At 61.0% G+C, this 66,870-nt stretch overlaps 4 protein-coding genes across 4 annotated transcripts in view; 1 reads left to right on the top strand and 3 right to left on the bottom strand.

The window, feature by feature from the left end:
* Positions 1 to 1,568: 1,568 nt before the first annotated feature.
* On the bottom strand, positions 1,569 to 11,850 carry MRPL21 (mitochondrial ribosomal protein L21). Its single transcript, XM_036258959.1, has 7 exons — positions 11,751 to 11,850; positions 8,319 to 8,376; positions 6,931 to 7,016; positions 5,078 to 5,241; positions 3,185 to 3,237; positions 2,722 to 2,825; positions 1,569 to 1,678 (listed from the first exon to the last, which is right to left on the bottom strand). The coding sequence occupies exons 1-7, from the start codon at positions 11,848 to 11,850 to the stop codon at positions 1,614 to 1,616; spliced, it is 630 nt and encodes a 209-aa protein (XP_036114852.1). The 3' UTR covers positions 1,569 to 1,613.
* Positions 11,851 to 11,973: 123 nt separating this feature from the next.
* On the top strand, positions 11,974 to 30,266 carry IGHMBP2 (immunoglobulin mu DNA binding protein 2). The gene is made up of 15 exons (XM_036259942.1): positions 11,974 to 12,065; positions 13,331 to 13,500; positions 15,086 to 15,269; positions 15,463 to 15,560; positions 17,248 to 17,411; positions 18,995 to 19,195; positions 20,607 to 20,754; positions 21,948 to 22,122; positions 23,031 to 23,213; positions 23,518 to 23,633; positions 24,178 to 24,272; positions 24,973 to 25,096; positions 25,976 to 26,893; positions 28,657 to 28,829; positions 30,029 to 30,266. The coding sequence occupies exons 1-15, from the start codon at positions 11,980 to 11,982 to the stop codon at positions 30,224 to 30,226; spliced, it is 3,033 nt and encodes a 1,010-aa protein (XP_036115835.1). The 5' UTR covers positions 11,974 to 11,979; the 3' UTR covers positions 30,227 to 30,266.
* A 19,652-nt stretch (positions 30,267 to 49,918) lies between these two features.
* Positions 49,919 to 50,902, bottom strand: MRGPRD (MAS related GPR family member D). Its single transcript, XM_036259685.1, has one exon. It carries the CDS (start codon positions 50,900 to 50,902, stop codon positions 49,919 to 49,921), a length of 984 nt encoding a protein of 327 aa, XP_036115578.1.
* An 11,274-nt stretch (positions 50,903 to 62,176) lies between these two features.
* MRGPRF (MAS related GPR family member F) overlaps positions 62,177 to 66,870 on the bottom strand; it is a 9,441-nt gene continuing 4,747 nt past the window's right edge. Inside the window, exon 3 of the mRNA XM_036259119.1 lies at positions 62,177 to 63,678. Coding sequence (XP_036115012.1) covers positions 62,695 to 63,678 — 984 coding nt within the window. The 3' untranslated portion in view covers positions 62,177 to 62,694. The remainder of the gene's footprint in view (positions 63,679 to 66,870) is intronic.

Consider the following 66,870-nt stretch of genomic DNA (forward strand, 5'->3'; position numbering starts at 1 on the left):
CGTCACCAATCCTGCTCTCCCTGGACCGCGCACAGAAACCCTGCACCAGGGAAGCAGCCCCCCCCCCCCCCGAACTTGCACCTACTCTACGAGTTTGCCCCCCGGGACGGTCCACGGAAGGAGAACCACACACTGTCGCTTGGCCTGGCTCTCGGCAAGCGTGTTTCCGAGGCTCCGCTCCTCCGGACACCGGCGCTCGTCCTGCCTTCCTGTGGACGGTGCCAGTCCGGTCTCAGAAGGTGTGAGCGCTGGCGGCTCGGCCCCGCACGGATGCTTCGCAGGCACGGCGCCAGGCTCCGGAGCACAGGCGGAGCCCCTCTGGGTGACACGCGTGAGTGCTGACCACGCACGCTCTGCTCCTGTTTGACGGACGAGGAAGCGGAGGCCCAGGGCTTGGTGACCAGGCCAAGACCACAGAGGGCTGCTGGCCTGCGTGGCTGCGGAGCCCCCACGAGCTGCCCTGCAGAATCTCTCCTGTCATGCACACGAGTGTTAAGTCGAAGAACGTGGGAGGTTTGTTCCGTCCCAAACATTTACCACTTGCACAGGGATCATCACAGGACGCGCGCCAGGCTGGCAGCGGGAACCAGAGGCCAGGCCGGGGCTGTGAGCGAGGGCACACACTCCCCCAGGGCAGCATCAGAGGGCCCACCTCCCGGCCAGGAAACAAGGGCTCTAGGGCCTCCTCCTGCAAGCCTGCCGCCCCCTGCTGTCCACGGAGGGCACTGCCAGCATCCCACCAGCCAGGCCTGAAGTGGGGGGTCGGGGCAGAAAGACAGGAGAGAAGGGAGAGGCCTTCCAGGTCAATGCTGTCTCCATTTCTGATCTCCACGGCACAGTAGCAACCCCCAAGGGCCCCCTGAAGGAATCTTGCCAAGAAAGTGTGTACTGTGCTGTGTCACTTGAAAGCCCCTCTTGGAGGGAGACACAGAGCCAGGCCTAGACGCCCGAGTCCCTTCCTCCCCCCACGTGCTCCCAAAGTCCTCCCCTCCATTCCCTGGGCCACTCTGGGTTCAGGACCTGTCCCTTCTTTCCGGGGTGAACGCCCAAACCTTCCTGGACAAGTGGCTGCCTTCAGGACCAGTTCAAACCTCCTGCGGCCCCTGCTGCTTCTCAGCACTGGCTCTCAAGCCCCAAGGACCGCGTGGCCCCTCCCGTGGCCAGAGAGCCACCCCTGCACCAGCATGACCTTCCCCCAGCTGGACCTGGACTGCCTGGTTTCATCCCGACTTTTTAAAAAGCAAACCACTGCAAACAGGTACACTGGACCACTCGGAGATGGAAGCAGCTCATGTGTTTGTCCATCTCGCCCAGAAGAGAAATCCGGGTTGTGTCTCTCGGTGTCAGCTCCCGGGTCCCAGCTGCTCCTCCCAAAGGGTCCCTCCGTGCTGCGCGGGGGGTGGAAGGCGTCCAGGAACGCGCTTGTCTCTTACACAGCACCGCTCTGCCGGGGGTGGGCCATGCTGGTGCTCCTCCCCGGCCCCGGCCTGTCTGGCTCCGGGAGACCGCTGTGCACAGACCCGGCGGGCCAGGCCGCAGCGACAGAACACAGAAACTCAGACGCCCTGGAGAACGAGTTTACTTTTGTATTTCTGTCAACGTTGGCTCCATGATCAGCACAGACACGGAGCAATCTCGATGGTGTTTATCCGGAGGACAGTCTGTGGGCTCACAATAACTGGGAGAGAGAGAGAACTCGGTCACAGCTTGACCACAGACTCTGACCTTGTAATCAGCCACCGAGACCCTGCCGCCTGACACCTGCTCTCCTGGGGGGCTCGGCCTTGAAGCAGCCCTCCCGGGTGGCACTACCATGCCCCACCTCTCCCACAACCTCTGGCCACATCCAGCGACTGGTGTGTGCTGACCACAGCCCACTGTATGCGACCGGTCAGAGCTGCAGAAGCTGGGACACCTGGGGGCCTGGAGGCCAGGGGGGCCCCTGCTACAACCCACAGCCTTTCTCCCTGCACTGTGCCTGCTTTGGGGGTGCAAGGCCCCATCTGGCTGACCTTGAGGCTTCCTGACCTGAGTCTAGGTAAAGCCAAAGCTACTGTCTCAGGCGTGCTGGGAGCACTCCCCACGACCGGAAGCTCGGGCCAGCGGTTCCTGGTGTGCAAGGGCTCTGCGCGACCCACATTTCCCCACAGGGCTCTGCGCGACCCACATTTCCCCACAGGGCTTTGCGCGACCCACATTTCCCGACAGGGTTCTGTGTGACCCACATTTTCCGACAGGGCTCTGCAGTTCCTGGTGTGCAAGGGCTCTGCGTGACCCAATTTCCCCACAGGGCTCTGTGGGTCCTGGTGTGCAAGGGCTCTGTGTGACCCACATTTCCCCACAGGGCTTTGCGTGACCCAATTTCCCCATAGGGCTCTGTGGGTCCTGGTGTGCAAGGGCTCTGCGTGACCCAATTTCCCCACAGGGCTCTGTGGGTCCTGGTGTGCAAGGGCTCTGCGTGACCCAATTTCCCCACAGGGCTCTGTGGGTCCTGGTGTGCAAGGGCTCTGTGTGACCCACATTTCCCCACAGGGCTCTGCCGCGTGCAGGGTCCCAGCCTGGAGCAGCCCTTGCCCCTTGGGGCCTGTGATGTCCAGTGGGTCCCTGTCGGTGTCTCAGCCCCTGGTGTGGTTAGGAGGGGCCTCTGCCTGCCCCTCCCCATCAGGCCCAGCAGGGGGGGACCACGGGGGGGGGGGGGCAGCTCTACTCTCTGCAACGTACTTTTCTTCTTCCTGTAGTTCTTCCTTTTCTTGAACTTCATGTTGACTTTCGGCCACGATTCCGTCTTTTCAATGACAGTGGCCTCGACACGGACAAGACCCTTCCTGGAGGAGGACGAGGTGGTGAGCCTCCTCGATCCCCACTCACGCTGGCTGAGGCTTATATAAGGTTTTCGAAAATGAAGTTTCTACTTTCTTTTTTACTGATTATAAAAATAACAAACGCCCTCCCTGTAGACATTTTGAAGCTACAAAGAAGCACAATAAAGAGTGCATTCTGTCCACTGACCTTAAAGGCCGGCACGAATGAGTTAGGAATAGCCAGTGGCCCAGGCCGGGTGTTCTCCCACGGGGACACTGAGCACCCACTGTCACGAAGCCTACGCCTCTCGTGTCTGGTGCTGGCAGAGGGATGGACGCCCCCCGCCCGGCCCCGCACACGCCCACACTGGAGAGCACGTTACCCTAGCAGGGGTTTGCCCACCAACGTGAAGTCGTCAGCACCAACCAGCAGGACCTGGAAATGAAACAGGGCATTACCCGCAAGCAACACAGAAGTCACCGAGCGCGGGGAGCGACGCGAACGTACTGGACGCCGAGGTGTCGCCGGGAGTTGTGCTGTGGACGTGACCTGCTGACGCACAGTGTTGCTTTGAACAGGCTTCAAGCAGCACTGGCCACCGAGGTGCCCCGTGGACGTGCCTGGGCTGCCAGGCGCAGGACGGGCAAAATCGATGACTTAATGTGGTCACCTAGGAAAATGGTGGCTTTCTAATAACAACCCCAACAGATACCACACAAAACATAGTGAAGTCAACACGCATCGGACAGCGGTGCCCCGAAGCCGGGCCAGGCCTGCGGAGGCGCAGGCGGGTCTGATGCAGCAGAACCCAAGCTGCCACGCGCTCAGGGTGGGGCCGTGTGCGGGTCGTGGGCACAGGGGGGCGCCCTCGCCTTCCGGGTGCAACACCGCTTTTATTAGGTGTCGGAAGACTGTCTTAAATTTTACTGGTGAGAAAAAAATGCAATCGCGCTGAACTTAAATGTGTAAAGACCAAGCACACGCGTGACCACTCCCACGCCCAGGAACGGCAGGTGTCGGCGCGGACGGGCCATGCGGTCACTTCCAGCACGCGCTCTCACTCCCGAGATGGGCCTGCCGCCCGCGCCTGCTCACGTGACGCTTCCCGATGGTGCCTTTCAGAACCGCAAGCACCCCGAGGCGCGTTCACTCTGGACAGGAGTCGGCGGGCCCTCGGCCCTGAGCTCAGACAGCCGGCGGGAGAGGAGCGTGCTGGCCGCTGCCGCCCATCTGAGCTAAGGAGGCGGCTCGGGTCTCAGGCTGCGAGACGGTCTTAGCAAGAATCAATGTGCAATGGCCCTGGCCGGTTTGGCTCAGCGGTTAGAGCGTCAGCCTGCGGTCCAGAGAGACCCGGGTTCGGTTCCCGCTAAGGGCATGTACCTCGGTTGCAGTTTGTCCCCGGCCCTGGTCGGTCGTGCGGGTGGCAGCCACTTGATGTGTTCCTTTCACATCGATGCTTCTCTCTCTCTCTCTGTTCCTCTCTCTCCCTCCCACTCTACCTAAACAAAAAATGGGAAAATGTCCTCGGGTGAGGATAAAAAAAAAAAAAGAATCAATGTGCAAAACCTCTGCGATCACAGAGGACGGAGGAGTTCCAACGAATAAGATCTGATGTCCAGTCACATTGTGTTAACAGTGACGTACGTCCCAGGAACATGATCCAGCACAGCGAGCTCACGTCTCGTACACAAACAGACACGGGGCTCACGTCTCTTACACAAACAGACGCGGGGCTCACGTCTCGTACACAAATAGACGCGGGGCTCACGTCTCGTTAGATGCGGAGCAGAAAAACCAGACAGACTGCACACAGCGAACAGCGGCGGAGCGGAAGGCAGGCCGAGCACGCAGTTCTGAGCGGTCAGGGGGCCAGTGCCCAGGGGGGCCTGGGACCGGCCTCACCGCCTCGAAATGGGAGCGGCCAGGAAACCGAGCGACAGATGAGTGTTCTAGCTGAAACTCGACATCCCCCCAAAATATGGGCTTGAAAACTCTACATCCTCAACTGGGACTTTCACTGCATCTGCGAGGGAGTCTTGTCCTGTGGGACTAGGTTACTGAGATGAGAGATGTCATGGACACGGCTGACGGTCCCGTCCTTGGAGGCACGTCCCTCGCCTGCCTGCGCCCGCCAGCCTGCTTCCCCACTCGCGCCCGTCCCTTGCTTTTGCTTGCAGTCACCGACTCGAGGAAACCTCTCCACGGATGGCCCAGGAACGGGGACCGCACATTTGGTGACTGAGCCCCGAATGCACCAAGAAACTGACGGTCTCACCTTCTCCAACCGAATCCTCTCTCCACACGCAACGTCTAACTCATTTTCGATTAGAATTAGGTCTTCGGAGGTCACCTTCCACTGGTGGCTGGCAAAGTGTACCACGGCAAACAGCCTGCCGTGCCGGCCCGTGGCGATCAGCTCGTTCACCTTCTCCACGACCCCTGTGGGGGAAAGGCCAGACAGCGGCCGTGGGGTGAGGGGGACAGCTGCTGGCCAGGCGCCCGGGCACGGGGTCCACCTGCTGTTCCCAGGAGCACGGGCGCTTGTATGCAGGGCACGTGGGCTTTTCCCCAGGAAGCTGCCCGGACTGCACAGGACCCCCCCCCCCCAGCAGGCTGCCTGGCCCAGTTCTCTCCCTCCGCGTGGAGCCCACCCCGTCTGCTTCCCAGTCATCACTGATGAAGAGCTGGGGCCTGGGACGCGCGCGCACCCTGAGGGGAGAGCTGGGACGTGCGCATCCCAAGAGGGAGAGCTGGGACGCGCGCGCACCCCGAGAGGGAGAGCTGGGGCGCGCGCACCCCGAGAGGGAGAGCTGGGGCGCGCGCACCCCGAGAGGGAGAGCTGGGGCGCGCGCACCCCGAGAGGGAGAGCTGGGACGCGCGCGCACCCGGAGAGGGAGAGCTGGGGCGCGCGCACCCCGAGAGGGAGAGCTGGGGCGCGCGCACCCCGAGAGGGAGAGCTGGGGCGCGCGCACCCCGAGAGGGAGAGCTGGGACGCGCGCGCACCCGGAGAGGGAGAGCTGGGACGCGCGCGCACCCGGAGAGGGAGAGCTGGGACGCGCGCGCACCCCGAGAGGGAGAGCTGGGACGCGCGCGCACCCCGAGAGGGAGAGCTGGGACGCGCGCGCACCCCGAGAGGGAGAGCTGGGAGACGCGCACCCCGAGAGGGAGAGCTGGGACGCGCGCGCACCCCGAGAGGGAGAGCTGGGACGCGCGCGCACCCCGAGAGGGAGCGCTGGGACGCGCGCGCACCCCGAGAGGGAGCGCTGGGACGCGCGCGCACCCCGAGAGGGAGCGCTGGGACGCGCGCGCGCACCCCGAGAGGGAGCGCTGGGATGCGCGCACCCTGAGAGGGAGGAGAGGCCTTTCTGCAAACAAGGGAACCCAGAACACCCCGAGGGGCTGCGTCCTCCCTGGACACCTCCCCAAGGCTGCCTGCTTCCCGTTTCTGCGGTCACTGCCTCCGCTCAGGGCACAGCCCTCCATCCGGCACCGGTCCTGTCTGAACAGTGTCCGCTGAGCCCCGACCACCGCATCTCGGGGGCCGGGCGCAGGAGATGGGCCGGCACAGGGCCTGTCTTGGAGACAGTCCGACCAGAGGCTGCGTGGGGCCGAGGGGCGAGACCTAGACTGCACCTTATTTTTCTCTAAGTCTCTAAAACAGCGTTTTAAAACTAGATGATTCCATGCATTAACCTGGATTTCTAGCGTTTTTGAAAAACCGAGGCTCCCACACTCACTCACAGCCACGGTGGCTGCGGCGACCACACACCACCCTCCTCTGCAGGAGACCCTTCTGACACCCTGACGGCTTCTCCAACACGCAGGCCGGAGTCGGCATCCACGGGCTGTTGTGACCTCGTTCCTCCTCTTGGGGAGAAACCTTCCCCTGAGCCCACGTCTTACCAACAGCAGGGAGACGGAACGGGCGCTTCCCTCCCGCACATCACCTGCTTCGACACGGCAGGTGCTCAGGGTCGCCGATAAGCCAACGGGCTCCGCAGTCTGCTAAGCGGCAAACAAGCCGGGCGCTCGCTGAGCCGGGTCTCGGCACGGACCCGTGGCGCCCTCGCTCTGCGGCCGGTGGCCACCTGTGGTCAGGCTGAGTGCTGCCCCATCTCTGCCACGTACCTGCATGGTGTCTGGTCTCCTCAGCAGGGTCTGGCAGGATGACTTCTGGCCACGGTGGTGAACTCAGGGAGGTTTTAGGAACATATCTGTAAAACAATTTTGCAAATTTTGCACATGCGTGTCACACACGTGTGCAAAGGCAGTTCAAAATCGTAAACCGTGGCTGTGTGCAAGTGCCAGGAAGGACAAGGGTTGCCACGTCACTTGTCACAGCTTGGATGCTCACAGGAGCCCAGGTGCTTGGAGGGGCCCTGCTGGCGGGTGTCCTGTGACTCGGGACCGCAGTGAAGCTGGGTCTCTGGTAGGGACCTAGCCCGCTGGAGTAAATCTGAGGCCCCCACACACCCTCTCAGGACCGCATGCACTTCCAGGAACAATGGCTGAAGTCAGAGAGCAGAACCTTGGGCGAGGATTGAAACCAGGAAGGGGAGCTCCGCACCCCTAGGTCAAAGCGTTCAGAGCGCTGTGAAGCTTCGGCTGCCGTCCGCCACCGGAGAGTGAGACGCTCTCTTTCCTCTGGTCCCGGCCAGTGCTCGGCACAGACCCGCGTGTCCCTCATGGAGCGGGCTGGCCCGAGACACACGAGCTCTGGCAGGACCCAGCCGGCCCGTGAAAGGGACACAGATGGGCAAACGGGCCCGGTGGGCAGCTGAGGCCTCCCACAGAGGAAACAGGTGAAAATGAGCCAAATTGGCCACAAGGCCCACTAGCGGTTTCTCTTTACACCCTGACTGTTTTTCCACGTCCCCCTCTGCGAACAGTGAACCCCTGGACCTTCCCACAGCTGGCGGTGCGGCGGCCAGGCCCCGCCCCGCTCCCGAAAGGGGGAAAGTTCGGTGTTCTCACTAGACTCCACGGGCTGGAGACGCAGGCTCCACTCGGAGAAGAGGCGCAGCTCGGGTGGGCAGCCTCGCTCTGGCCCCGGCGGCGGGTCCGGGCGCAGGGTTTCCCGTGCGGAACGCACCCTGTCCCGCTCCTGCCTGTGCGCCCACCAGCCAGGGGGCCGTTGTCACTCTCGCCTCCTGTAGTTTACAGAAGTTTCTTCCCTGCATATGCAATTTTAACACTGAATACGCTCTCCCCAATCCGCTGGGTTCCTCGAGACTGTGATCCGACCGCCTGTGACGCAACCTTCCAGTTAAAACCTCCCGGGAGCTGAAACTCCGCCTTGCCAGCAGGGCGCTAGGAAGGCCTGGGCACACCCTCTCTCTGGGCTCCTGGAGTTCTGTCTGTATTAATTTATGTCAACGGTCTGAGAAAAATACTGTCCAAAACTTTTAAAGAAAATAGAAATGTTCCTGAAAACTGAAACATGTGCAGTTGTGACTTCAGACAGACAGTCCCACAAGCGAGAGGAAGAGCCCCCAGAACCCACGTTTTGATCTTACTGTCGTGGAAGCGAAGTGCTCTGCGAACTGAATCTCCGAGAAGCAGGCCACAGGGAGGCTGAGGGGTAAGAGAACAGGGGTAGTTACTACTGTGAAGTGCAAACCGCCCCTGACGATGCTAAACGCAAGGCTGTTACCTCGTATTGCTTCAAACAACATCACGACTTGTCTACAGAAAACCAAGGCCAACGAAGCTCAAAGAACATCACTTAGTCATCAGCGATTGCCACAGCATCGAGATTCACTCAGCACACCTGAAAGGGCCCGACCCCGCAGCGTCCGCCCACCCGCTCCTTGACCAAGTGCTTGGTCAGCTCACACCCTTGCCTTGTCTGTGCCAAGTGCGGGGGACCTCAAGATGGCCCTGTTGACCCCGCCTCCTTGGATTCTCACCCTGTGTGGTCCCCTCTTATGGAGCTGGTTTCTGTGACCAATGGCACATGACTGAAGTGATGGTACAGATCCAGCTCACTGAACCACCGGCCAGGGCCGTGCCACTACACCGCTACTGCTGACAGTCCCCAAGTGTTCCTGTTGCATGCAGGGAAAAAGCAAAAGCCCTTCCCAGGGCCTGCAGGGCGGTGGCAGTGCGACCCCAGCCCTCCGACACACTCCCCTTGTTCACTGGCACCTGCCTCCCTGGCTTCCTTGCGATTCCTGGAACATGCCAGGCGCGTACCCTCTGCCTCGACTGCTTTCCCCGAACCCCCTCCCCACCCCAGGTACCTACAAAGCTAATTCCCTCATTTCTTTTGGGTTCCCACGCAAACAGCATCTTAGCAGAGAGGCCTTTCCCAGCCATCCTATTTGAAATCAACCCCCTCCCTCCCAGCTCATACTTGGTTTTCTCCACAAGACTTATCAGCTTCTAACATACTGTGTCATTTGCCTATTTAAAAAAACTTCCTGTCTCTCTGTGCACCCCCCTTAGAATGCTAGCTAGCTCCCTTATAAGCAGGGGTTCTTGTGTATTTAGTATTGGTGTATCCCCACCCTGGACCAGTGTTGGACATGTAACAGGTACTCAGTGAATGCTGAATGAAACCTGTGCTGCCCAGTTGTCAAGCGAAGTCTCTGCTGGAATCTCTGTGACTGGACACTCAGCACCTCTCTTGGGAGCCACCCCACTGTGAGAAGCTTGGTGAGAAGTTTTTGTACCCGATCTGCTTTCCTGTAACTCTTGCCTATGGTCTTAGCTTAGCCTGGGACACTACCCCCCCCCCCCCCCCGGGAACAAATGTGCTCCCTCGTCTCCCATAGGACAGTCCTTTATATCTGAGGACTAAGACTGTGTCCTTCCATCCCGTTTTCTTCACTCACTCTTCAAGGTCCTGCTGGTCTGCTCACCAATTCTCTCACCTTCTCTGTACTCACTACACTTTAAAAAGTTGAGCCTGACCGGGCCAGTGTGGCTCAGTGGCTGGGCATCGACCCATGCACCAAGAGGTCGCTGGTTCGATTCCCAGTCAGGGCACCTGCCCAGGTTGTGAGCCCGATCCCCAGTGGGGGGCATGCAGGAGGCAGCCAATTGATGTTCTCTCCCTTTGATGTTTCTATCTCTCTCTCTCAAAATCAATAAAGGAAAAAACAAAACATAACAAAAAGTTGAGCCTGGAATGGAACATGGCATTGTAGAGGTGGTTCCACGTCAGCGGAATAGAGGGAGTCCCACTGCTCTTGCAAAAACCTCCCTGCCTACTTCAACCCATGTTTTATTATGGAAAATGTCAGTGTGCAACAGTGAACAGTATTGTGAGCCCTGAGCTCTCAAGTATCCTCCCCCAGGACCAATCTTGTTTGATTTACATGGCCTCTGGCCCAACTCTGCAATTAGTTTAAAGCCAATCAGATACCGTTTTATCTGTAAAGATGTCAGTATATTTCTACATACGAACGAAAAAACAGTGCTATAATAAATCATTAATTCCTCACCGGGCAGGTCATAGTGGGTAGCACACCTTGACAGCCTATCACTCCTTCAGTGAAAGGTCTTAAGCAAGCCCTGCCCATTGCTTCTGTTCATCTAGGTCAACACACTTTGAAAGCCAGAAGTAGTCCTTGGCTCAGTGGTTAGAGCGCCAGCCCATGGATCAAAGAGTTTTGGGTTCGATTCCCAGCCCCAGGTTGGATCGTGCAGGAGGCAACCAATAGAGCCAATCAATGTATCTCACCTAGATGTTTCTTTCCCTCCCTCTTTCTCTATCTGAAAAAAAAAAAAAAAAACAATGGGAAAAACAATACCCTCAGGTGAGGATTAAAAAAACCCAGAAGTAACACTCCTGGAAGGTGTTACCACCCTTGAAAAAGCACAGGATCTCATGACACAATTCCTGCCTTGGCTTCTCCCACCCGTAGGCAATCTCCCTGCCTTTCCTCCTCAATCCCAATTGCATCAGAGAAGCTGTGACATGTTGTTCTCCGGAGCACCTGAGATCTTGCGATTGCCATCGTGGCTCAAATGAATTCTTCTAAAAAGTCTCTACAAGTTTGGACATTTCTTTTTTTAACTTAAGGTTTGGGCATTTCTTATGTCAACATCATATGAAAGACAAGTAGACACACGAAAGATAATTAGTTAAAAAACAAAACAGCCCTGGCTGGTGTGGCTCAGCCGGGAGAGCGTCTCGGGTTCAATTCCCGTATCTAGGTTGCAGGTTCGATTCCCCGGCCCTGGTTGGGGTGGCGCAGGAGGCAACTAAACGATATTTCGCTCACACATCGATGTTTCTCTCCCTTCCCCCAGCTAAAAATGAATGGGAAAAATATCCTTGGCTGAGGGTTAACAAAAAACAAACAAGTAACATAACCGTGGCACTGTTATGGCACCTCAAAAAAGAGGATATTCTTTTAATACTGTCACATAGACATTTAGCTCAGTTTAAAAACGTCCATAAAATACTTGTGCATGAAACACACTCTCCAACCATTTCCAGGCAGAAATGTTTTTGATGAACATAACCGTTTTTGGAACCTCGGAACCCAATGACTACAATACGGCTACTGTTTTTGCTGAATGGTGAGATTAGCCCAGGGCACTCCAGATGAGGACGATGAGGCTCCCGGGGCTCCGGGAGGCGCCCAGCCTGGGGCAATGGCAGAGCACAGGTTTTGCAGCAGGACCCAGCGTCCGAATCCCTCCTCCCCCCCCGCCCTGTGTGACCTTGGGCCAGTGCCCTAACCTCTCTGAACCTCCGCCTGCTCCCCTAGCAGCACAGGGGCCTATCCAGAAGTTGAAGAGCAATCGTCAAGGATTAAGCTACTAACTGGAGGAGCCGGGATCTGAACCCAGGTTTCCCGCCTCCGAAGCCGGTGCTACGTTCAGCGCATCAGAAAAGGCGGCGGGCGCCGCAGGCATCGGTCGGACACAGACACACACGTGGCGGAGCCGCGGGAGGCCCCGCTTCCTCCCGTCACCCGCGGCCCGGGTCTCACCCGCTCCGGGCCCCCACGGCCCGAGGATGCTGCGGCTGCACGCGGACACCAGCCGCGCGGCGGCGATGGGCAGGGCCGAGGCCGCCACGGCCGCCGCCATCTTCCTGCGACCTGGGCCGGAAGCGGAAGCGGCGCGAGCCTGGTGCGTCGACGCACCGGGCCCGGCGGGGAACAGCTCCCGGCGCGGCAGCCGGACCTCGGCGGCTCCGAGCGGGGCCGCACGGCGGCGATGGCCTCGGCGGCCGTGGAGAGCTTCGTGGCCAAGCAGCTGGACCTGCTGGAGCTCGAGAGAGACGCGGAGGTCGAGGAGCGCAGGTACGGCCGCCGGCCCGGCCCTCGGGTCGGTCGGGCAGTTGTCCCGGCCCCGATCTGCTCAGACCCGGCGGGCCCGCCAGGCGCTCGGCCACCTGCAGAGGCGGGGACCGCGCCGGCTCTGGACCCTCAGGCCGCCCGTTCGCGTCTCTACCTGAAGTCTCCCTCCCTGACCTTCCCGCCGAGCTCCCGCCTCTGCCCCGGCCCCACTCCCGGCTGGTGCTCAGCCCTCTCCCTCGCGGACACGCGCGAACGCTTCCCCGGCTGTGTGCCAGGCCCGGCCACAGCGGTGGGCACGGGGACCCTGCGCATGAGCAGCAGGGGGAGGTGGAAGCCGACGCAGCCGCTTCCTGCGGGACAAGTGACAGGTGCCCCGGCTGCGTGCGTGGGAACCGCTGCGGGGCACCGGGGGAACGCCCGACCCGGGGAGCCACCCGCGGAGGGTGGGGGAGCAAGGCTCCAGCGGGGAGGCGTTTGCACGCCACCGTCGCACTGTACACGTTGCTGGGACTAGTTCGAGAGGTTTTTGATCAGGGCCGTTCAGAGCTTTCGGGGAATCCCAGCTCCTCCGTGCGTGGCTGTGTCACTTCGCAGGTCACGTCTCCAAAGCTTCGTTGCCGCCCTTGTGAGACGGGACAGGGAGACCATTCATTCTACTGAACGGCTAGTGCTCAGCTCAGCAGCGGGTGCAGTTAGCACCGGTGAGAAGACAAACGGGCATCAGATTGCGAAGGGCCTTGGAGGACCTTGTGTGATATTTTAGTGCAGAGGAAGGCCCTCACCGAAGTCAAGCAGGTGGGGAGGGGGTGAACAGATTTGCATTTTAGGAGGATACTGGCAACTGGAGGGCGAGAGCCCAGACATTAGGCAGTTAGGAGGCTCTGATTAATCCAGACTGTAAGTGATGTGGGCTTGAATCCGAGTCAGGGCTCTGGAGGGGAGAGCAGGAGGCAGAGGTGGATTCAGGGTGTAAACGGGAAGGGCCCAAGAGGACTCCGTGACTCAGCCAGGATGGAGGAGAGAGTACAGAAGGTGAGGGTGACTGAAGGTTCTGCCTCGGGTGACTAGGAGAAGGGCTGCGTCGTGAACCGTGCTCCGGGAGGCAGGAGGAGCAGGTCTGAGAAGGGCAGAGCCAGAATTTTGCTGGTTCGTATTTGATGCCTGTGTCCAGATCTTTATTTTCTCTCCCTTTTACATTTCTCCTGCGTGGGCAGAAATAAAAACTGGTGAAGTACAAATGTTGATGTTTACTCTTGGGTGTCTTCCAGGTCCTGGCAGGAAGACATCTCTCTGAAAGAACTCCAGAGCCGAGGCGTCTGTTTGCTGAAGCTGCAGGTGTCCAGTCAGCGGACCGGGCTGTATGGACAGCTGCTGGTCACCTTCGAGCCCCGCAGAGGGGCGTCTGCAGGGGTGCTTCCCAGTAACAGCTTTTCTTCCGGTCTGTGCATTTCCGATGTGGGCACATAACTGAACATGACTGACCCCAAACTGAATTTTGCTTGGTAGAGACTGGATTACACAGGGCCAGTTGCCATGACCAGGGCTAAGGGGGTTACAGCAGTGCCTTTCAGGGTTAATGAGCAGGGCTGAGTGTCATGCAGGTGGCTTGGAAACGCAAAGGTAAAGTGTGTATTCACTTAATAAGCACTGTGGAGCGAATGACCTAGGAGACAGAAGGCTCGCTGATGAACAGGAAGTCAGAGGAAGTGGCGTTTGTGCTGAAAAGTAGCCAGCTGACAATGTGCTGTGTTGCCGCAGCTGTGGGTAAATTCAGGTGGAGTTGTGCGTTCTCCTCTGAGGAGCAGCTTTAAGGCTCAGGGTCCTCGTCTGGCACTTGTGGGGCAGTCACGGGGCGGTCCCCATGGTGGGCCACGCGCACGGAAGCTGATCTCTGCTTCGGAGCACTGTTGCCACCTGATGTTTCTCTTTAGAAGTTGGGGGAGGAGGCAGCGGGAAGATTCAAAGTGCAGACGAAAGTCCTTGCCTACGAGAAAAACTGAGAACATGTCTGGTCGATGCCTGGCACACTCTGGTAGACATGGAATAAGTAGGGTGTCCGTGTGTGGGTGGCCTTGCCCTTATCTCAGGGTGGGCTCTGTTTTGGTCAGACTATGTTCAGGTGACAGAAAACCCGAGCCAGACTGGTTTGGGCAAGAAGGGTTGCGCCGGTCGTGCTAACTTACGGCAAGGTTGGTGTCGGCTCGCAGGAGGCCGTCCGAACTGCGCTCCTCTCCATTTCCTGGCTTCGCCCTTCTGGTGGGCTTCGCCCTTCTGGTGGGCTTCCTTCTCAGACACCCATGGGAGCAGTTCTGGCCCCTGCGTCTCAGGGTTCTGGTTTAGCTGGATCGAGTGAGGACCTCTTTCCTGGGTGCCCAAGCGAAAGGCTCCTGTGTCTCAGGGGCTCTGGTTTGGTCCCAGGCCCGTCCCTGAACAGTTCCTGTGGCTAAGAGCCACACAAAGCACCGACTGGCTCAGGCCCAGGCCACGCACTCCACGTCCCTGACGGATGGTGAACCAGCTATCGCAGGACTTGGGGAGATCCCTGCGGAGTGGGCAGCAAACACTGTCCCTCTTTCATTGGTCTCCCCCAGAGGTGCTCATGGCCCCCACTTCATCCAGAGGCCCCTGTTCACCTGTCACCACCCGGGCCTTTACCTACAATCTTTCTGAGATGGCACCCCTGTCTCTCTCTGTCCCCTCCCTGGACTTCATGCTTCCTAGTGCCGTCCACTGACATCTGACAGATCTCTGGGTTTGATTCCTAACCAGACCAGTGCCCAGAACAGGGCCTGACCTGGAGCCGGCCCTTTACATATTTTACTGAGGTCATGTTTGTTTTAAACAGTTCATCGATCTCATGTCACTTTTCATGATTTAGATGTCTGTCATTTATTTTTCTTACTGCTACTGATGTCACTTCTGAAGGCAATAGCAGGATGGTTGAAATATGTTGGAATTTGTTGTACGAAATGATTCACATTTAACCCTATTCAGTGTTTAGTAACTGAGTCTTTGTTTTGCAGGCGATATTGTGGGTCTGAATGATGAAGGCGGGCAGCTGGCCACAGGGATCCTGACCCGGATCACCCAGAAATCGGTCACAGTGGCCTTTGACCAGTCCTGTGATTTCCAGCTGAGCTTGGACCGAGAGAAGTCCTACCGACTCTTAAAACTTGCCAATGATGTCACTTACAAGCGACTGAAAAAGTAAGGATGTGACCGGACATCACATGTAACCTTTTCCTTGAACTCGGCTCGCTCAGCCTGAGCACGGCCACAGGGCTTGTCTATGCGCCCTGCCCGGAGAGGGGGCTGCAGGCGGAGCGTGGGGCCGGGGCTCCGGCACTGCCTTCCCGGCTGGTTTTCACCGAGCCCCTCATTTTCGTTTCTCCCTGGGCAGAGCTCTGATCGCCCTAAAGAAGTACAATTCTGGCCCCGCGCTCTCCCTCATAGAGGTTCTCTTCGGTGACTCAGCCCCCAGTCCTGCCAGTGACACAGGTAAGAACTCTGCCTTCTCTCTTCTGATGGAAGTCGCTGCGGAAAGCGTGGGGAGTAACGTGACTGTGGCCACTGTGTCAAGTTTGGGGAGGTGAAGAATCCAGCGTAGCGTGCGCACGTCCCTGTGAGTGAGGCGTGGCCTGAGCTGTCTGCCTGCGCTCGGTGTTGGAGAAGGGCCCTTCCGCTCACGCTCAGTGCTCTCCCTGAGCCCAGGCGCTTCCGAGGTGGAGTTGCCTCCAGCCCCGGCGCTGGAAACAGGTGACAGCCCGTCCTCTTGGAGGATCCTGCTCCTCTGCTCGAGAGCAGGGTTTTTGTTCTGGAAGTCTCATTGGGCTATTCTCTCAGCATCCTGGGCACAGGGTGAGGGGCGTGTGCATCGTGGGAAACTGGGAAAGACAGAAGCATGTGAACGGAGATGGTCACGCAGAAACTTGGCACTCGGTTCGCCTCAGAAGCGTGTCTAGAAGTTTTATTACACACCCACATACAACACGCGTGCACACACACACCATTTACCCTGTCGGAAGGAACATGCCGTGTCTTGATCATGGCTGATACCTAAGGAGAAAGGGATGCGGTGTGGAGCGGTGGGAAGTGTGCTGGCATGTTGGCTCAGGTGGCAGCACTTTCCATGTTTGTTTCGGTCTAACTGGTTCCGATCCGGTCATGGGCCTGTGAGCTCGAGCCCATGCAGTCGGCACTATGGGCGGATGCTGGGACAGCGGAGCCAGACAGCAGCCCCTGGTCTCCAGGCGCAGAGCACGGGGAGCCGGCAGCCCCTGGTCTCCGGGCGCCGAGCACGGGGAGCAGACGGCAGCCCCTGGTCTCCGGGCGCCGAGCACGGGGAGCAGACGGCAGCCCCTGGTCTCCGGGCGCCGAGCACGGGGAGCCGGCGGCAGCCCCTGGTCTCCGGGCGCCGAGCACGGGGGGCAGACGGCAGCCCCTGGTCTCCGGGCGCCGAGCACGGGGAGCCGGCGGCAGCCCCTGGTCTCCGGGCGCCGAGCACGGGGGGCAGACGGCAGCCCCTGGTCTCCGGGCGCCGAGCACGGGGGGCAGACGGCAGCCCCTGGTCTCCGGGCGCCGAGCACGGGGGGCAGACGGCAGCCCCTGGTCTCCGGGCGCCGAGCACGGGGGGCAGACGGCAGCCCCTGGTCTCCGGGCGCAGAGCACGGGGGGCAGACGGCAGCCCCTGGTCTCCGGGCGCAGAGCATGGGGAGCAGACAGCACTCTGCTCGTGACAGATTCAGAGCAGAAACCTGGTCCTGGGATTTGCTAGTCCTTTTTTGCCCTTTGCTTTGGTCATTTTATGGGCATATAAAGGGACAACATGGTAGAAACAAACGTGTTCCAGGAACATCTGCCTGTGCTGTCCCAGAGCCCAGAGCATGTGCTGACGAGCTCCCCCGTGGAGGGACCGCTTGTCCGCGTTGCAGGCTCTGCAGGCAGAGGCAGGTGGTGGGGGGGTGCCAGGTGAGGCCGGCTCAGGGAAAGGGGCAGAAGGCGGGGCGCGGCCTGGTCCGCAGTCTGCCGCTTCCTATTCTAGGGAAATCTTTTGAGAACCAAGCGGGTTGCCTTGTGTTGATCGGTGACTCCCGGGGAGGTCCAGCCCCTCCTGTGCTCGTCAGCGCTCCCTCGAGGAGGACGCACCAGGCGGAGAGCCTGGCCTGACCCTGTGCCTTTCCCGCAGAGGAGCTGACCTTCTACAACACCTCGCTGGACGCCTCCCAGAAGGAAGCGGTCTCGTTCGCGCTGTCCCAGAAGGAGCTGGCCATTATCCACGGGCCGCCTGGCACCGGGAAGACCACCACCGTGGTGGAGATCATTCTCCAAGCTGTGAAGCGGGGCTTCAAGGTGGGCCGGGGTGCTGGGCAGCCCCGTGGCCCGCGTGGCTCTGGCCAGGACATCGCTGGCATCTGCCGTGCTCGCCGGTGCTGGGCAGCCCCGTGGCCCGCGTGGCTCTGGCCAGGACATCGCTGGCATCTGCCGTGCTCGCCGGTGCTGGGCAGCCCCGTGGCCCGCGTGGCTCTGGCCAGGACATCGCTGGCATCTGCCGTGCTCGCCGGTGCTGGGCAGCCCCGTGGCCCGCGTGGCTCTGGCCAGGACATCCCTGGCATCTGCTGTGCATCGGTGGGCCCATTCGGATTTCCGACAGCTGCACAGGACATGGGAACACGCTCAGGCGCATGGGGCTGGGTTGTGGAGGAAGGCTTCCTAAGCCCTCTGAGGCTGGAGGCCGGGGTCCAGCCGCTCGGCACACCTGACGTGCTCACGCTCCGTGTTTGGGGTCATGCTGGGGCGTGGAGGTGGCCGTCCTGTCTGTGCCTGCAGGAGCCCAGGCTGGTTCAGGGTGAGGGAGACAGTGTCATGCGTAGTCAGTCCGGCCAGCTGGCATGACGCCCTCGTGTGGCGCGCAGATTGCCAGTGTTCTGAGACCTGGGATATGGTGTGTGGTGTTCACTGGCGTTTCAGTGGTGGAGAAAGGGTCCGTCTGTCCTGTTAGCACCACGAGTCGTCGTGGGTTTTGAGCACAGGGAAAGCTTGAGAAAGAACCCTTTCAGTTTGTAGGTGTCGGGTCACGATAGTTGGAAGAGTGAATTGTCGTGTTTGTGGGTCGACGTTCACTGGGTGCTTTAGCAGACCAGCGCCCTGCGTGCTTGCTGCGCGTCCCCTCATTGAGTCCTGACCGAAGCCCGGGCCCGCGGTGGCCCCACTTGACCGAGGAAACAAGCAGGGCCACGGGCGCAGGCCTCAGCGGCCAGGGGCAGAGCCGCTGTGGCGGAGAGCCCGGGGCAGCTGGCGCTCGGTCACAGAGCTGCCCCTTGGTTTCCTGCAATGAATGTGGAGGCACAGACGCTTGGAGCTTGTAAAGGGACTGAGGGCCGGAGGCAGATTCGGTGGGTTCGCTGGCTGCCTTCCGTCTTCATACGTGGAAGAGGATTCCCAGTCTCCACACTCGCACAGGTGTGCCTTTGGCCACCTCGGTGGGGGTGGCGGTGCCAGGACCTGGGGGGCCGGCCTCGGCCCCTGCCCTTGGCATTGACGTGGAGAGGGACTCTCCCCTCTGCCTCCTCTGCCTCCTGCCTCTAACGGTGGGACTGCAGTTCGGGATGGAGCCCGTTCGGAGCTCCCCCTGGTCCACTTGTGAGGTGACAGAGGGACGTGCTGGTGATGAGGTGGTGTCCCAGCCTGGTTGTTTCAGGGCCTCCGAGTCCCGTCCTTTCCAGTGAGAGGCACTCAGCCCTTCTGGTGCCTGGGGGACCTGAGTTCTTGTCCAGACTCTGTGGCCATCTGCAGTAACTCAGGACCTCGAGGCCGTCCCCACCCCACAGCTGTGGTCTCCGCCCGCACACGTCGTCTGCCCTCACCTCTCCCCGTGAGGCTGCGGCGGTGCAAGCCTGGAGCACGAACTGGAACCGACTGAGTCTGCTCCCCAGGTGCTGTGCTGCGCGCCCTCCAACATCGCCGTGGACAACCTGGTGGAGCACCTGGCGCGCTGCGGGCGGAGGGCGCTGCGGCTCGGGCACCCCGCCCGGCTGCTGGAGTCCATCCAGCAGCACTCGCTGGACGCGGTGCTGGCCCGCGGCGACGGCGCGCAGATCGTGGCGGACATCCGGAAGGACATCGACCAGGTCTCCGTACGTGTCTCAGCGGGTGCCCACTTCGCAGGTGGTTTTCCGAGCTGCCGGTCTTCAAGGCCCACGCTGTCTGCCTGTGTTCCCCTTGCTCTCCGTGGCCTCGCTGGTTCAGCGAATAGTTCCCAGCGTCGGGGCTGCCGGCCTCGGTGGGGACCTGCACTGAGCACCTAACGGGGCGCAGCTGTCTTCAGGGCGGCTCATGAGCAGCCGAGGGGTCGTCTTCAAACACGGCTCTTACGCTGGCGTTGTCTGGGTGCTACTGGTGAGCAAAGAAAAACCCGGAAATTAAAGTGCAGAAAATACTCATCCTCCCCAATTTCTCCGTCCATTTAGCATGATCCTCGTGGAGGAGGATGGGGTGGGCGGAGGTCAGTTTGAGAGGGCATTTTCTCTTGTCGCTGGTACTTCAAGCCCTCTGGTTCCCCAGCTCCCGTATTGGCCCCGGTTTCCTTAAATGTCCCCCTGTGTGCTGACCTTCTGCTGGTCTCCCCGCGGCCGCTGGCGCTCCTCGGGGTCCTGGCCTGCGGAGCAGCGGCTGGCTTGCAGTGGCCAGCATGGGGGCGGCAGGGCGGGGACAGGGTCCGCGCAGCCCCTCGGCGCTGGGGGCGTGCAGGGCTCTGCAGGTGCGTCCGTCATGCACGGGTGCCTGACCTGCCCCGGTTGGTCATGCTCCCGGATCGTCTGCTTGAGTCAGGCACAGTGGCCACTCCTGCCGAGCCCCACCCTCCAGAGCAGGACCACAGGGGGGAAGGGGTACGCAGTACTTGAGTGTTAAAGAAAGTCGGGGTTTAGGTGACCACTTTATGGGCCACACAGAATTTTTAACCTTGACAGATGTGGACTGGGAAGTGGGGCTCCACCTCTAAACTGAAGGTGGGCAGGTGCCCCCCGTCCCAAGCCTTCTGCTCCAGGGACCCAGCCGCCCGCCAGCCCTCCTGGGCGGGACTCTGGCTGTGAGGCCCGGAGGAGCCAGGTGCTTAGTCACCTGTGCGTATCTGCTGCTCCTTCAAGAAAGGGTGACTTTTTTTTAAATCCTCACCTGCGGACATTTTTCCATTGATTTTCAGATAGAGTGGGAGGGAGCAGGGGAGAAAGAGAGAAACATCGATGTGAGAGAGACACGTTGACTGGCTGCCTCCCCACGACCCCAACCAGGGCCGGGGATCAAACTGCAGCCGAGGTACGTGCCCCTGACTGGACTCGAACCCGCGACTCTGGTCCGCGGGCCGCCGCGCACCTGCTGAGCACCTGCTGAGCCAGACGGGTCGGGCAAGTGTGACTTTTTAGCGCCTTTTAAGGAACTTAGTGAAGTGGACCAAGTGATGATAAATAGAAACACTCTGTGAACTAAAAGCTAAATAAGTGCAAAGCTGTGTCAAAATGATTATATTTTCTTTCCTTCCCTTTGTAGGTGAAAATTAAGAAGACCCAGGACAAGAGAGAGAAAAGTAATTTTCGAAACGAGATCAGGCTGCTGAGGAAGGAACTGAAGGAGCGGGAAGAAGCCACGATGCTGCAAAGCCTCATGTGGGCCGAGGTGGTCCTGGCGACAAACACAGGTAAGGGAGGTGTCCCCCCGCCCCCCGCTGGCCTCGACGCCCCTCCTTCAGTCTGGGGGGTTTGGTAGAAGTCACCAGTGGAGCCTCTGGGCTTGGGGTTTTTAACTGCAAACTTGATTTCTTTTTAAAAAATCTTTTTTTCTTTATTGATTTTAGAGAGAGAGGAAGGGAGAGGGAGAGAGATAGAAACATCGATGAGAGAGAACATCGACTGGCCGCCTCCTGCATGCCCCCACTGGGGATTGGGCCCGCACCCTGGGCATGTGTCCTGACCGGAAATCGAACCGGCGATCTCTTGGTGCAGCCACTGAGCCACACCAGCCGGGCCAAACTTGGTTCCTTTAACTGATGCAAAGATTCAGATTTTTTCTTCTTGAGTGGACTTGCAATTTTGAAGGAATTTGCCCGTTTAATCAAAGTTGTGAATTTAGGGGCATAATGGTGTTCATAAAATCTTACTGTTATTGCTACTATTTTAAAATGCATTCATTTCTGTTATCATTCTGAAGATGAGGAGCAGGCTGGGGGGTGGCTCGCCCGCGCTCGGACCCTGTGCAGGAGGCGCGCGTGGCAGGTGCTCCGGCTTGTGCGGTCAGATGCTTGAGGTTTTATCTCTGGGTGTTCGCTCAGCAGTTAATTGTCCTGAGAGGAGAGTTAACTACATTCTAAATTCAGAAAACGACACAGGAACGACATTCAGAAATAAGATAGCCTTCCAAGGACGTGGGTTGCAGGTCCAAAGGGGTGGTAGGTTTTGGTGACTGACTCATCGGAGTGGCCCACGGCTGGGGACACACTGTCTCACCGGTGAACATGGGGCAGGAACTGGGGGTCTTAGAATGTCCTTGCTCAGTTTTTATTCTAAGCTGCATGTTTATTCCACATAGTTTTTTTTTTTTTTTTTAAATGCTTTTTAAAATTGAGATTTAGAGAAAGAGAGAAACATCGATTGGCTGCCTCTTGCACATCCCCTACCAGGGATTGAGCCCGCAACGGGGCATGCACCCTGGCTGGGAATGGAACCGGCGACTTTTCGGTGCACAGGGCAACGCCCAGCCCACTGAGCCGCCGCTGGGCTGTCACAGCTCTGACTGCAGCCTGGGTCCGGAGCGCCGGCTCTGCCCGGTGTCGGCTGCAGCACGGTGCCGCGTGATCGAGCTGCTCCAAACACTTGTGGTTTCGGCTTCAACCAGGGGCTTCTTCCGACGGCCCCCTGAAGCTGCTGCCTGACGGCTACTTCGACATGGTGGTCATCGACGAGTGCGCCCAGGCCCTGGAGGCCAGCTGCTGGGTCCCCCTGCTCAGGGCCGGGAAGTGCGTCCTGGCCGGGGATCACAGGCAGCTGCCCCCCACCATCGTCTCTGCCAAGTAAGACCCTCTGCCGAGCGCCCCGGCCCCTCGGTGCCCCTTTTCCTGTCCCTCGAGGGCCGGCCCAGAAGTCCCGGGCTCAGGTGGCCCTGGACATGGCGTCCTCCACACTGAGTCACGATGTCCCATCTCTCAGACCGTGCGCCTGCTCAGGGGTCGTGTCACGGTCCTCTTGGTGGCCTTGGAACCTGGCCCCATGCTCAGCTGTGCCTGTGGATTGAACGCCCCGGTGGGTCGTGGGATCGACGTGCACACGCACCTACTCCTGTGGGCTGTGCCAGTTGCCCTCGCTCAGGGTTGGTGAGCGCACAGCCCGCGGGGGTCCCGAGGCCTGGTCCGTGCACTCCTCCCGCAGGGGCACAGAGCGACGTAGCACATCTGTCCTGCCTGCAGGGAGTGTCCTCTGGTGCAGGGACCGAGCGCAGACTGGTGGTCTCCCTGACCGCCCTGTGTGCTTGGCCTCCCGGTCACGCTCAGGTCCCTTATTGCGGCCACTCTGCTGCTAACGCGTCCTCGCGGCAGCGGGCGCGGACCTGCCAGGCCCTCCCACCTTCACCGCCAGCCCTGGCGCTGTTTCCGTTCTCTCGTCACGTGTCGTCCCGACTGGGACCTGTGCTCCTCGCGTGAGGACCCAGTGATGACATTGTGCCCTGGACAGTCCAGGGTCAGCTCCCATCTCGGGCCCTGAGCTCGGTCACATCCGCAGGGTCCCCACTGTCACGCATTCCCAGGTCCCAGGGCTGGGGCGTGGATCTCGGGCCGTTGTTCAGCTGACCACCCCCTTAGTGTTAGGTGAGAGGTGGGGAATGAGTCGGGTTCGAGGTCGGAGGACAGCTCTCCCCCTGGCCCCTGGCCTCAAGCTGCCTCGGACGCAGGCCTCCCTCCCAGTTCTGTCCTCTTGTGTGCAGGGCTGCGCTGGCCGGGCTGTCGCTGAGCCTGATGGAGCGCCTGGCGGAGGGCTTCGGCGTGGGCTCGGTGCGGGCGCTGACGGTGCAGTACCGCATGCACCGGGCCATCATGCAGTGGGCCTCGCAGGCCCTGTACCACGGGCAGCTCACGGCGCACCCCTCCGTGGCGGAGCGCCTGCTGCGGTGAGCGCTGCGGCCCCGCCGCGTCCCCACAGCCCCTGTTCCGCGGGGGGCGCGGCGGCCCCACCGGGGTCTGTACAGACCTGAGAGTGAGTCGCCCCAAGGGCGGCCTTCTGGAAGGAGGGCGGCCTGGCCCTGAGCTGGATGTGGGGTGCTCCAGTCCGGGTGCGTCCTGCCCACCCATTGTGTTGACAGGGTGGTGCCCCACTTTCCTGCGGGAGGGGCTGAGGGGAGGAAGGGCCGTGCGGGTCTGGAGTTAGGGCCCCTGTGCTGGGGCCTCACCTGCGCCATCTCCCCCTGTGTGCAGGGACCTCCCGGGAGTGGCTGCCACGGAGGAGACGTGCCTTCCCCTGCTGCTGGTGGACACGGCCGGCTGTGGGCTGTCTGAGCTGGAGGAGGACGACCAGTCCAAGGGCAACCCCGGTGAGCTCGCTGGGGAGGGCCAGCCCTCTGTCCACACAGACCTGGGCTCCTCCACACAGCCGCTGGGTTGCCCGGGGAGTGGAGGCGCGCACGGCCTGAGCAGCCGTGGCAGCTGGGGGCCGAGGCTGAGCTCGCCGACGCTCTTCTGCACGAGCGAGCAGCACGGGCTCGAGGCAGCCAGTGGCCTGGGCAGGGCTTTGTCTTTTTCCGAGCAGAGCGGCCAGTGCTGCCCGGCTGGTCTGCAGACGAGGTCCTGGCTCGGCCTGCAGGAGCCGGCTCGTCCCCCTCACGGGGCTGCCCTCCGGGACACGTGGCCATGACCCTGACCCTGACCCTGACCCTGACCCTGAGCGAGTGCTTGTCGTTCTGGCCTTCACGTGGCGGGGCCCGTCCCTCTGCGGAGCTGGCGACGCTGCCTCGGGCGTGAGCTCCCAGGGCCATGCACTGTCGGGAGACAGTGTCCTCGTGAGACAGACGTGCCGGAGAAGCACGCCTGACCTCGGGGAGCCGGCCCGCGTCCTGGAAGCCTCTCTGTCCCCTGCAGGTGAGGTGCGCCTCGTCAGCTTGCACGTCCAGGCTCTGGTGGACGCCGGTGTCCAGGCGAGGGACATTGCTGTCATCACGCCCTACAACCTCCAGGTGGGCGCGAGAGGCACTCCCCGTCCCCCCTCAGTGCTGAAAGGAAAGGGCCGTTATTGGTTTTCGTGCCCGAAAACTCCGGGGCGGAGTGGACACACCACGTCTGGATTTCGGCTCAGATGACGTGAGCAGGAGCCTCCATCTGTCCATCTGTCCATCCGTCCGTCTCACACTCTGTCATCCCCTGCCCACCCGACCTTCCTGCTGCTCCCAGGTGTTGGTGTCAGATCCCGGCCAGCTTGCCCGCGTCCGGCGCCCTCAGGCTGACGCCCTGGCACCGGCAGTCCCTGGGGACAGCAGTCCTGTCGCATTTCCCACGAGAACCTGTTCTCGGCCTTGCTGCTCTGCCTCAGGCTGACCCCTGCCTGGGCCAGTTGCCGTCACCATCTCCGGGACGCCCGGGGACGGCGTGGGAGTGTGTGGTTTCCGAAGGGAAACGGGGGCCCCGGCTGTCCCTGCAGGGGCAACAACCACTGTCCCTTGCCCTCCGGTTTGTTCGCGGTTCGCCTCCCAGTGTCTGTGCTGAGGGGCGGAGCCTGCTGCTCTGGCAGGACAGAGGGGCCTGCTGCAGGGCCTGGGGTTCGGAGCCGGCCGCCCCGCCTGCTGTGTGACAGGCTGCTCCGTCCATTCGCACGCCTGCGGGAAGGGCGGGGGGCTGCGGGCCTGGGTGTGCTGAGGCCGCCGCCCGCTCCTGTTCCAGGTGGACCTGCTCAGGCAGAGCCTCGCTCACAGGCACCCAGAGCTCGAGATCAAGTCGGTCGACGGCTTCCAAGGCCGCGAGAAGGAGGCCGTGGTGCTGTCCTTCGTCAGGTCCAACCGGACAGGTACGGGCGCTCGCAGGGTCCTGGGACTGAGTGTTTATCCGGAGGGCAGGCTGGACTGCCGAGGGGCCGTGCCGGTCACTGGGAGCGTGGTCGTGGGCACAGACCGTCCGGCGCGAGCGCACGCTGCGAGGTGAGACGGGGCCGAACCAAGAGCCCGCGGGGAGAGCAGCCCGGGGGGGAAGGGTGTCCTGCAGAGGGAACAGTGTGGACGCTTAGGGCACGGGCGGGCGGGTGGGTGCCGGGCTGGGAGCTGGGTCGGCAGCCCCGACAGCGCCGCGGAGGCGGTGCCCCCGAAGCCCAGGGCTGGGAGGCGGCACCCCCGAAGCCCAGGGCTGGGAGACGGCACCCCTGAAGCCCAGGGCTGGGAGGCGGCGCCCCCGAAGCCCAGGGCTCACCTTTCGGCCTCCAGGCCAAACCCGCCCCCGCACGGTGTCCACGCCAGGGGAGCTGTGGACATTCCGTTAGCTGAGGAAGCTGAGCCCAAAAAGCTTTTTAGCTGGTGGACTTTGTAAAGCGTTTTCAGTGGAAGACTGGAAGCAGGTGGGAGGTGGGCTAGCCTGGTGGGAAAGGGGAGATGCCGCAGAGCCCTGCGCCCCCTCCTGTGCTGGTCACGCCCGCGCCCCAGCCGGCCGGGTCTGCTTGGGGAGGAGCGTGTGTACTCACCTGGAAACGAGAGCTACTACACGAGCCAGGCACCGTCCAGCCCTGCTGAAGACTGGGGTGTCGGCAGGCTCGCTGCAGGCGGGCAGGTTGGGGGGCCGGAGACGAGGCGGTGGGTGATGGTGAGCCTGGAGCTGACCTTCCTTAGGTAGGTCAGGGGGTCTGACACCCTGTTCCTCAGTCTTAGATCCACTCGCCCGCTTACCTGCCTCGTTTTAGGTGAAGTGGGTTTCCTGGCCGAGGACCGACGGATCAACGTCGCCATCACCCGTGCCCGGCGCCACGTGGCCGTGGTCTGCGACTCTCGCACAGTCAGCAGCCACCCCTTCCTGAAGACCCTGGTGGACTACTTCACGGAGCACGGGGAGGTGCGCACGGCCTTTGAGTATCTTGACGACATCGTCCCTGAAAACTACTCCCACGAGAGTTCCCAGGGCCACGTCCAGGCTGCTGTGAAGCCCCCCGGCTCTGCCACGTCCACCAGGAAGCCTGGAAGCAGGCAGCCAGAGGGAGCCCCGGCGGCCAGAGCGGCTGCCAGGCAGGCCCAGAGGGCGTCGCGCGGGAAGCCTCCGGGCTCTGAGGTCCAGTCTCAGCCCGGCCTCAACGGAGGCAGCCCAGCGGGAGCGAAGAGCAGAGACAGCGCCGACCACTTCAGGGCCCTGATCCTCGAGTTTGTGGCGAGTGAGCAAACGCGCCTGGAATTTCCCTCCTCCCTGAACTCTCACGACAGGATGCGTGTCCACCAGATAGCCGAAGAGCACGGGCTGAGGCACGACAGTGCCGGCGAGGGGCAGAACAGATTCATAACTGTGAGCAAGAGGGCCCCGCTGGCCACGCAGGCCACGGCCACGCCAGCCACTGAGGCCGTGTCGGCCACACCAGCCGTGCAGGCCCCACCAGCCCCGCCGCCCCCCACAGGGGCTGACAGCCAAGCCCCTCTCTGTCCCGAGCCCCCCAGCCCTGCGCAGGTGCAGCCCCCCGTGCGAGAGCTGAGCGGCCTGGCCCTGAGGCCTGTGCAGCTGGAGAGACCGCAGAGGGGGAGGGGCAGGCAGGAGCTGCAAGCCAAGGGGGGGCCCCAGGCCGCGGGCCCGGCGCTGCGGAAGTCGTCAGAGAAGAGAAAGAAGAAAGACGCGAAAGGTGAGTCGGGTCGACCAGTGAGAACGCGGGCTTGGCGGCTCCCCAACGGGCTGTCGGCCCCACTGGTACTGCACCTGCCGCCCTCAGAAAGAACTGGGCTTCCTCTGGTGGGGCCCTGAGGTGGTGACAGGTCCCGGCGACCCTGGAGGCCCCAGAGCTGAGGGGCTGGCAGGAGGGGGTCGCTCATGGCAGGGCCGGGCAGGGCCGGGCAGGGGCAGCAGGCGGATGTTGGCAGCAGTCCGCTGGGCAGTGGGAGAGGCCCAGCCTCTGCTGTGGCAGCCGGGCTCCTGCTCACTCTGCCTTTACGTCCTGCGCAAGCTGCCAGGCCCTGGGCACCCTGTGGGCTGTGGGCTCTGTCCCCGTCCTGCACTGTGATCGGGTGTCCACGGGCACAGAGCTTGAAGGCCTGGCGCAGCCTGGATTTTCTGGAGAGTTCTGGGGAGCTGTTCACATTCCCCTGATTGTCAGAGTCCCCGTGGGCGAAGCTGCACAAGCGTGGCTCATGGTTTCTGACGTCCGCCCCTGTGCCCCAGGCTTCAGCTAAATTCACTCCGTAGTGTTTAGTGAGCAGCTGCTGCGCGCCGGGCTCTGCTAGTGAGCGAGACGGACGTCACCCGCCCTCCAGGGGCCGACGTTGAGCTTCTGTAAACTGCTGAGAGCAAGGCAAGAGCCACAGAGGGTGGCACAGGAGAGTGTGACCGAGGACTGGCCTTCCTTCTGGGAGGTGGCGTGTGACGTGGTCCCCGGAGGACAGTGTCCTGGAGGGACTCCGCCCCCTTTCAGGGCTGCGGTGCCACCTGGTGCTTGAAGTGTCCAGAACCCGCCTCGTCACTCCAGCTCCGAGCAGGACCTGTGCCCAGGCCCCGGCAGCCGACGAGAGGCCAGCCCGCGCTGGCCTTCGGGGCTGGCCAGGGGCCCTGCCTGCGTGGGCCCTGCCTGCGTGGACCCTGCCTGCGTGGACCCTGCCTGCGTGCGCCCTGCCTGCGTGGGCCCTGCCTGCGTGGGCCCTGCTTGCGTGCGCCCTGCCTGCGTGGGCCCGGCCTGCGTGCGCCCTGCCTGCGTGCGCCCTGCCTGCGTGCGCCCTGCCTGCGTGGACCCTGCCTGCGTGTGCCCTGCCTGCCATGCTGGGAGGGCCGGGGCACGTGGTGTGCGTGCGGTCCTGCAGGACAGGCGAGCCGTGCGCAGCCAGCCACGCCGCCCTGAGTGCTGAGCACGTGGGGCGCCCGTTACAGAGCACGCGGGGGCGTCCTGCCCGTGCCCAGCGCTCAGATAGCGGCACCAGCTGCCTGGGCAATGCCTCCCACCACTTCCTGTGCGTCTGTCTGCGCCCAGAACCGCAGCCGCCGGTAGTCCTGTGTCTCCCCCACTCAGGAGCGTCCTACTGCAACGGGGGTCCCCGCGCACTGCTTCAGACATTGAGGTCCCCTGGCCTTGTGCCGCGAATGCACCCCAGTCTGTGGCAGCTCAGTGTGTTCGGGTTTTATTTTCCTGGTTGATGTCGTAAGGGACGTCCCCATAACAGCGTTTTCTGGGTTAAAGGGGACGAGCGTTTCAGAGGCACTCGGCACGCACCGGGCCCTCCGAGGACGCTGCGAGCTCGCGCCTCCAGAGGTCGGCAGCCCTGGGAGGGGTGCGCACCGAGCGCAGGGGGGCCGATGGCCTGCACTGGCTTGTCGCCGAGCCCCAGAACAGGGAGCTGGCCCAGCAGGAGACTTCCTGTCCGGCTCTGCTCTTCCCGACGTGAGGGACGCTGTTCTCCCCAGGACCGGCGGCCCTAGACCTGCCCGCCGCGGAGGACTTCGACGCCCTGGTCTCTGCCGCTGTGAAGGCCGATAACACCTGTGGCCTTGCCAAGTGCAGGGCCAGCGTCGCCACTCTGGGCCCGCTCTGCCCACACTGCGGCCGCCGCTACTGCCTCAGCCATTGCCTGCCCGAGGTACGCCGGCCCCCCGGGGGTGGGGGCGGGAGGGGCGCGGGGCTTCGTCCCCAGGCTGATCCGGGCAGCCGTGCTCCCGGGACGGAGCGGGTCCTGAGCTCTAAACCCTGAAAGGGTGTGTCCTGCGAGCAGCGAGCAGCAGGCACCAGCTCGCGGCGTTCGGTGCCCTTCGGCACGGGTACGAGAAGACCCTACCTGCCCGTCACTGCCGGCGCGGGTTCTGGGCGGTGCAGGGGCCTTGGGCTCTCGCTCGGCTCGGTGGGAGGTGGGGTCTCCGGGCCTCAGACCGCTGCTTTTCCTTCGTTCCGTGAGCCTGCGTGACAGGAACCTCCTCTGCCAGTGTGGGGAGTGGGGGTGACGGGGCAGGAACGGGGGCACTGGGCCTGGCGGGGGCCAGGGTAAGAGAGCAGCCCATGGCACCATGCACCCGGGGCTCCTGGGACCGCCGGCAGCAGGGACCGAGCAGCTTCCTGAGGCCGAGACCTAACAGGTGGAGGGTGGGGCTCTGGGCTGGGCAGCTGCAGGGGAGTGTGGGGCAGTGGTGAGAGTCGGAGCTGAGGGGTGGCCAGGGTGCCGAGGCACATGGCTCGGGCTCCGGTGGGACTGGCTGAGCCCTGGGCGCTTCTGCAGCTCTGGGCGAGACAGCGAGAGCCCGGGGACCCGCTGCTGTGCCCGCAGCATCTGCGCGAGTCTCCCTGCTGTCTGCCCTGGGACCTTACCGGGTCCAAACGGGGGTCCCCGCGCTCCCCAAGGAAGTGCCCTTCCTTGATGCGGCAGGAAGCACAGCTCTGGTGCTGGGCCTGCGTCCAGTGGCTCCTCCCCTTCTAGAAGGTGCCCCTGCCCTGTGTACCGCCTCTCCCTGCGGCACCCCTCGGTGTACCCCCCCACACACACACTGGAGGAGTGAGGCAGAGTCCCACCGGGACAGACGCCCGCCCTGGTGCTGTGCACTGGGGGACCTGCCTTCGGCCCAGCGATGGGCCCTGTGAGGAGTAGAGTTGCCCAGAGACGAAATCTCGCTCTGAGCACGGCCGCAGGTGGGCCCTGCGCTCCTGTGTGACCCCTGTGAAGTTGTGTCGCCCCATCAGGGAGGCGGGGTGTGGGTGGTGCAGGGAAGAGAGCCTGGGGTGAAGGATCCGCGATGGGCGGAGCTGCAGGGTCTGTGCTCATGCCCCCCACCCACTCCCCTGTCCCCCCAGATCCACGGCTGCGGGGAGAGGGCTCACGCCCATGCCCGGCAGAGAATCAGCCGGGAAGGAGTCCTCTACGCTGGCAGTGGGACCAAGGACAGGTCCCTGGACCCCGCCAAGAGGGCCCAGCTCCAGAGGAGGCTGGATAAGAAGCTGGACGAGCTGACCAGCCAGAGGAAGAGCAAGAAGAAGGAGAAGGAGAAGTGATGGGGTCCTCACACGCGACCCCAGAACTCGTCTTTCAGAACACGGGTGCGGGGCGGGTGGGGCTGTGCCCTGGGCGCTCTGTTCCTTGGGCGGCTCCTGGTGAAGGTGCAGCCAAGCCCAGGCCGCCTGTGCCAGGGCTGTGGAGCGCGGGCTGCCGGGAGGGGGGCGGCTCTCGGACCGGCCCTGAGCTGCTCCAAGACGGCAGGCGCGGCGGAGGGTGCCAGGGGCCCGCAGTGCCTGTCGGGGTTTCTCTGGCGTCTGCTGGGGGCCTGGAACGCCCGTCCTCTTCCTCACCCTGCCAGACCCTTCCCAGCCTCCTTCCCTCCCGGTCAAAACCGAGCTTTCAGCGCCTGAAGTTTGGGGTGCTGCCACGAGGGACGGAGGGCTCTGTTCCCTGGGAGGTGCGCCTGGGCCCTTCCACGGCTGGGGCTGGCCAGCTTGCAGCCCCTCGGGGTGAGGCCCTGGAAACCCAGCCGGTGCACTTGAGACGCCCCTGCCAGCGCGAGCATGTCTCCTGCACGACCCCGTGGCTGCTCGCCTCGGGCGGAGCTGTGCCTTTTCTGCCTGTCTTCTGTCCCTGGTGGCCGCAGTGCCCCCGGCCCTGCAGGGCGGCAGGCGCAGCTCTGGCCGCTCCCGGCTCCCGGGAAGTCTGGAGGGTCTCGCTGGGTGCAGTTCACCAAGGCTCCCAGGCCCCAGTAGCCCTTCCTCCGTGCTGGGTTGGGGACCGGCTTCAGTGGCTGTTTCCGGGGGCCCTTGGCATCGCTAGCACGCACAAAGCCAGGACCTCAGAAGGGCTCCCCGTTGGCTCTGCTGACTGCTTTATTTAAGAGAACCTCAGATGGATGTGTTGTTTCAGCTCGAGTTTTGTTTGTTTCAAAGGGATGACTTACGTGAACATTAAAGGTGTGCGCTGCCAGCACCCCAATGTGTCGGACAGCGTCCTGCCCCCGCTCACTTCCCGAGGTCGGGGGGCGGGGTGAGGGGCGTGTGCTCCCAATCCTGGGCGTCCCGAGCCGGCGGGCACAGGGTCACTGCTGGGGGGCCCTTGTCCTGTTCACGGGTGACGCGTGGGAGGAAGCACTTCCTGTTTTGTTCAACTTCTCCACCTGGGGTAAAGGTCCGAAAGGGGCAAGTTTGGGGCTGTAACCCGGGGAGGAACCAGGGCAGCTCCATGGGGTGCTGCGAGGGGCCTCTGCCCTGGGGCTGGGGTCTGCCCCGCGTCACAGCTCTGCCTCCCTCACCCGCACAGCCCAGGTCTGACTTAGGGGTGCCCTCTGCCGCCCTCCCCTCCCAGGCCCTCCTCAAGTGCACTCAGGTTCCGTGGCCTCGGGAGCTCAGCCTCCCTGGCCGGTGTCCAGGGCGCCTGCCAGGCGCTCTCAGCCCGGTGTGCACAGCTCCCGTGTCCCCATGCCAGCTGGCACTCGGATCTCTGCTGTTGTTAGCGCTGGGCTGCCCGCTTGCGGGGACCCCATCACGCCGCCCAGGCCGGTGCCCCCTGTGCCACCCTCTCGCGGGGACCCCATCACGCCGCCCAGGCCGGTGCCCTCTGTGCCACCCTCTCGCGGGGACCCCATCACGCCGCCCAGGCCGGTGCCCTCTGTGCCACCCTCTCGCGGGGACCCCATCACGCCGCCAGGCCGGTGCCCCCCTGTCTGCCACCCTCTCGCGTGGGACCCCATCCCGCCGTCCAGGCCGGTGCCCTCTGTGCCACCCTCTCGCGGGGACCCCATCACGCCGCCCAGGCCGGTGCCCTCTGTGCCACCCTCTCGCGGGGACCCCATCACGCCGCCCAGGCCGGTGCCCCTGTGCCACCCGCTCGCGGGGACCCCATCACGCCGCCCAGGCCGGTGCCCCTGTGCCACCCTCTCGCGGGGACCCCATCACGCCGCCCAGGCCGGTGCCCCTGTGCCACCCGCTCGCGGTGACCCCATCACGCCGCCCAGGCCGGTGCCCCTGTGCCACCACGGCTGCTCTCCCCCTTGCGGACTGGCCACCCTTTGCTCCTGTCAGGGGTCCAGGGCTGGACTGTGGGGAGGGGAGGGCACGGCCCCACTGCAGTGTCTCAGAGCCACACCGCCCACCGGGTGACGTGTGAGCAGAGCCCTGCGTGCAGGCGTGGCCAGAGGGCTGCAGGTGGTCAGCTGAGTGCCCGCCCCCCGAGGACCCGTGGCTGGTGGCAGACGTGAGCAGGTGGCTAAGGCAGTGAGACGGGTCTGATGTCGTGGTTGCTGGGTGCACAGCGGCAGCCGTTTGCCTGCTCGGGGCTTGTTTTATCTTCGTCTTTGTGGTGGCAAAGCTCCATCCCCTGGCCACAGGGAGGCCAGGGCCAAGGATGCGCCATAATCTAAACAGGGTTCGTTGGGGTTCCACCCTGAGGTCCACACCCAGATGCTGAAAGAAAAATGTTGGCTTGTTTCCCACTGTGGGGGGCCGGCAGCTACCTCCCTGCTTTGTAGAGAAGCCTGTCTGAGGGAGGAGGCCAGCGCAGAAACGGCCAGAAATGGGAGCGAGGGAATAACCCGATCACATGGTCTGAGCACCTGGATCCAGCCACACCTGACCCCCACACCATTCTTCCCAGTGTCCCACACTAATAAGCCCCCTTTTCAGCTGAAGAAAGGCCGCCTTGGGTTTCTGTCAGTGCAGCTAAAAGGGTCTTTGCTGGCCCATTGTGCCCGTGTCCCCATAACACTGGGTATGCCCGTCCCAGCATGGCGGGCAGTGCCGAATCCATGCACCTGTCCTCAGTGAGAAAGATCAGGCCCTGCACCTTCACCCACGTGCTTTCCCCATGGGCTCTTCTGCCAGGAGGAGGTCAGAGGAGAAGGCGGGGCTGGGCTGCTGGCAGGGCTCAGAATGGGAAACCCCGAGTCTGAATGCAGGAAGTCCCTTCCCTCTCCGGCCTGTGTGCTCCTCTGCAGCGAGCGAGCGTGGGAGCAGTCCCCTCCCAGCTGTGCAGCGTCGTGCGCCGGCCTGGGTCCGGGTTGGGCTCCGCGCCGGTACCTGGCACAGTGTTGGCCTGCGGGGCTCCAAACGGAGCCCTCACCCCTCCACCCCCGACCTCACTCCAGCCCATATCTATATATATTTTTTATCCTCACCCGAGGACACTTCTCCATTGCTTGTTCAGATAGAGTGGGAAGGAGGGAGGGGGGGAGAGAGAGAGAGAGATCGACGTGAAAGGGACACATTGAATGGCTGCCACCCGCACAACCCAACCAGGGCCAGGGACAAACTGCAACCAAGGCACACACCCTCAACAGGAACCGAACCCCGGTCTCTCTGGACCACAAGCCAATTCTCTAACCACTAAGCCAAACCGGCCAGGGCTCCAGCCCATTTTGACGTGTCGTTAAAATGTCAGAGTGGACGATCGCAATGCAAAGAGGTTCCATTTCTCATCCAGAGGGCCCTTGTTAGGAAAATGTTTGTGGCTGGTTGCTTGAAAAATGTCCTCCAGTTGGCCTGGATAGGGAGCCAAAAAAAGGGAAAAACATCCCCAGCCAGCCATCTCCCCAGCCAGCAAGTGTGACCACTGGCGACCTGCCAGGAGCCGAGGGTTCCCGCGCAGTGGGCATGCCTCCGGTCCGCTGCAGAGGCGCCAAGGCTGGGGCCCTGCGTTTGCTTTCGGGGTGGGGCCAGGCACAGCACGGGGCCCTGGCTTTATGCCTGTCAGCCCTGGCGTCCACCCCAGATTTACCTTGTGCTTGCATGGCCTTGTGCCTCAGTTTCCCCATCTGTAAAATGGGGAGATGAGATGCCCTGAGACGGCGCCTGGTGCATCAGTGCTCAGAAAGCCCGCTGTCCCTCCCCCGGGCAGAGCTGCAGCGACACCCTGTGGCTCCCACGGGCTCAGCAAGCAGGGCACTGAGGCCCCAGGGGCTGGTTGGCCGCCCACAGGAATGGCTGGTTTGGGAGTCCTGCCCCTTGTGTGGGCACCGTGGGCGCCGGGCCTCCTCTGAGCTGCAGGGCTGGTCCTCGCGGCCTGCCGGTGGGCGGGGGTCAGCAGCCAGCGGCCCGCGCGTGTCCACCTGGGTTTGTTTGGAGCCTTCCCCAGAGGGATTAGCGGGCTGATGGGCACTGTGCCGTTTGGGGCCCGAGCTGTAACCTGGCACTTAAAAGGAATTGCGTCCTGTGCCAGGAGCATTGCAGAAGCTGCAGCCTTATTTGGTCTGGAAACTTCTTCGCTTGGAGGAAAAGCCGAGGGAGTGAGCAGGCTTCTCCTCTGAGCGGGCGGGTTTCTAATGCTGCCAGCAGCGGTTTCCCCGTGCTCTGCAGCCGCGCTCGGCTCCCGCCTCCGCCCTCGGGTGCCGCTTCGCCGCGGGGTGGGCCGCCGCGTGAAAACCGCACGCCTGTGTGCAGCCCTTCACCCACAGCCCCTGCTGCCCATTTGCGGAGCAGGTGGACTTCCCCCCGCCTTCCGTTTGTTGAGAGTTGTTACCTACTTATACCTTTTTATACATGTTTTTCTACTAGAGCTTTCGTTTTTAAGTCATGAATAGATTTCGGACTTTGTGATATGCTTTTTCTGGGCCTGTTGGGATGACCGTGTGGGGTTTGTCCTTTATTCTACGAAGACGGTATACATCACATTCATTGATTACTGAATGTTAAACCAGCCTTGAATTCCTGGGATAAATCCCACTTGGTCTTGGTGTATATTTTTAAGAAGCGTTTGGAAACCGCTGTGCTGATGTGTGCTCCAAATCCGAGGTGAATCTCCTCATGAGGCAGCTGTACTTAGATTCTTTCCACGAAATGAGGCGAGGTCCCAGGACCCGGAGAAACGGAACCCCCGAGGGATTCTCACGCCCTCCACTTCCTGTGAAACACGAGCCCCCCCCCCCATTCTTACATTGTCACCTCACTCATTTAGTCCTCGCCCCAGGGACAGAGACCCCCCAGGGTGGTCCTGGCCCCAGCTGGCCCTGCTCACCTCTTGGGTTGGACAGAGCAGGCCCTGCGTAAGGCTGTACAGTTGGGCTTTTTGGGGGCGAGCTGGGGCTGCAGCGTCCCCTTGTGCCACTCGGAGGGAGGGCCACCACCTTCTCAGTTGCACGGAGATGCCATGATGGATGGATGGAAGGAGGTTGTGGGCGGGGGTGGGGGCCCAGGGTAGATCACAGAGCCAACCAGTGCCAGGAGTGTCCGGTCTGTCGTCAGCACAAATGAAGGAGTGTGTGGGTGTCCTGGTTCCGTCACACCCCGTCCTCGAGTTGAGAGGACGGAGCTTGCAGCCAGCTGATGCCGTGTCCTCCAGCACAGAGATTCGTGGGGCCGGGCCGGGCAGACCCCTTCCGGAGTGAACCTGTCTCGCTCCCACAGTGCAGAGACAGCAAGGCAGGGCCCGAGGCCAGTGGGGGTGCAGGTCCCTCTAGGGGTCCCCAGCCCCCATCAGGGAGGGGCAGACAGAGACTTCTGGTCAAGCTCACAGCACAAGTCTTGTTTAGAGGCACAACACCCCCCATGGCCCTCAGCAGGAATAGGAGAAATAGAAAACATTTTCAAAACATGGAGCCTTACTTTAAAGAAGATAAAGACCCCCGTATTCCGCCCGGCCGGTGTGGCTCAGTGGTTGAGTGTCGACCAAGAGGTCGCCGGTTCGATTCCCGGTCAGGGCACATACCCAGGTTGTGGGCCCGATCCTCAGTGGGGAGCACGCAGGAGGCGGCCAATCGATGTTCTCTCTCATCGATGTTTCTATTTCTCTCTCCCTTTCTCTCTAAAATCAATAAAGACCAAAAAAAAAAAAAGACTCCTGTATTCCAAAAATAACCAAACGGGAACAGGGCAGCTAGAGGGTGGAGGCTCGGGCCTGTGGCCTCCCGCCCTGGACCGGCTGCCTTTGCTATGGGCGAGGGGGATGAAGGGGGCCGGTTGGGGGAGGGACTGGAGCCGGTTCCCTGGGGCAGGGCTTTCCATTCATCAGAGGGCCGTTACCATGGCGGCACGACAGATTTACCCGAAACGTTGTGGTTTGCTCCTGGGCTCTGGGCTCTGGGCTCAGGAACTGGGACAGGGCACAGCAGGACTCAGAGGCTCCAAAGGAGCCCCTTGCCCGGAGGCCGATGACTGGTGTCCCCCGTGCTGCCGTGGTCGGGCTCCCCTGCTTCCTCACCCCTCCTGAGCGGCCTGTCCTTGTAGGAGCCCGGCTGGGCCCACCTCCAGGAGCCCGGCCAGAGCGCTTCCCGGCCTCCCGGCTTCGACGTCTCCCCCGGCTCCGTGTGTCCCAGTCTGGGCGCCTGGTCTGCCCCTCCGTGGGGGGCTGAATGGTGGCCCCCACAGGCACGTCTGTGTCGTGATGGCCAGCACTGTGAAAACACCCTGTTTGGATACGGGGCGAGGATCTTGAGATCACCCTGTTTATCCAGGTGGACCCTAAATCCAGTGGCGGGTCCTAAGACACCGCAGAGGCCCCGCGCAGAGAAGAGGCCGTGCGGCCGGAGGCGGGCTGGAGGGATGCGGCCACAGCCCAGGGACGCTGGGAGCCCCTCAGCCGGAGCAGCAGGAAGACCCTCCCCGGAGCCTGTGGAGGCGTGTGGCCCTGCTGGGAACTTGCTGTCAGACATCCAGCCTCTGGAGCCTTCCGAGAAGAGGTTTCTGCTCTTCAAGCTGCCCAGTCAGTTGGTGGTCCTTTGCTGCGGCCGCCCCAGGACACTGACACCCTCCGCGCTGTGGCTCTCAGGCCCGTCCCTGCATTCTCCTGTCCACGTCTCCTCAGCCCACACCCATCTGCCAGCAGCCCCCGGCTCTGCCCTCCGGACCCGCTCTGGATCCCGCCGGTTTCCTTCCCCGGGGCCGGTCCCGGGCACCTCCAGGACCCAGCGCAGCCCCCTCTGCACTGCCGGTCCTTGGCTGTCGATGTCGCTTCTCTCTGCCCCAAAGCCGCGTCGTTGCGCTCTGCACAGCGGGGCTGACCCTCAGCAAGCCGCACTCACATCACTGGGCCCTGCTCTTCCTGTCCCTCCGGGTGTCCCTCAGCAGCCCCCCTCGGGATCTGGGGGGCTGTCCTTTGAGCTCCTGAGTTCTGGAGACCCTCTCTGGCCCCTCCTCCTGGGCTGTGGATCAATCAGGTCCTTGGCTGACATGTCCACTGTGGCCTTCCCTTTCCTGGCTGCACCCCAACCCAGCGTCCAGCTTTGCCCCCACGAGCTGTTCTCGGTAGTGGACAGAGGTGTCCTGGGAAATGCAACCCCTTCTCCACGGCTCCCCTGCCACCCGGAGACAGAGGGGCCGAGCTTGCTGTAACGGGGAGAACCCTGGGCTTGGGGTGAAGTAGTGGAGCTTTGCAGAGGGGGACCCAGAACCTCATTGCGGCTACTGTCCGTCTGCCTGGCCCTCCAGCTGAGCTTGTGATTTTCTGCCTGGGGGTCGTGTCCCCACGATGGGCTGTGACATCGTGAGGCTGGGCGGCACCTGTGTTTCAACACAAGTGAAATGAAGGGAACACGCTAGAACACCGATGGAACTGTTGGTTGTGTGTGTGTCCACACCGGTTGTGAAGTCCGTGCGTGTCTTCTGTGAGTTTGGTTAAAAATGTTTGTATGTGCCCGGCCGGTGTGGCTCAGTGGATTGAGCGTCGTCCCAGGGACTGCGAGATCCCGGTTCGATTCTGGGTCAGGGCACATGCCGGGATTGCGGGCTCCATCCCCAGTAGGGGGCGTGCAGGAGGCAGCTGATCAGTGTTTCTCTCTCACATCAGTGTTTCTCTCTCTCCCTTCCTCTCTCTCTAAAAAATCAATAAAAAACATATTTAAAAAGAAAATGTTCCTAAGCTCCCCAGACAGGCTCTGTGTCTCACCCCCGGGGTCCGCCTCCTGGAGCTCGGCCGTCAGCCTTCGGGGTGCCCGACGGGGGCCCCTCCCTCTGCAGGGCCCTCTTGGGATTCTGTTCAGGGAGTTTTCTCGGATTGTTTGTTGGTTTTCTTCGGCGACTCTCCATCCCCTTTCCCGGAGTGCCTCTCATCCGTGTGGCCATCGAGACCCGTTGGCTCCTCTCTCCCCTCTTCCTCTCCTCTCTCTGGGCCGGTCCTCCACCTTGGCTGCGGCCGCCCGGTTAGGTCTGAACAAGCCATTCGATCGTGTTCTAGCGCTAACCCTGTCCTCCGTCTGCGTCTTCACTTCCTCTCCTGGGCGACCGCATCCTGGAGCAGGGTCTGCAGCATGTCCCCCCAAATGCCTTGGGCGCCGGGCCTCTGGGAACGTGGGTGTTGTCAGTGCAGAGGTGTGAGGGCTGCTCCCCAGCGAGTGCCCGGGCCTTGCTGAACAGGGGCTCGCCGGAGAGGCCGCTGCCGGCCACGGGGCTGGGGAAGGCGAGGTCAGTGCTGGCCTCTGCCCTTGGACTTGCCGGACCCGGGCTCCGAGTGGGTCCACCCTCCTCTGCTGGCCATCCTTCCCCTCCAGCAGAGCTGCCCGCTTTGCCCACAGCACAACTGCTTAATATTCACGGCGAAGTCCTCAGAACCTGCCCCCTGACCCGCTGTGGGGTGCGGGGAGGTTTCCATGTTCCCGGCTTGGCTGACGGGGGATGTCATGGCTCAGGGAGTGCCGCCCACATGTTCGAGTAACGTCTGGTCTCCATGCTCGCGAGCTGCGGGGGTCGGGCACGCCCCTGTGTGCTCCGGGGAGCCTGGCCCCGGGATCCGCCAGGCCCACCAGTGTGCTGAGAGTCCTGGGGCCCTGGGAGCGGCATGGGGCTGGGGCAGAGGCAGGCGCGCAGGGCCCGGGGCAGGGAGCGTCCTGGGGGCTCTCTGTCCTCATGGAGAGAGGCGGGAGCTGCCCAGCTCTGACCCGTCCCACGGTGCCCAACAGGGCCCGAGCTCTTCCCGGGCTGACCCAGGGTCTGTCCCGTGGGGGTGTCATGCAGAAGAGCGGTGTCCGTGTGCTGGCTGGCACCGGCCCCTCCGGGGACAGGGGGTGGGATGGGGAGAGCTTTGCCGTTGCTCCGGAAGAGGCCTGGTGTGACTCACACCGGGGAACCCAGAGGGCGAGAAGGTGCCCGCCCTTCGGTGGTGAGCCTATGGACACGGGGGCCAGGGTCTGCCATAGCCCAGATGTGGCCGTGGGCGGGGAGGCGGCTGGTGTGGGGTCACCTGGGGTCCACCCGGCGAGGCCGCCTCAGCAGGAGGCTGGAGGGGAGGGAGGCCTTCTGGACAGAGGTGCGTCCACTCAGGAGAGTCTGGAGGCGGAGGCCGTGCTCCTCGTCTGCCAGGCGCATTGGGTGGGGACCGGGGTTTGCAGGCGGGGCTGCCAGCACCTTGGGCTGTGCCAGCGCTCAGCCCTGCTGCCCTGGAGACCGCCAGGCCCGGGAGCTGGAGGCCGCTGGGCGAGCACCGCACCCTGGGCCCTGGCCACCCGCCCCGGCCCCTGCAGGGCTGTGTGGGAGGCCCAAGGGCTACGTCAAATGTGCCGTTTTGACCATTACCTGGGACTGTGTCACCGAAAAGTGAGCAGAAAATTCCAGGCCTTGGGCCTGGGTCAAGTTCACAGGGTGGCAGAGAACAAAAATAGAGCTGCTTCCGCCCCCTCAGTCCCGGGGGTGCGGGCCACTCGGGGTGGGCTGGTCTTCGGGCGCACGGCTGCCCCCCCAGCTAGGCTTCTGCGAGTCCCCCGTCGCTGCTTCCCCGGAGCCTGGCGCGTGGCTGAGAAGCAAGAACCGTCGAGGAGGTTGCGCAGCGGTTCTGTTCTTGCAGCGAGAGGGAGCCCGGGAGGAGCGGCTGCGCCCATTTCGCGGATGAGACAGGCTCCGAGAGGGGGCCCTGCCAGCGCTCTCGCGGGAATGCTCCGCTCTCGCGGGAATGCTCCGCGCCCTGGGAGCGGGAATGCTCCGCGCCGGACCCACCACCGACCACCGCCCGGCAGCAGGACCAGCAGAGAGATGCGCTGGGCGGGCCCCTCCGCCCCGCCCCAGGGGAGCGCCTGCCTGGGCCGGAGTTTCAGGAGGGGGGCCGGGGTAGGATCCCCCACGAGAAGTGTCTGGGACCCTTATTCAGCCGGCCACACCCACCTGCGGGAGCAGGGTTCACCCACGGGACAGGCTCACGGCGCCGCCTGGGGGTGATGGACTTGAGCGCAGAGGCTGGAGGGGAGTCCGGGCCCCCCAAACCCAGGACCTCCAGATTTGCCCCCTAATGGAGGTCCTGAAGGTGTGGGGGGCTGGGGTGTGGGAGGAAGTGATGTCCCGAGTGGAGTTTTTCCCCTTCCTTCTTCCTCTGGGGGTGACCCTCCTGCTTTCTGCCTGACCCCTCCCCCGCACATGGGGGGTGACACCCCTTCCCAGGAGAGCACCTCCCAGCTGACTGGCCCCACTCCAGTAGCTCCAGGATCTCACAGCGGCCCATCCACGATCCCAGGGTGCCTCCTGCTGCCCCGGCCCACACCCCAGACCTGCTTCCCCGGCCCAAATCCACCTCCTTGTTCTGGACCCAGTGAAACCCCACCCAGGTGGGCCCCATGCTTCCCTATCCGCCCCGCAGCGGAAGAGGCCGGACAGGAGCGCAGGGTGGACCGCCCCAGCCTTGTGACTGGGGACCAGACAGGACTGGCTGCTCAGCTGTAGGCCCAGAGCGAATGGAACAGTCAGTTGTCCCTGTGATCAGGATGTCGGGTTTGACACAGGCACTAACCAAGCCCGCGCCCCCGAGTGTGGGGCCCTGTGTGACTGCAGGGCGCTCACCCACGAGCCAGCGGCCACCAGCTCAATGCTGCCCCCGCCCCGCCCAGCAGGCCCATGATCAGTCAGTTCAGTGGGTGCTCTCCCTGTGCTGTCCAGAGGCTGCTTCAGCGCCAAACCTCACCCCCTCTGCAGCCTCGTTGTCACCAGTAAAATCTCTGCATGTCCATCGCCCTGATCCTCATCTCCTCATATGCCTGTCTTTCCATCTCCACCTCGCCATCTCTCCATCTCCCATCTCTCCACCTCCATCTCCCCATCTCTCCATCTCCATCTCCCCATCTCTCCATCTCTATCTCCCCTTCTCTTCATCTCCATCTCCCCATCCTCCATCTCCATCTCCCCATCTCTCCATCTCCATCTCCCCATCTCTCCATCTCCATCTCCCCATCTCTCCATCTCTATCTCCCCTTCTCTTCATCTCCATCTCCCCATCTCTCCATCTCTATCTCCCCTTCTCTTCATCTCCATCTCCCCATCTCTCCATCTCTATCTCCCCTTCTCTCCATCTCCATCTCCCCATCTCTCCACCTTTCCATCTCCATCTCCCCATCTCCTCATCTTCATCTCTCCATCTCCATCTCCCCATCTCTTCATCTTCATCTCTCCATCTCCATCTCTCCATCTTCATCTCTCCATCTCCCCATCTCTCCATCTCCATCTCTCCATCTTTCCATCTCCATCTCCCCATCTCTTCATCTCCATCTCCTCATCTCTCCATCTCCATCTCCCATCTCTCCATCTCCCCATCTCTCCATCTCCCCATCTCTCCATCTCCCCATCTCTCCATCTTTCCATCTCCATCTCCCATCTCTCCATCTCCATCTCCTCATCTCTCCATCTCCATCTCCCATCTCTCCATCTCTATCCCCCATCTCTCCATCTCCATCTCCCCATATCTCCATCCCCATCTCCCCATCTCTCCATCCCCATCTCTCCATTTCCATCTCTCCATCTCCATCTCCCCATCTCTCCATCTCCATCTCCCCATCTCCATCTCTCCATCTCTCTATCTTCATCTCCCCATCTCCCCATCTCTCCATCTCCATCTCCCCATCTCCCCATCTCTCCATCTCCATCTCCCCATCTCTCCATCTCCATCTCCCCATCTCTCCATCTCCATCTCCCCATCTCTCCATCTCCATCTCCCCATCTCTCCATCTCCATCTCCCATCTCTCCATCTCCATCTCCCATCTCTCCATCTCCATCTCCCCATCTCTCCATCTCCATCTCCCCATCTCCATCTCCCCACCTCTCCATCTCCATCTCCCCACCTCTCCACCTCCATCTCCCCATCTCTCCACCCCCATCTCCCCATCTCTCCACCTCCATCTCCCCATCTCTCCATCTCCATCTCCCCATCTCTCCATCTCCATCTCCCCATCTCTCCATCTCCATCTCTCCATCTCCATCTCCCCATCTCTCCATCTCCATCTCCCCATCTCTCCATCTCCATCTCCCATCTCTCCATCTCCATCTCCCCATCTCTCCATCTCCATCTCCCCATCTCCATCTCCCCACCTCTCCATCTCCATCTCCCCACCTCTCCACCTCCATCTCCCCATCTCTCCACCCCCATCTCCCCATCTCTCCACCTCCATCTCCCCATCTCTCCACCTCCATCTCCCCATCTCTCCACCTCCATCTCCCCATCTCTCCACCTCCATCTCCCCATCTCTCCATCTCCATCTCCCCATCTCTCCATCTCCATCTCCCCATCTCTCCATCTCCATCTCCCCATCTCTCCATCTCCATCCACCACCCCCCCCCATTTCTCCATCTCAGGCTCTGTCTGCTGCCCTCACCCTGCACTTCCTGTCAGAGGCACTTGTCATAGTGATGGTCCCGTGTGCCGGCCGCTGCCCCGGGGGAGGGATGTCAGCGTGGCACAGAGCCTCGGACACACAGGCGCACGGTTGGTGTCCAGGGAAGGAAGAAGAGGAATCCAGGTGGTGGGTCACCTGCAGGAGAACCCTCCTGCTCCGAGCCCCACAGCTGCCCTGGAGGAAGTTCTCGCCCACCAGCGAGCCCGGGACGCTGGCCTCACCCCCTTCCAGCACGAACAACCAGCCCGAAGGCCGCCGCGTGCACGCAGTTCTGTGCCCTTGTTTATGCTGGGGAAGCAGCACCGTCTCCAAGGAGACCAGAGATGGCCCGCGCCCGGCTTTCTTCTCTTTCGTTTTCCATGACTCAGCCTTTTCCTCACCTGCTCTTCCCCGTTACAGTGGCTGAGGAAAATGACCCCCTCTTTGGATCCTGCTTCTTCCCTCTGAGCAAATAGAAGCCTCCGTGTCCCGGAAACAAGCGGGGGAGGGGCCGCCGTGAGGGGTCTGTTTTCTCAGCTGGGGTGCTTCCCCGAGCGGCCGCCTCGGCAGGCCAGCGGGTCCTGGGGTGCGGTGAGGGTTTGGGCAGAAGAGAAGGAAACACTGACACGGGTCAGGGAAGCGGCCCAGGCTCCCCCAGGGGCCGAGTGAGGGGCCGAGAGCAGGACCGTGGCACGTTTCTGACCACTGGGCACCCCTGACACCCGCTCCGAAACAGGGGGGCGCTCAGAGTTCTCTCACTTGCTGCTGGCCCCAGCGTCCTGCCCTGGGGTGGGTCTCTGCCCAGGCTAGGCCCCTGCCAGTGCCCGCTGCTGCTGCTGCGCCCGGGCGGGGCTGGCTCAGGGGTGTCCTGGTCCTCCTGCCTGTCCCCCACATGGTGGTAAGTCTGGGTGGTGAGCACTGACCGCACACAGCGAGGTGCCAGCAGTATGGTCCTGGGAGACTGTGGTGCTCCAGGACCCTGGTCACTGCAGGGAAACCTGTTTACTTTCCTGCTCAGCATGCGTTCCCTCCTCCTCTGAGAAGACCACCTGGGTTTCCCCTAATCTCTGTGTCCCGTGGGTTCATGGGTTGGCGTTTCTGCCAGGCCAGCCACAGCGCATTCCACCCACTGACCAAGGTTGTTGCTGCAGGCAAGGGCGTGGGGCGCAGGCCCACCTTTTCCTGGGGCACTGGAAGTGTTGGGGTTCGAGTAGGAGAGCAGAGGACCAGAGGCGCAGGTGCACTCGCGCCCTCACGGCCTGGAGTTGGCCCCACAATCGTTGACGAGGGAATCAAAGGTGACGGAGGACTGACGGATTCCGGCTCCCACGCCCTCCAGCTGTGTCTGAAGTTGGTGTGCATGTTCCTTTTTCTAACATGTTTGTATTGATTTTTTAGAGAGAGAGGAAGGGAGAGAAACATCGATGTGAGAGAGAAACATCCATCAGCTGTCTCCTGCACGCCCCCTACTGGGGGTCGAGCCTGAAACCCAGGCATGCGCCCTGACCGGGATCCAACCGGGACCTCTCAGTCCATGGGGCGACACTCAATCCCCTGAGCCACATGGGCCGGGCTTGCATGGTCTTTTTATTCTTACGGAGGACATGTTTATTGGTTTCAGAGAGAGGAGGGGGGGAGAGAGTGAGAAACTGGCGTGGGAGTGAGGCCCGCATGTCCTGGGGCTGCCACCACCAGTGACCACCCACTCGGTGGCTTGACACAAAGGTGCTCATTCTCTCCGTGTGGAGGCCAGATGTCCGGACCACGGTGCCAGCAGGGCCGGTTCCCCGAGGCCGGGGGAAGGACCGTGCGGCCCCCACCCTCCAACCCTGGGTGGTGGCCGCGTCAGCCCAGCTCTGCCTCCTCTCTCTCTGCCTCCTGTCTCTCCCCTGGACCCTCTCTTCAGGGCACCAGTCTTTGGGTTCAGGGCCCACCCCAATCCAGTGTGACCTCACCCTATTTTAAAGTTCCATCTTGAGGTTCTTGGTGAACATGGATTTTGGGGGACACTAACTATATCGGATGTGATGAGAAGAGGGTTTGCAGGAGGGGGGCCCTTCGGTTCCTGGTGTAGCCACTGTGGAGAACAGAGCGGAGGTTCCTAAAAGTTACACAAGAGCCCCTCTGAGACCCCCAATCCCACCGCTGGGACAGTGCCCGAAGGAAATGAGGTGAGCGTCTCGGGCAGGTGCTAGTTCCAGCAGCCAGGACACTAGGAGTCCGGGGACGGGTGAGTGGATGCAGGCCGCGTGGCCTGCGCCTCCAGTGGGACATTGTTCAGCCACAAAAGAAGGAAACCCTGCCGTTTGCAAGAACGTGGGCGGACTCCAGGGACGTGTGCTCCGTGACCAGCCAGACACAGGACAGATGTTGTGCGACCTCACTTACAAGGAGTCTAAACAAGCTGAACCCGTAGAGCCAGAGAGCAGGGTGGTGGTCTCCAGGGGCTGAGGGTGGGCCATGGGGCGGTGCCGGCCGAGGGAGCAGACTCCCGGGTGTACGATGATGTGCTGGCTGTGATGTGCCCACGGTGACTGCAGCTTGCAACGCTGTGTTGTGTGCGTGACATTGTTCCCGCTGAAGTGTTCTCACCACACACACACACGCACGCACACACACACACACATGCACACACACACACATGCACACACGCACACTCACATGCACACACACACGTGCGCACACATGGCCATGCTGATGGACGGGGTGATGGATGTGTGAGCTCCACTCTGGTCTCAATGTGCAGGGGTTTACGTATATTAAATCACTATGTCCTGCCCCGGCTGGTTTGGCTCAGTGGTTAGAGCGTCGGCCCTCAGACCAATGAGTAGCGGGTTCGATTCCCGTCAAGGGTGCGTACCTCAGTTGCGATTTGTCCCTGGCCCTGGATGGGGTCGTGTAGGAGGCAGCCACTCGATGTGTCCCTTTCATGTCGATGTTTCTCTCTCTCTCTCCCTCCCTCTCACTCTGTCTGAACAAAGATGGAAAAATGTCTTCGGGTGAGGATAAAAAAAAAATCACTATATTGTACACTTAAAAAAAAATCACACACAGGGAGGTGGGGGCGGGGGATGAGGGGGTGGGGGTGGGGAGGGAAGAGGTAAAGCAAGGGACTGATGTGCAGACATGCAGAACAATGGACACAGACAACAGTGCGGGGAAGGCCGGCGGGGGGGCGGGAGTGTGGAGGGGGAGGCAAAGGGGGAAGAAGGAGGGGCATCTGTAATAAAGAAAAAAAAGAATAAATGAAGTATTGGGAAAAAAAATCACATCCTACAACCTAACCAAAAGAACAAAAGGGAGGGAGGCCCTTCCTACAGAGGAGGCCGTGGTTTTCTGGAACCGGGATTGGACGCCGACCACCCTGGCGACAGTCCCATCCGTTCACGCCCTTTTCCTAAGTCACCCATTTCCAAACATCCGTCCCTCACTACCCAGAATCTCCGAACGTCCTGGCATGGCCTGTCCTGTAAACCTCGGGGTTCCCCCGGGGCCGTGGTGGATGCAGGGGGCACCCAGGCTCCATGCCCTCCTGTTCCCTGAGGACTTGGGGTCCAGCCACATGAAGCTGAGGGCTCTCTGCCATCCGAGCCCCTGGCCTGGGTGAGTCCCAGGGGTCAGCCGCGTGCAAATGCCTAGGACCACATCCAACTGCGTGGGCGTGGACGCGGGGTATGTTTCCATAAACACACGCGCATCAACACATTCCTCTGGGTCTGAGTCAGCACCCCCCCCCCCCTTCCCGTGCTCGGCCCCAAACCGGCTCCCTCTGTCCCTGGGTGTTTACTGGCATAGAGTCAGCGCCTGCCGTCCCTCTGCCCACCCCGCGCAGGTGGGGACGACCCATGTTAGGGTGGTGTGAGGTGGGGCAGGTGGCAAATCAGTGTGCTGAGCGGAGCTCCCTCGGGAGCGCGGGTGGGAGGAGAAGCCGCCGGGTGAGCCCATGGTGCGGGCTCTTCAGGACCTGGGTCTGCCTTGGCTCCTGGAACCTTCTTGACGTCTCGTTTCCCACGGACAGACCGGTGTGCAGCCTCCTGTGAGCTGGGCCGGGCTCCCACTCGGCGCCCGCCAGGGTCTCTGAGTGGGTGTCTCAACTGTGAAGCTGTGAACGAACAGACTCAGCGGATTGCAGAAGTCCATTGTTTTTTCCCAAATCAATCTCAGCCTCTGATCTACCAAAAAAAAAAAAAAGAATTTCTTTCATTCTTTAGGCATAGAAAGCCCTTGACTTGCAGTCCAGATCTCAAAGCCAGAACCTGGGGATTTGCATTGTCCTTCTGTGGACCAGGATTCAGTGTTGTCGGAAGCAGCCCCTGTCCAGGCTCCCGTGGTTCGTGGGTGCCGATGGCAGTGGCTGTGTGGCCGCCCCTCAGCTGTCCTCGGTTGACCCATGGGTCCTGCTGACCATCTGGAGTTTGAATAAAAATTCCTCTGCCTTCCATCCAGGCTCAATTTTGTAGAGCCCAAAGCTTATCAGCAAGGGGGCGGGATGCTCCTTAAGAAAAAGAATACAGCCTGGCCAGTGTGGCTCAGTGGACTGAGTGTCCTCCCGTGGACTGAGAGGTCCCAGTTACATTCCCTGGTCAGGGCACATGCCCGGGCTGCGGGCTTGATCCCCAGTAGAGGGCGTGCAGGGGGCAGCCGATGGATATTTCTCGCACATGGATATTTCTCTCTCCCTTCCTCTCTCTCCAAAAAAAAAAAAAAAAAAATCAATAAAAATGCAGTTTTCAAAAAAAGAAAAAGAATACGAAATTATAACAAAGTCAGATATAATAATGCATATTTATTAGAATGGGAAACGTCACCACAGCATACCACGGATATTTAAGAGCTGACAAATACCACAAATAGTACGAAATACCCAAAACTGTCATTTTCTCTCTCTCCCCTTCTTGGCTGCGCACCCCTAGACTGCCTAATCACACGTCTGCATTGGGGCTCGTTTCCACGGAGGACGGGAAGGTCATGCAGCACGGCTAGCGACAGGTGCCGCCCCACTGACGGTCTCGCCGCGTGTCCCCCTTTGCCACGGGTTCTTGGTGAGCCCTCCTGAGGGTTATCACATCTGGGGAGACGCTCTCAGCGTTTCCGGGACGCACGGTGAGGTGTCACGGCAGGTCAGGTCTCCTGTATGGGTTTGATCTGAAGGCGTCTGAGTGGGTGATGCCCACGAACTATTCTGTGGCCAGTGTCCCTGCTGGAGTGATGACTTGGGGAGCCAAGCTGTCTCCACTGGGCACGTCAGCACGAGAGGGGAATATTCCCCTGTGTGTCTGTATGGGGCCTCCCTGCTCATTGACCTTATTACGAACAGTCCGAGAGCCTACTGACACCCTCTATTCCCAATGACCTCTCCCTTTAAAATTCTTTTCTTTTTAAAATCCTCACCCAAAGATATTTTCCCATTTATCTTCAGGCAGAATGGGAGGGAGGGGAGAGAGAGAGAGAGAAACATCGACGTGAGAGGGACACATCGACTGGCTGCCTCCCGCACGACCCCAACCAGGGCCGGGGACGAACCACAACCGATGTACGTGCCCTTGACTGGAATCGAACCCATGCCTCATTGGTCCGAGGGCCGGCACTCTAACTGCTGAGCCAAACCGGCCAGGGCTTCATTTTTTTATTTTTAAATTACAGTTGACATTCAATATTGGTTTATATTAGTTTCACATGTACAACATAAGGATCAGACATTTCTGTAACTTACAAAGTGATCACCCCGAAGAGTCTAGTCCCCACCTGGTGCCACACGTAGTTATTACAGTATCGTTGACTCTGCTCCCGGCGCTAGGCTGTATGTCTCCGGGACTGTTTTGTAATGGGCCATTTGTACCTCTTCGTGCCTTTACCGTCATCACCCAGGCCCCCAAACTCCCTCCCATCTGGCAGCTAGCAGCGTGTTCTGTGTCCTAGAGCCTATTTCTGTTTTGTTTGTTTTGCTCTTTAATTGTACTTTTGTATCCTCATCCAAGGATATGTTTATTGATTTTTAGAGAGAGAGCAAGGGAGGGAGAGAGAGAGAAACATCAATGTGAGAGAAAAACATCCACTGGTTGCCTCCTGTACACACCCCGACTTGGGATCAAACCCTCAACCTGGTAGGTGCTCTGACTGGGAATCAAACCCACAACCTTTCTCTTCAGTATAGGGGACAACACTCCAACCAACTGAGCCACCTGGCCAGGGCTGTTATGCTCTTTAGATTTGGACAATCGGATAAAGAAGCTGGGGTACGTCTATACAATGGAATATCACTCAGCCATAGAAAGAATGAAATCGTACCACTCCCAACAACGTGGGTGAACCCAGAGGGTATCCTGCCAAGTAAAAACCAGACCGGGAAAGACAAATGCCATGTGATTTCACATAGTGAAGTACTTCCGGTGACCATTCAGCTTTCGGTTTCAAACCAACATCCACGCGCTTCACCATTGACCTTCCCCCTTTTCTCTCGTAGTCCTTTAATCCTCACCGGAACTTCCTCTTACCTCTTTCGCCCAAAAACGAGATTGAGACCACAAAAGACGGATGGATCCCTGCCTATCCTTCGAAGAGTTTACAATTTCTCACCAGGTTTTCGAAATGTGCCAACATGTCTTTCCAAATCGGAATCATCTTTGGTTTGCCATGTGTGCTTCTCTTCCGAGCCCAGTCTTCAAGAATGCTTTTTAGCATCGTGACGATGCCACTGCACCCACCACGCAAGGCTGGCCGAGCCTTGTGACGCAGCCCTTGTCCCGCGCTCAGTGCTTCTGCAGGACAGCCAGGCCGCCGGGTGTGCCAGCCCTCCGCGTACAAGGGCAACTCAGAGAAGACCACCCCCGCGAAGACACTGATGTCACGGACCTCCGCGAGGCCCGGCTCCTTCTCCGACGGCCCCTCTTCATGCAGTGCCACGTATCCAATGACGGAAAACCTCCCGCAGACTGGCGTCCGGCTCTGAATTGTCTCCTTCCCACCCGCGCCCTCCGTGTTCTGGGCTGGAAGCGAACCTTTGTCCTCTAACCGGAACGTCCCCCACAACAAAGAAGTTGTATGTCATCTTCCAGCTGAGCGGCACTGAGAGATTTGGGACATGCATGCTGTGGGGGAGCTTTGGATTGTAGGGGAGGGACCCCAGCAGGGGGAGATGCCAAGTCCCTGGGGTTCCCAACAGCAGGCCAGCCCGGCGCTGGGCTGGGGCAGGCATGCCGGGCTCCCCGAGGCGGCTCACACCCCCACCTCATTGGTGTAGACGGAGGGGGTCTCCCTCCCCTCCAGCTCGGGCGTGTCCCGCAGCGCCCTGCGCAGCACGGCCCCCAGGGGCTCCCTGCCGCCCCGGCCCCTGCGGCTGCCCACCAGGAAGTAGATGACCGGGTTGGCGCCGCTGCTCACGGTGGAGGACAAGCGCGACAGGCCGCTGTACAGGAGCACCACCTGCTCCTGCAGGTGTAGCCAGTACAGCAGAAACCAGTAGATGCCCAGCGGCAGGGCGCAGACCAGGAACACCAGCACCGAGGCCAGGATGACCACGTACAGCCGCGTGGGCCGCCGCCCCCACCGCTGGGACGCTCTCCGCACCTGCACAGACAGGGTCACGCTGGACACCGTCATCACCGGGGTGAAGATGCCCATGATGAGGGCGCTGAAGGTCAGGTCCACCACGTAGCACTGGTGTCTGTTCATTTGCCTGAACTTGCTGCAGAAGAAGGCGGCCAGCACGTTCATCAGCAGGGACAGCGCCCAGAGCCCGGCGCACAGCCAGGACGACAGGCGCTGGGTGTGGTGCCGCTTGTACCAGATGGGGAAGAGCACGGACACGCAGCGCAGCGTGCTGATGGCCGTCAGCAGGCTCAGGCCCACGGTGTAGGCGAAGTACTTCAGTCGCCGCAGCACCTCGTACGCCCTGTCGTAGGTGGTCTGCGTGCCGGTCTCCGGGTGGGTCTCCGGGTGGGTCTCCAGGCTGAGCAGGGCGGCCATGCAGAGCAGGAAGAGGAGGTCGGCCGCGGCCAGGTGCAGGACGTAGGTGGTGCACGGGGTCCTCTTCACGCGGAAGCTCAGCAGCCACATCACCAGGCCGTTGCCCAGGATCCCGCAGGTGCAGGTGAACATGGCCAGGCCGCTCAGCACGAAGTAGGCCACCTCTAGCGCGCCCGTGCTGGGGCCGCTTGGGGCCCACGTCGGGGCCTGGCTGTCATTCGGAGTCTGGCTCATCCTATAGAAGAAGACGGACCAGCATGAGATTCTGTGCTACGGGGCCCCAGGGGCTTCTGGGAGCCCCACCCCGAGTGTCCTGCCTGCCCGCAGGCTCCCACCTCCCGAGTCTGCGCCAGGCCCACCGGTAGGCGCCCTGGGCTGTTCCCGAAGCCTTCGCTCCGTCACCAGGCTCTCTTCTTATTGTGAGTTTATTTTTTCTATCATGAAGAGGCATCAATTGACTTTCACCAAAGGCTTTTTTTTTACATCTATCGATAGTATCATTTTCTCTGTAATCTTCAAGTCCTGTAAATTAATTTTTTCGAAGCGGACCTCAGGGGTAAAGAGTAGAATTAGTTACCCCTTCCCTCACTTTCTGGCAGGCTTATCAGGCTATTTAAAGACACAAGATCACTTCCCTCTCCTCCGTCATCTCTATCCCAGCCACCCCCCTTCTGCCCAGCGTTTGCCTGGAAGCGTGTTTTGTTTTATTTTTGTTGATCCTCACCTGAGGATATAGTCCCATTGATTTTTAGATAGAGTGGAAGGGAGGGAGAGAGAAACATTGACTGAGAGCGAGACATTGGTTAGTTGTCTCCTGCAGGCTGGGGATGAACCTGCAACCCAGGTACGTGCCCTTGACCGGAAATCGAACCCAAGACCCTTTGGTCCACGGGCCAGCGATCCAACAACGGGGCCAAACCAGCCAGGGCTTGCCTGGAAGTGTTTTTAATGTACATAAGTGCTGTTGTGATTTAGAATTCTTAATTGGGTTTTATTTTCTAGTCAACAATATGTTTTTAGGATATTTACAGGTGACCATATAGAAACGTACTTTTTCATGGTTTGAAATTTTATCGCTCCAACCAACTGAGCCACCCAACCAGGGCTATAGTATTGTCTTTTATCAAGGTGAAAAAGTTCCCTTTCTGGTTTTCTGACCGTTTTGATCATAAATGAATGATAACATTTATCGCAATTTTTTTCTGCATCCACTTAATCATTTTCTTTCTTTTTTTCCCCCCCTCCCTTAATCTAGACAGTGATAGGTGTGTTCTGTTTTCCCCCTGCCTGGGTGCTCTGATTTATTATATTTTTAGCAAAATTTCCCCCATGTTTGTAAGTGAATTGGCCCATAATTTTGCCTTCTGGTGCTATCTTTGTCTGTTTTTTACTTCCAAGCTGGCTTCCGAAAATGACTTGGCAAGATTGCTCAGTGTCCGTACCCTCCGGAACAGTTGGCTGCATGGAAGCATTGTCCCTCTTTGGAGGTTTGGCAGAGGGCAGGGCCATCTGGTCCGGGCATGCTCAGGCAGCAGTGGGCACGCCCGGCTCGGAAACCCTCCAGCTCCAGTTCGGTTACTGTTTCAGGTCAGTTCGGATTGTCGATCTCTTCTTGAGTTAGATAGGTAATAGTATTTTTTCTAGAAAGTGGCTCATGGTTTCTGATTTCATGTTTAGTCGTATAATACTTTTATTTTTATTATTATTTTTAAAAAAATATTTAAAAACTGTTGTTTCTTTATTCAATTTAGAGAGAGAAGAAGGGAGAGGGAGAGAGAGAGAAACATCGATGAGAGAGAACATCGACTGGCCCCCTCCTGCATGCCCCCCCACCCCCACCCCCGCACTGGGGATGAGGCCCACAACCTAGACATGTGCCCTGATCGGGAATCAAACCAGCGACCTCCAGGTTCATGGGTTAATGCTCAACCACTGAGCCACACCAGCTGGGCTAATAGTTTTATTTTATTTTAGTTTAGTTTACTTTACTTTATTTTATAATCCTCGTCCAAGGATATTTTTGCATTTATCTTCAGATAGAGGGGGAGGGAGAGAGGGAGGAAGAGGGAGAGAGAAACATCAACGTGAGAGAGACACATCGATTGGTTGCCACCCACATGACCCCAACCAGGGCCGGGGATAAACTGCAACCGAGGTACGTGCCCTTAGTGGGAACCGAACCCAGGACTCTGGTCCGTGGGCCAATGCTCTAACCGCTGAGCCAAGCCGGCCAGGACAATACTTTTATTTTTAAAAGCTTTATTCTATCTGTCATTTTCTATGTGTGCTTTTTGTGTGTGTGTTGTTTTTTGTTTTCCTTTATCAGTTTGCTAGAAGTTTGTGTTTTGAGAACTGTTTTTTTAAAAATTGTCTCTGTTGTTTCTTCGCTGCCAACCTCCATAGGTGCCCTGTGGCAACAGTCTCTTCTTTAGGTTCAACACAAAGCTAAATGCGACTTATCAAACTTACTCTATGTGTCAGATACATAGTGCTATAGATACACAGAACATGCATACACGTGTATGACCACAGTGCACAAACACGTGTACGTACACAACATACAAAGCATGTATATGTGTACACACACACAGCACATGCACAGCAATGATCACGATGGACCACCCTCAGAACTCACAGTCCTGGGGGGAACACGCAGTTAGACTCAGTTACCTGTGGTCACCAGGCAGGAAACTAACAAGGTGGGGACTCAGAGGGTGGGCGGAGCTGGGAGGCCCCAGGAGGGAGGGCAGCTGGGCTGAGAGAGGCTCTTCCTGGCTGGGACCCGTGCCCCCTGACCCCTCCCTAGAGGGTGGGTCCCCTCCTCCAATGCCACAGGGCTCGGTGATCACGGTCCACTCAAAGGCCATACTAAGGAGTGTTTGGGCAGCTCTCTCAGGAGGCAGGATGTGGGCTGAGTGGACAGGGCGGGGTGCTCACTGCTGTCCCAGGTCCTTGTGACATGGGGCCCTCAGGCCAACGTGACCCCGTGCCATGCCTGCTTTGGGTCAGGGGTCCCCCGGGGCCTGGACAGGGGCCCTCGGGCACCTGGGCCTCTTCCTAGTGGTCACCAGATGTCCACTCGCAAGCGCTGACTGAGGGCAGACGGGGCTAGTGCCCTTCCAGTCCCAGCAGAGGGACGAGCAGACAGACACTGCCGCCTCCCTGGAGATGGCGCTCTGCGGGGTGGTGGTCAGGCAGCGCGAAGAACAGCTTCCAACGGGATAGCTTCCTGGGGGGCTATGGAGGAGCCATTCCGCGAAACCCATGACAGCCGGACACAGGGCTAGAGAGCCAAGGGGCGGGAGGGGCTGGCATTTTAGGCGGGGGGCTCCAGAAGATCCCCAAGGGGCCCCCACAGCAGAGACCCCGAAACGCACCGGGGAGTCGGGGAGCGTGGCAGCCTCCTGACGGTGCTTGTGACGGGGGCAGAGGAACGGGGTCCGAGCACAGGCTTGCTGTTTGTTTTGTTTCCGCATCACCGAGCCTTCGGATGGCGACGGGAAGGACTCAGCAGAGAGGGGGAAGCTGAGGACGTCAGAAAGAGGCCACAGCTGCAGGAGGGGCTCCCGGGGGTGGTGAGAGGCGAGGGGACCGGACTGGGCAGAGGGGGGCCCAGCTGGGAGCTGGGGCGTCACGGGGAGACGTGGAGGATTCGGTCACGGTGGTGGGACGCGAGGTGGGGAATGACGCTGCCCCTTCTAGACATCCTGTTTTTCAGCAAAAGTAGAAGGGGGGTCAAATATTGGGATTGAGGAAAGAGAAGAGGGGTTTGGGAGGGTTGAAGACAGAGGAGCCTTATCCTGACTGCTGTGGACTGAATTGTGTCCTCCTCAGAGAAGCGCCACCACTCCAAGGCAACTGTGTTTGGAGAGGAGGCCTCGAGGAGGCAGTGAAGGTTAAATGAGGTCATAAGGGTGGGGCCCTGCTCTGGGATGATTAGTGTTATCTTCCGAAGAGACACCAGGGGGCGCTCCCTGCCTCCCGCTCCGTCCCATCCCTGATAGGACAGTGAGAAGGTCCCCATCTGAAGCCAAGGAGAGAGCTCTCACGGTGGACCCAGTGGCCTGCACCCTGATCTCAGACTTCCAGCCTCCAGAACCGTGAGAAATAAACGCGTTTTTAAGCCACGTGCCTGCTGCCTGCTGTCCCGGCAGCCTGAGTGACAAATGCGCAACCCAGAGGAACTCACACCTGCGACTAACGAGCAAACACCGTCTGCGCGCCTGGCGTCTCCGCCGTCACGTGACCTGTAGGATGGTGGGAGCATGCATGTCTCGGTCACGTCGGAAGCAGGTCCTGGTACACGGCAGGCGCTCAGTACATGTGGGGGGCCCCGGCGCCCCGGCCCTCCTTGCCTGCACGGTTTCGCCAGCTCATTCGACGGCCTGCATTGGACCTCACCTGGGCCGGCATCTGACTGCCCTGCCTGTGCGTTCTGCGTCCCTGGCACTGTACCTGACATAGCCAACGCTCAGCCACGACCTGCTGATGGATGACAGCCTAAAAGGCAGACTCTGTCCAGTTAGCTTTAGACTAAATTCCTGTCCTCGAAAGTCTTGTCTGAATTTTTTTCTAATCCTCCCCTGAGAACACTTCTCCATTGATTTTCAGATAGAGCGGGAGGGAGGGAGGGAGAGAGACAGAGAAACATAGACGTGTGAGAGACACATCGGCTGGTTGCCTCCCACACGATCTCCACCAGGGCCAGGGACCGAACTGCAACCGAGGCACGTGCCCTTGACTGGAATCAAACCCGCGACGCTTCGGTCTGTGGGCCGATGCTCCAACCCCTGGGCCAAACCGGCCAGGGCTTCTCCGAATTTTTGTCTCTTCCCTTGAAGACTTAGGGAAGCCTGTGATTTCCCTCCACTGTTAGCGCACTATCCATTTCTCTTGGTACTCGAGAGCTTTTAAAAACCGCATGGATGAAACACTGGTCTTGTTTTGAAAGGTTCGAATGGTAAACAAGAAATGCGTCTTGCCCCTGCCCTCACGGTTAGCGGTGTGATTAGGTCCTTGAAGGTGTTTTCTGTGCATGTATATATAAATACTTATTTTCATAAATAAAAATGTATTGCCTGCTTGTTTCGCAGCTGCGTTTTCAAAACCTAGTTGCATGTCTTCTCCTTTAGTGGTGGCCCCGTCCCTGCCTGTCTCACCTTTGTCCTGGCTCTGCACTGCGGGGGGGGGGGGGGGGGAGGGAGGGGGCTCTCCAGGTGGCAGCACCGCAGGTGGTATCGACTTGAAGTGGGTGTGAGGCAGGCAGCATCAGCTCCAGTTCAGTAGAAGATGCAGGATCAGCTCAGAGAGCTTGAGACACCTGCCCAGGTCACCCAGCTCACCTGGGGCTGGCCGGGCTGCAAGGCCTCGCTTGTTCCCACCATGCTGTCCCGCCTCCGCCCAGAGCAAAACTGCGGGCCTCTCACCTGCTCCCGATGTGGCGCTCTGTCCTCCAGGGCAGGGTGGCCGGCCCGCTGCGCTCTGGTGCTTGCAGACGTGGGCGGGTGCCCTTGGCCCAGGCCTCGGAGCGTCCTCCTCCGTCTCCCAGGGGCCGCAGAGGAGCTCTGTCCCCGGGACCCTTCAGAGAACCTTCTCCTGGCTCCCTCTGAGGAGCCTGAGGGAAGTTGAGGTATAAATGCAGGAAGGGCCCCCTCCCGCTGGGAGGCCCGCGGAGAGCCGGCTGGGGGCTAATGGGCCCGGCCAGGCGCGCCCTCTGCTCCTGCCCAGGGGAGGGCTGGGATGCAGGGAAATGGATGGGGCTGGGGCCTGTGGGCAGCCGGGGAGGCTCACCCCGTGCCTCCGCCATCCTGGCAACGCCGCCCTTCCCGGAGGCCGTCTGAGACAGCCACGGACACCTCAGAGCGCTGCGCTCCATCGTGGGGAAGTGCTTGTGGGCTGGGAGAGGCCATTATGCCTGCGGCCGCCCGCACCGCACCGGGAGGCTCTGCTAATGGGCTCGCCCAGGCCGCGCCTGCGAGGGGCGCGAGGAGGGGCTGGACCTGGAGCCCGGGGCCTCGGTTCACGTCCGAGCTCTGCCACTTGATAGCTGGGGACCATGTAGTGTAGGGACCTGAGCGTCCAGTCCTCTGAGTTGCTTGGACACCCTCCAGCCTCCCTCAGCTCCCCTCGAGAATCAGGAGATTTGAACCAAATCTCAGCCCTGGTTGGGGGCCCTCCCCTTCTCCGGTGAGCCCACTCTCCTGCCTGGTAAATGAAGAACCCAGATGAACCCGGGGCCCCCCAGGCAGGATGGAGACTGTCCTCTCGCCCCTATCACCTGGCGTGCCGGGTGGCCGGCCTGCTGGCCTGAGCAGGTGCGGGCGGCGGACCCCTGGTGTTTGGGTTCCCAGAACTGCGTGTCCCCCCTCCCTGCCCTGCCCTGGAGAGGAGGGGAGTGTGGGCCACCTGGGGCACCGCCCTTGGAAACAAATGTGAGTGAGAACAGGTGAGACGGACCCCAGATCAAGGTGGATAACAGGTGACTTAGGACAGGGAGGCTCTGCTGTGCTCATGACCGTCCCCGGGGAGCGGACTCTCCTCATGTCACAGGACCGCTCCGACGGTCAGCGCGTTTATCCTGGGCTTGCTGACCTGGGGCTGCAGTGGGCGTTGCCTCCAGGAGGTGAACCCAGCCTGAGAATGGGCCAGGAGAGGGACACAGGACCTCAGACCCCCCGAGACACAGACAAACCGCCCAAGGGGACAAGAGCTTCCAGAAGGCAGGGAGTCTCATGTTCTTGCACCTGCCATGTGTTTGGTGCCTACAGACTATTGTGGACTGATGGGCAGGGTCCCTGGATCCAGCTGTCTGTGGAGCCCATCCACACCTGGACTTCTCAGTGACGTGGGCCGATCCAGTCTGTGTGTGTGCGCGCGCACATGCATGTGTGTTTCAGTGGGGATTCTGTGTGTGTGTGTGGGTGTGCACATACATGTGTTTCAGTGGGGATTCTGTGTGTGTGTGCACATGCATGTGTGTTTCAGTAGGGATTCTGTGTGTGTGTGTGTGCACATGCATGTGTGTTTCAGTGGGGATTCTGTGTGTGTGTGTGAGTGTGTGTGTGCAGATGCATGTGTGTTTCAGTAGGGATTCTGTGTGTGTGTGTGAGTGTGTGTGTGTGCACATGCATGTGTGTTTCAGTGGACATTCTGTGTGTGTGAGTGTGTGTGTGCACATGCACGTGTGTTTCAGTGGGGATTCTGTCGCTTGAACCAAGGATCTGACCAGTGGGGGAACTCAGACCTGGGGGAGGCAAAGAGGCGTGTGCAGGTCCCTGCCCTCAAGGTGCACTAGGCCGGTCCTGGTGGGGTGACCGTGACATTCTCTCGGCATCGGGAGGCAGGACAGGGTGGATGTTTTCGCTGCTCCAAGGTCTCATGGAGGCTGTTCAGCTGAGGCTCGAGGGAGGGTGAGTGTCCAAGACCTGTGCCCGAGTGAGAACACCCTGGCCCAGGGTTTAGACCCAAGGCCTGTGACTCAGCAAGGGGCCTGGTTTCCGTTGCCAGTTCATGGGCTGATCCGAGCAGGCCGTTGGACGGAGAGGCTCAGTTCCTTGACGGCTGTTGGCCAGAAGCTGCCCTCAGCCCTGGGCTGGTGGGTTTAGGTGAGAGGGGCGGGGCGTCCCCCTCCTCCCCTGGCCCCGCCTCTGCTCCAGGGCCAGCCCTGCAAACTTTTGGGGCTTTTGTTAGAACCATCAGGGAAGGGACGCGCTCTCTCTGCTGGGATTGCTGAATTCATCAGCTATGAACCTGGAACTGCCGTTATTTTATGCCCTGGGAATGAACGCAGAGGTGAGAAACAGGAAGCAAAGAGGAATGGCCTGCATAGCATATCTGAGCCCCAGATCCGCAGAGTTGAAGGCGAAGACCCCTTCTGGGACCCCCTCACCCCCCTTATCCCTGTCCCCCGCCAGGCTAGACCACTCTCGGGTTTCTGTCCTTGTCATCAAACGTCTGATTGCTGTCGATGAAACCAATCTATAATCTAGAACAGACTCTCTGGTGGAGAAAGCAGACTGGCTGCCTCAGGCTGGGGACGGGCGGCGTGAGGGGCGGCATGTCCTGGGTTCACTAGGACACTGCTCTGTCTGGGGTGGATGGAGACAGTCCACGTGTTGACTTGGTGAAGACCTGGCGTACACCCCTGTGGAAGGTCACTGGCCTGTGCGTTAAATGGGTGTGTTCCTGAGTGTCAGTCAGACTGCGAGTGCACCAATGAGGAAGATTTGGAAAGTGTCTGTCTGGCTGAGCGCGTTAGCCCTGCAATTGCCAGGAAACTTTGCGCTGGCGTTCCGGCTCCCTGAGCTGAGTTTTCCACGCGTCTTAATGTGGCGAACTGTGCCCTGTGGGTCCCTCCAAGAGCCCCCGCTGGCTTAAAATACACGATTGTGCACGTATGCCCGGTTGTCCTGGTCTGGGAGGATCTCTGCTGCGTGTTTGCACGGCTTTGGCCTCGGACCGGCCTTCTCCCCGCACAAAGAGGCTGGACCATCAGGGCACCGGCAGTCCGTCCTGCCTTCTGCACGAAGCCTGTGGTTCTTGGGGAGGAGGAGTCCAAGGATTGTGAGCCAAGCTGTGCTTACGCCAAAAGATCCAGGGTTTTAAAATTCTGGCGTGCGGTAGAAAGCCTGTTATCGCAAAACCACAGCGGGCAGGGGAGTCGAGAAAGCTGGGCGCATGCCAGGCAGGCGGGGTGCGCGCTCCGAGATGGGACGTGAGATGAGAAGAGGCCTCGCTCGCAGGCTGTTTACTGTGCAGTCTGCGGGACACGTGTCCGCTCCCATCCCCCTCCTCGCTCCGGCCGCCGCAGCCTGAAACGGGGCTGTCCCTCTGGTCTCAGTCCAGCAAGGACGGTCCGGAGTGTCCTCGGGCTGGGACGGGCGTCACCCCGAACCCCAGCCCCCGGTGATTTGCTGGTGGGAGACATAAAGGTCAGAGGCCTGAGTTTCCAGGGAAGCAAGACGGTCACTGTGCGGAGCCTGTGGACAGCGCCTGGGGCTCCAGCCGGGACTGCCCACCTGGCGGGACCGACCTTGGACGAGGAGCGCCATCTGGGAGCCCGGCTTCCACGGCAGGCGCCGCAGGTGCTGCCACTGAGCCCGTTGTGAAGATCAAATGGGATTTGTCGACGGACCTCTCAGCACAGGGCCCACTGCGCACAGTAGGCCCCTTTAAATGCCTTAAATCCCCTGTGCGTGGGCTGGACTGTCCCCGTGAAAGCCTCTCCTTCCGTGGCCACTTTCTCCTTCCCCTCCTCCTCGCATCCTGATGCCTGAACTCAGTACTCGAGGAAACAGGCACAGCAAGACCAAGGTCCCGTGCCGGGTAGAGCCCTGTCCTGCCCCGGCCCACCCCGCCCTTCCCCTCCCAACCCTGCATGTCCCGTGGGGCAAGGAGTCGGGCTTAGTACTACCGGGGAGCCCAGCAAGGGCACCAGCTGTGATTCTGTGGGCCCGCGGTTGACAGGGGAGAATGGCTAGCTACTGACTCCAGACAGTTTTGGGGTGCACATCTGTGGTGCCCAGGGCCCTCGCCTCCTGCCTTTACTAACACCCAGAAAGAAGGCGGCTGGGGGGGGCGGCTGGGGGCCCAGCTGTGCTGCCTTAGGGGTGGGGCGGGGTGACAGGACAGCCCATGGCCCACCCCGTGTGGCTCCCTGGCCTGCTTGAATAATTTAAAAATGGGGGAGGAGGCAGGCAGGGAGTGGTGGAAGCCTGCAGCCGCTCAGGCTGTGTCACCTGGACGCCTCTCTCCTTCCCGGAAGGGAGGTGGGCCAGGTGCGGCCAGGAAGTGCAGAGGTTCTCTGGGGTTGTGGGGGGAGGGAGGCTTGCTCCCCAGCCAGACCGCAGTGGTCGGCACATGAGAAGGGTCCACTGGCTGGGAGAGAGAGGCCCAGTCCCTGGAGCTCACCCCCCACCTGGTGCCCGCCGAGTGTGCCCAGCCCTTTGCTCACCCCGGGCCCGGGTGAGGGGTGCCCACCCACCCACTGGGCCAGGGCTCTGAGCCTCGGCAGGGAGGTCTCTTCACGCTCCTGGGGTGGGTGGGGCTCCCCATCAGGGCTCAGGGCTGGGGGCTCCTGGGTAAGAGTGGACTCCAGGCACCGAAAACCCAGGCCCCCAAACGGCCCCGGGAGGCAGTTCGCCGTGAAGAGTGATCAGGGAAGCTTTGGGTGGATGGCCCTGGTCCTCATGTATGTCCCGGGACCCCACCCGGCTTCTCGGAGTCCCAACCCAACAGGTGTGGTGCCTAGCTCTGCCTTCTGGAATTCTCTCAGTGGTGTGGGAGGGCGCACCCCAGCTCTGGGCGAAGGGCGGTGGGCACCTGTCCTCCATCACCGTAGGCTCTGGGACCACACGGGTCCCCCCTCTCTCCACAGAGCAGTGGCCTTCCTGGCAGGCGTGGCCGGACTGTGGGAAAGGGGAGCGTGGGCGCAATGGCCTGGAGTGCCCAGGAGGGACAGCGCGGGCCACCTGGGGGCCGGTCCTCAGGGAAGTGCACCTGGGTGCCCTGCAGCCCCTGCGCTGGGGCCACAGAGTAGAAAGCCAGCCTGGGCAGGGCCCTCTGTTAGCCGCCCTCCTGCCCAGAGCTCGGACCAGACCCCCCCCCTTCCCAGCTCTCTGAGGAGGAGGGGCCTGCGCCTGCCCTGGCCCCTGGTGCCCCTGCCCTGGGCTCTCCTGGGGCCCATGCAGTGAGCAGGCCCCCCAGAGCTTCCACAAAGTGGCTGGGTGCTCATGCCGGACCCCAGGACCCCGGGGTGGGGCTGACCAGAGGCGGGGAGCAGTCAGGGTGCGTCTGGCTCTGGCCCTAGGGGAGGCCTCCTGAGAGGGCCCCCGGCAGCCTGGCCTCAGGGCGTGGCCGGGATGCAGCCCCCTCCCAGGGGCCTCGTGTGGACCACTCACAGGCAGAGGCCGCAGCAGCCAGCGCAGGGCATGGACCAGGCGGGTGTGATGAAGACCGAGACTCCCAGGGGAAGCAGGCAGGGGACCTGGGTGGGTGAAAGAGGACCGTGGCGTCCACCCAGAGGTGGTGTTGGGCTTGCTCCGGACTCCCTGCCAGGAGAGGGAGCTCGTCAGACCAGCCAGGACCGAGCTGGGGCGGAGCAGGCGGCCCTGGGGGGAGGGGCGCATGGAAAGGCTGTCAGGGCAGCTGGGGAGGGAGCAGGACCGCGGACAGAACAGAGGCAGTGAGATATGACGTTTATTGATGTACACTTGTCTTTCATAATACTTCCTTTGGCTATGCTGGGCCACGGTGCTTGGAGGAGGGCTGGGTGGCCAAGTCTGCCCAGTGCCCGCCTTCCGGTGGGGACTGGGGCCCAGGACTGTCTGGATGGTGTGCAGGCACCGAGGACCAGGCGGACAGCAGCTGGGAACACCTGGTGCCATGGGAGGCTGCCAGGGCTGGCTGGCACGGAGCAGAAGAGAGAGACCTACCCACGCTGGTGGAAGGTCCTCCCGTTTCTACCTGCACCCTGTGACCGGAAACACCCCCACTGAAGTCACCACGGGCTTCATCCAGGGGCACGAAGGTCACTTGCAGAGAGACTGAGGCACAAGGCAGGTTACCCGGAACCCTCTCCCGGTAGCTCCGTTGTGTTCAGGCCCTGCCACCAAGGTCGCCTTGGGAGGCCAGCATGGCGAGGGCGGGGCCCCAGGCGGGAGGAAGCTGGCGGCTGCCGGTGCTGGTGCTGGTGTGCCATTTCCAAGGAGGGCTCGTTTAAAGGGGCAACAGGTGGACAGGGCGGGGTGGCGCCTCTCCTCTCCTTTCCAGACCAGCTTGGGGCGAGGAGAGCCCCCCACCTGACGGGAGAATGGCCGGGGGGGCCTGGCGAGGCCACCGGATCTGTATGCTGGTGGCTGCTCAGTCTCTTGGTCACTCACGGAGCCTCCAGCCCAGGGAGAAGGTCTGAGGGGCGGGAAGCAGACTTCTCCCTGTAACTGGGCACGGGGCAGCTGCCCAGTCCTGTCCCTGGCAACGGTCTCTGGAGGTCTGCTCTGGCCCCTGCCTTCCCTCTCGGTGCCCACCTCTCAGGAGGCGTTCCCAGAGGGGCTCTGCATCTCCATGGTGACCGTGTTGGGGGTGCCAGCCCCGGCCTCCCCCAGCTCGGCACCGTCCCGCAGGGCCCGCTGGAAGACCACCCTGAGCGGCTCCCACAGCCGCTGCGACTTGTCCCTCCCGGCCAGGAAGTAGACCACGGGCTTGGCACTGCTGTTGATACAGATGCAGAGATCTGTGATGTACTCGGGGAAGGGCGCCGGGATCTGAAAGACCCAGAAGAGGAACCAGTCGATCCCTAGGTAGATGGAGGACACCAGGAAGACGGAGACCACAGCCAGGATGACGTGGTTGAGCTTGGCCGAGCGCTGGCGCCGCCGGGCCCGGCATTCCACGTGTATGATGAGCGCCAGGCAGGGCAGCACCATGAGCGGGCAGAAGACCAGGAAGAGCAGGATGCCCAGGAAGATGTCCATGTGTCTGCAGGCCACCTCGGAGGCCTGGCGGCTCAGGAACACACAGAAGTAGATGTGGATGCTGGTGACCAGGAGCGACAGGGTCCAGAGCAGGGCGCACACCACGGCCGACAGGCGCTTGGGCCGCTGGCGCCAGTACCAGGTGGGGAAGATGACCGACAGGCAGCGCTCGGAGCTGATGGCCGGCAGGAGGCTCACGCCTGCGACAAACGTGCACAGCCCCAGGACCCTGGACACGGCGCGGACGTATTCCGCAAAGGTGCCCGCGAAGCCCCCGGTGTTCAGGATGGAGAGCACGGCCTTGCTAAAGAGGTAGCCCACGTCGGCGCCCGCCAGGTGCAGGAAGTAGATGGAGAAGGGGCTCCTCTTGATGGAGAAGCCGAAGAACCAGAGCACCAGCCCGTTGCCCACCAGGCCGCACAGGCAGAGCAGCAGGAAGATGTAGTTCATGACGGGCGGCGGCGGCAGCGTGGCGATCTGCTGGATGGTCAGGAAGCCGCGGCTGTAGAGCTCCGGGGCCTCGCTCGCGCCCGGACACATCTGTGCAGGCAGGGGGCGGGGGGGGACACCTGGTGAAGCCGCTGGGCCCGCCCCACGCGCACCAGCGCCTGCGCACAGGTGTGCTGGGCCTCACCCACGCACCTGCGCCTGCGCACAGGTGTGCTGGGCCTCACCCACGCGTGTGGGGCCCCTGGCTCCACCTAGAGCAGACGACACCCCTGAATCCACAAGGCGCCTCCACTCTGTGACCCAGTCTGGAGCTAGCGGCCTGTAGGAGTGACCGCGAACATAAGCCAGCTCTCATAAGGGCACCGGGTCGCCCCCTGTCAGAATAGACGCTGGTCAAACAATGTCCACGCTCTGCCAGGTAAAGAAAAGCCGAGGAGCCGCTCCAGGCGGAAGGAGGCGGAAGCGACGCGACCAGGCAGTGCAGTGCGGCTCCGAGAGCGCACGGGGGTCTCAGCTGCCAGGCCGCCCCTGGGACGGCTGCAGGAGCAGGGACGTGTTCCCCGAGGTGCAGGCCATGCGGGGCGAAGCGGCTGGGTGTCTGCAGTGCACTTGCACATGGTTGCGGGAGAAACAGGGTTGAAGCGGCTGGGTGTCTGCAGTGCACTTGCACATGGTTGCGGGAGAAACAGGGTTGAAGCGGCTGGGTGTCTGCAGTGCACTTGCACATGGTTGCGGGAGAAACAGGATTGAAGCGGCTGGGTGTCTGCAGTGCACTTGCACATGGTTGCGGGAGAAACAGGGTTGAAGCGGCTGGGTGTCTGCAGTGCACTTGCACATGGTTGCGGGAGAAACAGGGTTGAAGCGGCTGGGTGTCTGCAGTGCACTTGCACATGGTTGCGGGAGAAACAGGGTTGAAGTGGCTGGGTGTCTGCAGTGCACTTGCACATGGTTGTGAGAGAAACAGGGTTGAAGCGGCTGGGTGTCTGCAGTGCACTTGCACATGGTTGCGAGAGAAACGGGCGAAGCGGCTGGGTGTCTGCAGTGCACTTGCACATGGTTGTGGGAGAAACAGGGCGAAGCGGCTGGGTGTCTGCAGTGCACTTGCACATGGTTGTGGGAGAAACAGGGCGAAGCGGCTGGGTGTCTGCAGTGCACTTGCACATGGTTGTGGGAGAAACGGGCGAAGCGGCTGGGTGTCTGCAGTGCACTTGCACATGGTTGCGGGAGAAACAGGGGCGAAGCGGCTGGGTGTCTGCAGTGCACTTGCACATGGTTGCGGGAGAAACAGGGGCGAAGCGGCTGGGTGTCTGCAGTGCACTTGCACATGGTTGCGGGAGAAACAGGGTTGAAGCGGCTGGGTGTCTGCAGTGCACTTGCACATGGTTGCGGGAGAAACAGGGTTGAAGCGGCTGGGTGTCTGCAGTGCACTTGCACATGGTTGTGGGAGAAACAGGGTTGAAGCGGCTGGGTGTCTGCAGTGCACTTGCACATGGTTGCGGGAGAAACAGGGCGAAGCGGCTGGGTGTCTGCAGTGCACTTGCACATGGTTGCGGGAGAAACAGGGTTGAAGCGGCTGGGTGTCTGCAGTGCACTTGCACATGGTTGCGGGAGAAACAGGGTTGAAGCGGCTGGGTGTCTGCAGTGCACTTGCACATGGTTGCGGGAGAAACAGGGTTGAAGCGGCTGGGTGTCTGCAGTGCACTTGCACATGGTTGCGGGAGAAACAGGGCTGAAGCGGCTGGGTGTCTGCAGTGCACTTGCACATGGTTGCGGGAGAAACAGGGTTGAAGCGGCTGGGTGTCTGCAGTGCACTTGCACATGGTTGCGGGAGAAACAGGGTTGAAGCGGCTGGGTGTCTGCAGTGCACTTGCACATGGTTGTGGGAGAAACAGGGTTGAAGCGGCTGGGTGTCTGCAGTGCACTTGCACATGGTTGTGGGAGAAACGGGCGAAGCGGCTGGGTGTCTGCAGTGCACTTGCACATGGTTGCGGGAGAAACAGGGGCCAAGCGGCTGGGTGTCTGCAGTGCACTTGCACATGGTTGCGGGAGAAACAGGGCGAAGCGGCTGGGTGTCTGCAGTGCACTTGCACATGGTTGCGGGAGAAACAGTGTAGCAGAAGGACCGTAAACAGAGCGCAGCCTGTGGAGATGGCCTGCAGGACGCCGGAGGGCGTGTGCCGGGTCCTGCGCTTCCCCTGGGCCTTCTGTACACGTGCGCTCTGTCACACTAAGATGTGGAACTATTTATTAAAAAACACAATCAGCCCTGGCTGGCGTGGCTCCGCTCTTGGAGCGTCGGACCTCGGACCCAAGGGGCATGCGTTCGAGTCCTGGTCGGGGCCAGTACCTGGGTTGCAGGTTCGATCCCCGGCCCCAGTTGAGGTCGTATGGGAAGCACCAATCCATGTGTCTCTCTCACGTCAATGTTTCTCTCTCTCTCTCTCCTTTCCATATCATCTAGAAATCGATGGAAAAATATCCTTGGGTGACGATTAACAAAAAACAACAACAAAAAAAATAAAATCATGTGCAAGTTACAAAAAGCAAAGAGTGGGCCTGGCTCCTAGTAGGATCAAAGAAGCGGGGGAGTCAGCCCCCTGCTGGGCCAGGGGGACCCTCTGGGATCTGGATCTGGTCCAGGGGGCCCTGGGGACAGAGAGGCGAGGCGGTGGCTGTTTGTCACACTCTAGGGGCCACTCAGTATTTTAACAATTGTTCAGCTGAGTGTCAGTCTGGTCTTCAGGGTCTGGTCTGGTCTGTAAGTGCTAGAAGGTGGGCAGGTGCAGGAAACGGATGTGTGGGGTGGGCACGGAGGCAAACTGGAGAGCACCCCTTCTGAGTAAGCGGGCAGCCGCTCCGCTCCAGCCATGACCGTCCGTCCCCCGTCCCCAGAGAAGCCAGAACTCCACATTGTAATGTGACCATCCTGACCCTTACATGTTCACATGTAAAAAGCCTGTGCGGGCCACACACAGCACACCTACATGCTGGGGGCGTCACCAATCCGTCTCACACTCTTGACCACACAGCCGGAGCCTGGCCCTGGCCCTGGCCCTGGCCCTGGCCCCTCCCCCATCTAAGGCTGGGTGTCAGTTCCCATTGCTCAGGACTCTCCAACGCAAAACAGACGGGAAGGTTCTTGAGGCAGGACAGTCCTCCCCCGTGGCCCCCAGCTCTCTGGGCCTGACACCCCATAACAAAGGGAGGGGCCATTTGAATTGGGCCAAGGGAAATCTACAAACAGGGACTGGAGGGTGTTGGCCAAACTTTGGGGAGCCTTCA

This window comes from Molossus molossus, unplaced genomic scaffold, assembly GCF_014108415.1.
Source record: "Molossus molossus isolate mMolMol1 unplaced genomic scaffold, mMolMol1.p scaffold_m16_p_13, whole genome shotgun sequence".
NCBI lineage: Eukaryota > Metazoa > Chordata > Mammalia > Chiroptera > Molossidae > Molossus > Molossus molossus.

Coding starts and splice junctions, on each gene's coding strand:
- IGHMBP2 (XM_036259942.1), top strand. CDS start 11,980: ATGGCCTCGGCGGCCGTGGAGAGCTTCGTGGCCAAGCAGCTGGACCTG. Junction 22,123..23,030: donor CCCACCATCGTCTCTGCCAA/GTAAGACCCTCT, acceptor TCTTGTGTGCAG/GGCTGCGCTGGCCGGGCTGT. Junction 24,273..24,972: donor TCACGCCCTACAACCTCCAG/GTGGGCGCGAGA, acceptor CTCCTGTTCCAG/GTGGACCTGCTCAGGCAGAG.
- MRGPRD (XM_036259685.1), bottom strand. CDS start 50,902: ATGAGCCAGACTCCGAATGACAGCCAGGCCCCGACGTGGGCCCCAAGC.
- MRPL21 (XM_036258959.1), bottom strand. CDS start 11,850: ATGGCGGCGGCCGTGGCGGCCTCGGCCCTGCCCATCGCCGCCGCGCGG. Junction 7,017..8,318: donor AGCACTTCGCTTCCACGACA/GTAAGATCAAAA, acceptor ATTGTTTTACAG/ATATGTTCCTAAAACCTCCC. Junction 2,826..3,184: donor GTGGGCAAACCCCTGCTAGG/GTAACGTGCTCT, acceptor GTCCTCCTCCAG/GAAGGGTCTTGTCCGTGTCG.